General features: G+C 32.1%; 1 protein-coding gene across 1 annotated transcript; it reads right to left on the minus strand.

Annotated features, from left to right (window-relative positions):
• Window positions 1–8,704: 8,704 nt before the first annotated feature.
• LOC127712982 (putative ankyrin repeat protein RBE_0317) lies at window positions 8,705–36,591 on the minus strand. The gene is made up of 4 exons (XM_052219563.1): window positions 36,571–36,591; window positions 34,435–34,536; window positions 12,310–12,411; window positions 8,705–8,848 (listed from the first exon to the last, which is right to left on the minus strand). The coding sequence occupies exons 1-4, from the start codon at window positions 36,589–36,591 to the stop codon at window positions 8,705–8,707; spliced, it is 369 nt and encodes a 122-aa protein (XP_052075523.1).
• Between the last annotated feature and the right edge of the window lie 35,498 nt (window positions 36,592–72,089).

The following is a 72,089-nucleotide window of genomic DNA, read 5'->3' on the forward strand; positions in this document are numbered from 1 at the left end:
TGTAATTATGAGATTGATTTCTTTTTATCCTATAGGTCAATTAGCAAATATGACCTCCCCTAAGTCAGGAAGGTACATGTATGTTTCAAAATTCCACAAATGGGGAAGAAAATGACAGGGAGAGATGCCTAGTAAATGTTACTAGTACAATTCAGCAATGGGAAGTATATTATATGTATGCACAATTTCTACTGTATTGAATATTTATGTACTTTGCAAGACAACATGCTTTCAATACATAATATATGAAATATATATAATATATAATACATGAGGGCCATGTGAGCTTATGCCGTCACTTGGGGTCTGTCGTCGTCGTCGTCTGTCGTCGTAAACTATTTCAAGAATCTTCTCTGTAACTACTTGGCCAAATACCTTCAAACTTTAACTGAATATTTTTTAGGGTATCTAATTGATAAATTGTATCCGAAGTTTTGGTTCATCAACAAAATAGCCGCCATGGCTAAAAATAGAACATAGTGGTCATATGCAGTTTTTAGCTTATATCTCAAAAACTAAATCATTTAGAGCAAATCTGACCGGGGTAAAACTGTTAAATAGGTCAAGATCTACCAGCCCTGAAATTTTCAGACGAACCGAATAACCCATTGTTGGGTTGCTGCCACTATATTGGTAATTTTAAGGTAATTTTGCAGTTTTTGGTTATTATCTTGAATATTATGTAAGATAAAGATAAACTGTAAACAGAAAAAAATGTTCAGCAAAGTAAGATCTACAAAAAAGTTAATATGACCAAAATTGTCAATTGAGCCCTTAAGGAGTTATTGCCCTTTAAAGACAATTTTACACAATTTGTTCATCATGTTTGCTAACATTTGAAAATAGTTTCCTCTGAAACTACTGGGCCTAATACTTTCAAACTTTAACTCAAAATTTCTTAAGGTAACTGGTTTATAAATTGTATCTGAAGTTTTTATCCATTAACAAACATGGCCACCATGGCTAAAAATAGAACATAGGGGTCAAATGCAGTTTTTGGCTTTTATCTCAAAAACTATAGCAGTTAGAGCAAAAATGACAAGCAGTTAAAATGATGAATAAGTCAAAATCTATCTGCTATGAAATTTTAAGACCAATTGGACAACTCATTGTAGGCTAACTGTCCACAATACTTTATTGTTTTGAGATTTTACTGTTTTTGATTATTATCTTTAATATTATAATAGATAGAAGGATAGTGTAAATGGAAAAAAAATGTTCAACTTAGTAGGATCTACAAATAAGTTAAATGATCAAAAAGAAGTTATTGCCCTTGAAACGTTTATTCTTTACATTTTTTGTGAAAGTCTAATTACTTTTTTCAAAAATCTTCTCTGAAACTACTTGGCAAAATACTTAAAAACTTTAATTGAATGTTCCGTAGGGTATCTAGTTTACAGATTGTATTCGGGGATTTGATCCATTCAAAAACATGGCAGCAGTTTTTAAAAATAGAACATAGGGGTCAAATGAAGTTATTGGCTTTCATCTCAAAAACTAAAGCAGTAAGAGCAAAACTGACATAGGTGAAAGTGTTAAACAGGTTTAGATCTAGTAATCTTCAGACCAATAGGACAACTTATTGTTATGTTACTGTCCAGAAATAGTTGATTTTTAGGAAATTTTAGAGTTTTGGGTTACGTATTATCATTTATACTATTATAGAAAGAGAGAAAGTGTAAATGACATAATTGTTTAGCAAAGTAAGATCTACAAGTAAGTCAAATGCCTGAAACTGAAATTACAGGTGTGCGATATCAGGCTCTCATGAGCCTCTTGTTACTATATATTAAGGTAACTTTGCTGTCACAAGTAGTAAGGAGAACTTATTAGAAAAAAATATACTGCAATAGAGAAACAAAGGATATGGGGTATCCATCCATGACACAAAATCAGTACATATACAGCAAAAACACACTAAAAGCAAATGGACAGCACTTATTCTTCATCTCAAAGTCACAGTGAGGCCTTAAACACGGAGCAAAAAAAAAAAAGAAACTCACCTAACTGCATAATTAAGATGGTCCCTAGCACCTGCTTGAATGGAAATCTTTCCAAAAATAATTTGGATAGACTTATAAGATGTAACACTACCAAATAGAACACGGTCGAAAAGAACATCCTGGAAAGTAGTATATATTTAAAACAAAATAGTTCTTTCGCATACGTGTAAATATCACATGAAAGGTGAAGGACTAGTGATCCTTGTAGAACACATTTTGGAAATTAAATTATTAGGTCAGACAGTTTCACTGTGTTACCTTTGTCGAAAGCAGAAGACAACTTAAGGTATATCTTTTCTGTCTGTTTTAATAACTGGCAAATAATCTAAACATCTCATCCCAACCAATGAACCTTCAACCATGATGAGTCAAATAAAAATATACATGATTTTACTGTATGTCACATGATGAAAACATTAGGATTTGTAGGTAGGGAATTTTGTCTCACCACTCTTTTCTTAAAAAAGTGGTAAAGTGAGAAAATGTATTCAAGTTTGGGATTAGGTCAGTTAAGGGGAACCACTAATGGTAAGTTAATGATAACTAGTATGCAGTCATACTACATTTATAGCATTGGCACACCTCATTTCCAAAACTCAAACAAATAAAAGTTTAAAAAATTGAATCATTTGGAACTATTCATAAGGAGACAGGATAATAAAAAATGTGTTGTGAAGCTATGCAAACTATGTATGATCCATTTTTCTAATTTGTCACCAAGTTACCCTGTTGCTATAAACAAAATTCTAGGGAGAAAGTGACAGTTGTACTATCAAAACTACTACAGGCTAGACAATTTAGACATATCTCTATTGAGAAGATATTGTAACTTTAATAAAGCTAAATGGAAAAAGGTAAACAAAAATTAGAGATATGATTAAATAAGAGTAGGTCAATTGACAGTGGAGTTGAACACATGCATTTTTAGCTCACATTGCCTGAAGGGCGAAATCTGGGCTTATGCCATAACTTTCATTCTGTCTACTTGCCTTCCGTTAACTTTTCTTAAAAAAAACATCTTCTCTGAAAGTGCTTAATAGATTGAAACCAAAGTTTGTTACCTTCAATTTTTGTCATGCTTTAGCAAAGTAAAAAAAGCGCGTGCTGTTTTTGGCGTCATCGCTGGTGGTGGTGTCATCAATGTATTAGTTTGATCAGTTTAAGATAAACCACTAATGTTAAGGTAATGATATTTTGTATGCAGTTGTGTAAGCATTTGCAAGTCTCATTTCCATGGATATTATATGGCTTGGTCCTATCATCATGGTTCATTGACTTTAAAACTTTTGCATGGTTTACAAGTTCAATTTTGTGTTTAAGTTAGTTTAAAGGGAACCACTAATGATAAGTTGGTGGTATTTGGTATGCAGATTTTAAGCATTGGCATTTCTCATTTCCATGGAGATTATATGGCCCTATATTGACTTCGAATGTTTCGCAAAGTATAAATGTTTAAATATTGCCATTTTAATCTTAATTTAAACATTTGCATTTTACTATTAAAAAAACAGATGTGCAATTTATCTCCGTGTCAACTGTTTATTTTTATCATGTTATCAGAATTTGGAACTTCTTAAACATTTGAATTGTTAGTATAGCTAAGAGCATTATCCATTGTTTAAGAAACATTCTGTACAACCTGTTCATTTGAGTATTTGATCTATGTTTCTGTAATTCACTAATGAATCATTATGGAACATGTGTGGAAGTAGTTCTTTTGCAGTCAACATGTAGGTACCAGCTGAGAAAGATTATAAAGCTTGAACATCTTTGTCTTATTTACTTGGCATTTTACAAAATTTGGATAGTTTAGTTTAAATACATTTTATTGTTCAAAAAGGACAAACGGATTAGACCCAAGTTTTTCAACTTACTAAAGTCTTCTTCAAGACGTACATAATTTGGATAGAAGTTCATGTTTAATCTAGAGATAACTCTGAACAAAATTACAATTGTTTTTTTATATAAAATTTTATGAAATGAAGCAAATTTAATTTAAAAAACAAAAGTATGAAAAAGGACATTTTGATTTAACCAAATATTAGTGAATCCAGTATTTTATTTAGAAATTATTTAAAAGGATGGTGCGCGACAATGTTTAAACCCTTTATGGAAAAACACTGTCATTGAGAGTGAATCAGAACTATCTTGTACAAAACTATGTACCTTTATAATAAAACATGACCTTTGATAATGAATTTATTCAAAAAGTGAGGTTTCTTCATTTTATTTTATACATGTTACAGGAGTCTCTAGAAAGCCAAGCAAAACCAAAGGATAATTTCATATATATATGGACTTCTGTAGGTATGTGTATATATATGATATTTTCTGAACAATATTTTTGGTCTACATACACATATATATGCAAGATTTGGAGAGTGTCTTAAAAAAAATACTTAAAAAACACTTGTTTTTCCAAACACAGTGCAGTTGTTAATGCTTCATGCGCTACCTATAATACGTTAAATGAAAACAAACTTCTTTTGATCACAACACTGAAGAAACTGCTTGATTTTGTAAGTAAAAAGATCAGTTGTGTTTATATTTTGTATAAGAATAGATTTTTTCTTATTACAAATATTAATTGCTTCAAGTTTTTTGCTACATAATTTTAATATAAATATAAGAATATGTAGTATGATTGCCAATGAGACAACCCTCGACGAATGACATAGAAGTTAACAATAAGCAAATCCCATGACAAATGTAAAACAAAAAATCATGTGTCTAAGACTAAAATATCAATCAGCACACATCCAACATCCAATGGATTTAGTGAAAAGACTCCATTAACAGTCGGAGAAGAACATGACCTTGTGCAATGCCAAAATATAGGTATCGACAGATTGTAGAACCGTGAATGTACATATGTATATAACAATAATGTTTAGTTTGGTTTTAATTTACTGATAACAAAATCAATATTTATATCGATAAAATACTTTCTAGTTTTATCCAAAGATGTTATATCACAAGGGAGACAAATCATGTTTAAAGTTACTGAGGTTGTTTCATCTATAATACTAAAATAACGATGTCCAATTTGTTATCCGGCATGACGTAAAAATGACGAACTAAGAATTCAACTTTATATTTAACTAGTATAGGACAATGGTGTTGATTAAAAATTACACTATTCTGGGCCCTTTTGTCTTCTACATAATTAATATTGCCAATAATTAACAAGTCCCGGGTCGAATCCGATACCGATACCAATAGTATATGTCACATGTAGTTTCCTGTTGTTTGTATGTTCTGTATCTTGAGCACCACCATGGGGTAAGGTGTAGAGAAGGACATTTACTACACTGTATCGGTACAGATTTAATGATTGCATTTTTCTACCCAGTTTCCCAGCCTTGCCGTGACGGGTCTAACTAGCAAAAAGTTAACTTTCCCAAAAAACAGAAAGTACAATGCAATAAAACATATGAACATACACTCGCCTGATTTGCTCATTCTAAAAATTGAAAAATTGAAAAACAATTATATGCAAAATAATGGAAAAAATTGTAGTAAGAAAACCAGGACGGGTTCAAAAGGAAAGATTTTGAAGGTAGAGAAAACTGTGCACCTTATAATAAGCATGACTTTATCAGGTGACAATACGAATACTAAAAATCCAGGCTTGAAATAAGGCGTTGGTACTCTAATTCAGTCACGGACCCGCGATGTCGTGGGTGTGTTCTAGTTATTTTTTAAAAAATAAGAACTTCCAGTGTATGGGAATGAATCAAATTAAGCTTAAATATATGATGATGAATGTAATTGTTTTCTTTTCAGAAGAAGACAACTTCTAGAAGGGAGACATTTAAAAGATAGAACAATCAATTGTTATTATGTCAACAACATATAAAGTTTATTGTAACGTTTTGAGAATGTTTTGAATATAAATATTTTTGGAAGTTTTTTTTTTAATTTAGATTCTACAACAGACATGTTTCGAGGAGAAAAAATATGAATGTGATTCTTAAGCAGATTTATTGAATTATTTTATTTTAAAAGATACTATGATGTCAGATGACTCAAGACATTGGATATAATTATATTATTTATAGAATCAAAATTGTATTTAAACTAAAGCTACAGGAAACATCTAAAACTGCCAACGAAACTACAGTGACCAAAGATTGTTGGTTTGTGTTCCAACAAAAATATATATCATTGTCTTTCCGAACATGTTAGTGTCAAATGTATCTGATGAAGGTTTTAGAAACATGAAAATCATGTTACAGATTTTTTATATATTGGCATAAACAGGAAAATACATTTAAAGACAGATTGAAAAGCCAAATCTGGTCTGTAATATGATACTGATATTGCTTGTCAAAAGGAGATTTGTGGTCTATATAACATTAAGAGATGTGGTATGATTGCCAATTAGACAACTAGTCCAATATGAACCGGATTAAAGCAATTATATGTCCCTGTACAGCCTTCAAAAGTAAACAACAGCCATATTAGTTGTGTGGAACATATAGAGTGTGAACTAGTTAACTTGACACAAAGGTTTTATGGGTGATATGGAATAATGTCTTTTAATTATTTTGTAACATGTAATATACACATGTTTGTAACACACATGTTTGTTACACACATGTTTTACGCATAATGTTGAAACGCATCTTATACGGATGTTTGCTACAAACATATGTTTAAATCATGGTTTTGAAACATGCTTTTTGCATCAAATATATTTTTTGTTTTAAACATGCGTTTGACAGCACATGTATTTTTCATGCGTAAAACGCACTAATAAAGCATGTTTGAAACATGCGTTTTACATGCAGGGCAAGAAATAGGCATTTCCCATGCGTTTTCAAACGCAAGTTGTACGTACGTAAAATGTACGTAAAACATGCGTGGCACTTTTTCCTGTGTAGTTCATAGAAAATGGAAGTCACACTAAACACCTATCCATATAAATGAACCGAAATTTAAAAACAAAACATACAAGACTAACAATAGCCAGAGGGTCCTGACTTGGGACAGGTGCAAACATGCGGTGGGGGTTAAACATGTTTTGTGAGATCTCAACCCTCTCCCTATACCTCTAGCCAATATATAAACACACAGCAATACACAGAGTACAATTCAGTTTAAAATTAGCTTCAAGCATTTACATATAAGTTCTAACGTTGGATGAATAGAACATCTATATATATATATATATTAAATGACTGAATAATAGCCAACGATAAATCTTACGGGGCGATGGATCATATAAATATGATACAGTACACTACAAAATATAATATATAAAATATATAACCAGTCTAAAAGGGTACAACATCACCAAAAAATGACAATAAACGAACAAATGTAACTATAAATATTTCGGATAACAGATATCCTTCATCAGTATGAGCACGATGTAAAATGAATCAGATCAATCTATTCTGATTATTAAACTATATCAATCTTGAATTCTATACAATAAAAAAAGTGAAACAGTTTCACCCGAACATCATATGTAGAGACGCTAATAAAAAACATAGAATGAATCACTCATTTTCCCTACCATCACTCATTTTCCTGACATCATTTGTTTCCAGTTACTCCGGCGTCCTTACTTGACCCTTACAGTTTTAAAGATTCTTTTTGAATTTTACTAGTTTAAATACCAGGGTTCTTTTCATTTGGTAGGGATGTACAAGTACGCATCCACGTCCAATTTTTTAACCTTATCCCAAATTTACTATTATTTTTTCTTGTCATTATAAAACTGCTATTTATTTGGGATGATAAAAGCCTCTGTTTGACATATTTTACCAGCTTATATCGATCAGTGCTGTTTTTTTTTGGGAATGTATTAACACGCAGTGGTTGTAACATCTTAACTGACGTCTTTTTGGAATTTAAGAGTTGTGCCAGTTCATATCTCTAATTACTATTTTCATTTTAGGCATGTCTTTGAGTCGTTTTTGGAAATTTTAAAAATTTATTAGCGTCTCTACATATGATGTTCGGGTGAAACTGTTTCACTTTTTTTTATTGTATAGAATTCAAGATTGCTATAGTTTAATAATCAGAATAGATTGATCTGATTCATTTTACATCGTGCTCATACTGATGACAAATATCTGTTATCCAAAATATTTATAGTGACATTTGTTCGTTTATTGTCATTTTTTGGTGATGTTGTACCCTTTTAGACTGGTTATATATATATATATATATATATATATATATATATATATATATATAATTTTTGCATGAGTTATTGCTAGTTTTTGTTTTTAATTTCAAAACAAGTTGCGCCTAATTGACTCGTGCAATTATTAGAAACAGCTAATTAACACATGCTGTTCTATAGACTACAAAAGAAAACAAATGTTTTTTTTGTTTGTTTGTTTGTTTTTGTATTTAAAAGGCATTTGCTTATATATGATAGGACTTGTTTTTTTTTAAATCTGCATCATATGTTCAGGTTCGGTGAATTTAATTTGTTACGTTAATTTTGTTTTTGCCACACTATCACATCTTCAATTATGCAGGGTTACATTCTATAGACTTTAATCAAATACGTAAAGGCTGCATATACAGATGACTTCATAAATTACGTTTGTATTGGTATTTGTTTTTGTTGTTGTTGTTGTTGCAATATAGTTGTTTTTCCCCTTCTGATATTTAGTTTTGCGGAGATGTGTATTGATTTGATAAGCAACATTGTGTTGACATTGATTTTGATGGACAATTTAACAAAGGCGGACAATCCTGTGAATAACCTCATTCAATACCTTATTTTCTCTATTTGGATCGATATCTGTTCTTTCTAGTAACAATTGAAGTATGTTGAGGTGTCCACCTCTAGCAGCTGAGTGTAAAAGAGTGTCACCGTCCTGAAATAAATAGGTTGTAATGTTCATTGTATATAACGTTGGTACAGAAAAAACCTCGTAGAAATGATTTGAGAACACAAAAAAGCATATGCCAACAATTTGTAAAGTAAACTTATGAAATTTTTCAAAAATCACATTTCCCTTTAAACAGGAAATGTGCATTAAGTAAATAACTTGTGTACATAAAAAAATGTTCAGGATGATGTGTGTTAGAATCCCATCTGAATGGACACAGATTGCAAGTTATTAGGAAAGTCATAAACTTAAGTTGCATGTTAATGCCTTAAGAAAAACACTAATTCGCTCTTGTAATTTTATTTAACATTTAACACCCAGAAAAAAGTAAAACAACAAAAATACCGAACTCCAAGGAAAATTCAAAACGGAAAGTTCCCTAACAGCTGGCAAAATCAAAAGCTCAAACACATCAAACGAATGGACAACAACTGTCATAATCGCGACAAGGCACAGGCACCCTTCCATGTAGAAAACTTTGAAGTAATCCCGGCCGTTAAGCTAGCTAAACCTCTCACTCGGATGACAGTTGCATAAAATTCCATTATATTGCCAACAATGTGTGAACAAAACAAACAGACACGAAAAGTAAAATGTCAAAAAAGAGGTACAGCAGCCAACATTGTGTTATAATCTCAATTGCTATAAAAACAAACAAATATGTCAACAAAGAAAACCAAAAAGGCATATAGACAAAGCACATACGAAAATTCAAACATAAGAATACAAAAAAATGACAACAGCACAAAACACAATGGCGGGATGTACAAGTACCGAGCCACGTCTAAAGAATGATACCATAAATGAACCATATAGTAAAAGTTAATAATTTGCAAAGACAAATAAAAGAACACGATAACACGTAATTAAGATGATAAACAACGTAAATACTTAGAATCTATACTTCAAGACCATCATGCATTATTTGTAAAGTTAATACGGAATATTTATCAACAAGGTCTTGGTTTCTTCCGATCAAATTTTTTTAGAAAAAGGACGAGACGGTCTTTGACATAACCCTGGTTCATCAACTTTCTGCTCAGACACTGGTGACGTTTTACAAAGTCTTAGTAGCAGCTGCAAGCTCTTGAGCTCTTGAATACCGAATGAGTTGGGAAATGTATATATATATTCGCATGCAGGTGAAGTTAGTATATTGCTACTAATGTTGGGGAAATTGATAATTTAAAAATTAAAATCGTCTTGTTTGTCATAGATTCTGGTACTGAGATGACCGCTGATGTCAACTTCGATGTATGAGTCTTAAAATGAGACCAAGGAAGCAGTGTCTGTTGTTTCTTTAATTTCTAGTTCTGGAGGATATATCAATGGAACCTAATCAGAAAAATTGGATTGTTTATGGAAAGAACATCCTCAATATATCTGAATGTGAAATTAATGATCTGGCTTCTATGATCTTCTTGTTTTTAACAAGTGTCTGAAAGAACTCTGACTCGTAAGAAAATAAGAAGAGGTCGACAAGGAGAGGCGCATAGTTCGTTCCCATAGGAATGCCGACAATATGTTGAAAAAGTCTACCTCCAAATTCAACAAATATGTTGTCTATAAGAAACTCCAGCATACTGATTACTTGTTCCTCTGTGTAGAATGTTTTACCATTTTGTTAACTATTAACAAAATATCGTATGGTATCCGAGAGGGATACATTTTTAGCGTTTGTTATCATGTTTATATTGAAAAGCATTGTTGATTATTTCTTTTAGACGATTTTTCAATTTCACATTGGGAATGTGTCTTTTCCCTCAAATGTGTCAAATCCCCCAAAACGTGCCAAGTCGACGTCACTGTATCCCAAAAACATTGCATGCTTGTTTTGGATGTTTCAACCTGTCCTTTCACTGACGTCTAATTATGATTATTTTTCAAAACAGTTAGACTTTCAATGGAAGTTAATTAATAACTTCGAAGGCACTTACAATTGCCATTATTAAGTAGATATAAAATAAAGTAGTTGCTTTGTTTAAAAAAAAAATCGATATTATTCTTTTTTTTTTTACTTAAAGAATGTTTTGTAATTAATTCAATGGATAACTTTAGAAATGTATTTTGCTTCCAAAATTCCGACAGAGTTATGTTAAAAAAACACGATTGAAGCCGAAATTGTGTATATGTATTCCTATTATCATTTCTTTGATAGAAGGTTGCTGCTAACAAGGAAGCTATTAAACCAAGAGTTCCCAGTGGTGAAGTTGAAATCATCCCTTCGTAAATTTCAAGGACGCCATCACGAGTTGGTTGACCGTTACGGAATATCCGTTTTACAGATGATAGCGGATATGTTTCTAATGCCGTTACTACAATCCCGTCCTCTTTTCCCGAATGTGACCTACCGAATTAGACTTATTACCAGGTTTGTATTAACATGAGCAACACGACCGGTGCCACATGTAGAGCAGGATCTGCCTACCCTTCTGGAGCACCTGAGATCACCCCCATTTTTTCGTGGGGTTCGTGTTGCTCAATCTTTAGTTTTATATGTTGTGCTTTATGTACTATTGTTTGTCTGCTTGTCTTTTTCTTTTTTAGATATGGCGTAGTCAGTTTATTTTCGACTTATGAAATTGAATGTCCCTTTGGTATCTTTCGCCTCTCTTTGACTGTAACAATTACGTGTTTGTTGACCAATACAATGTTTCGGTATCTAATATCACTAGCAACATGTTTCGCGGGCTTAGAAGTGTATATATAAATATAGTCGTTTAATCTGAAATATTACCGTTTATGACCTTTTGACTGAGTGTGGATTCGAATGCCAGATACTGCATGAAAACAGTAGACGCTAACTCTGTCAATGCCCCCGGTTTTTCTCCTTTTTAATTTCCCGCCATTCACTGACACATTTTTCTGACCTGGATTTGTCTCTTATAAATTTAATATCTGTTCTATATGATTATTATGGTTGTAGACCAATTTCAAACTTAAAACATCGAAAAAGATTGTTCTGCATATTGTATATAGTTTGAAATTTGTAATGGTCAATGTATTTTACTATCACATATTCACATATATAAACATATCCATCTCTGCTTATTCTTAGTTACATTATCTTTACATATATGCATTGGAACCTAACACAGCAATAGAACAATAACTATCATATATTGGCTCATGCATGAATAATTATTATAAAATGCATCTGTGCAAATGAACAAAGCGTAAACAAAAAATGGAAAATAACTTTTAATTTAATAACTTTTCTATTTCCTTAAAAATCATACTTTTATAGAGTGTAAATAGGTTTAAGATATTTTTGTCTTTGCATTCTATTGATTTTAATTTTTACACCTCTTTCCCTTTGCATATTTAGGTATGTATCGAAGATGTGTAAATATTAAGCTAAGATAATTGTGTTGAAAATGAATTTGATTGTTGTCTGAGCCGATTAAACGAACGTAGAGATTCCTGGTAAGAACAACTTTCCATACCTTATTTACTTTGTTTTGACCTATATCTGTTCTTCCTAAAAACAATTGGACTATGACGATGTGTCCTTCTTTCACAGAACAATGTAAGGGAGTGTAACCGTACTGAAATAGAAAGGTTGACATGTTCATAGCATCTATACAAACATATAAAAATGGGTGATTTTCCAGAAATAGTTTGATTATGAAAAAACACTATCAACTCTCAGCAACAATACGCTAAGTCGACATCTGAATTAGGAAATCCTTTTTTTTAAATAAATTACAATTACTCTAAAACTGTTTATGGCCATATGATTGATAGTTTGTGAACACAAACCATTGAATTAGAGCACGCTTTCAAAATATTATACTCAGAACGGAATGATTGGCAAAAACATAACTAATCCGATATTTCAAATGAGGTCAACTTTATATCAACTTGGTTTGGAGTTAAAGTTAGTGATTAAAGAGAAACTTTAAGATTTACATTTAACATTTTTATAAATTATCAAGCGGATTTTGATGGTGACACACACATGGTACATGTAGAGACCTTTAATGTTAACACAGATAATCCAGAGATAATTACTTGCACAGATTACTTCATTTAGATTTGACTTGTTGAATTACTGGAAAACAGTAGATGAATGCTACAGTATACAAAAGAACACACATTTTTGCTCCTGATATAAATGCTAAATATTCTGCTGAAAATATACAAAGGTTGAGTGTTTTTAACACTTGCTTACAGCCACTTCGTATTGAAAACAAATCTGAACATAGAAACCGTTAATGACAGCAGCTGTGCAAAATATTGAGGAAAACACATTGAAGTTGTTCATTAAATTCGAAACCAAATATAGAAAATTATAAAAAAGTTATCATATAAGTTCCTTGACAATGAATTGCTTAAGAATGGTACAGGTAGAAATGGCACACAGATATAATATAAGTTATCACATTTTGCTGATGATACAATTTTAATTTTAAAGAAAGGTTCAAAATCCTTAAGGGAAGTTTTAGATGAATAATAGTGTATGTAACAAATTCAGGGTTTGATATCAATTCAAAAACTGGATTTGTAATCAAAAATCTAGTAGAGATTTTCTTATGTCAAAATAGATATTTATTGTGGTCCACAATAACTATTGTGTATGTTGATATGGATAACATTATTTATTTTAACCGGTTTACGATCTAATTGAAAAATGGTAAAAACGAAACCATTCAGTAATAGATAAAAAGATAAAAAAAATTCCTAAACTTATTTTCAATCACCTCTTCATAAACTTTATTATACCTGTCCTAAATCACCTCATCAGTAGCTTGCCTAAATCAAATGAAAACTAAGTTAAAAAACTATAATGAACTTTTGTTCCCATGAGTTGAAATTAACCTGTACACAGACGTATAGATTTATAGTTTACATTGGCACAAATATCAATTTTGTCATCAGCAAGTTGAAACATAACTAAATTTGTATTCTTATCAAACGGGATGTATAAATACACATCCACGTTCATTTTTTTCTATATAGAGGTTAACTCCTAACTATCCTACTGCCTGTCGATACTTTTATTTTTGGCATTGCACAAGTCATGTCTTCTTTGACTGTCCATGACGTTAAAATACTAAATCCCTGGGATGTGTTTTAGTTGATTGTAATCTCTGATGCATGCTTTTTTATTATTAATTATGTTTCGCTTGTAACTAGCTTTCAGTAACTGCGAGTACACTCAAATCGTACTTTTGTGTTAATTTGACCTGTTGATACAATTTGTAATGTTTTTTCGTTATTTAATGTTTACTTATTTAGTGTTATATATCGTCTCTCTATTTTTAATATATACCAGCTTTGATAAGTGTTTGGTATGACTATAAATGTTCACTTCTGTTCTCGTACTATGAACAACACAATTATTTATTTTGTAAACAATATTTCAGATCTCTAGTACTGTATACCTTACAACAAAATTATTTTCATTTACCTGTGTACATTATTCTATTTGGCGGCACTTTGTTCAAAGATATGGTTGTATTTCTGAACTTGTCTAACAACTCAGCCCTTATTTTATTGATTTTGTATTTACATTGTGTCATAGATCAAATTTATTCGTTCAGTGTATGCTCACTTGTGTTAATATGTCTTTTGATTGAGTTAAGCCATTTCAATTAATATTTTATAGTGTGTCTTTCTATGTTGTGATGTTACACTATTGTTTCAGGTAAGAGTGAAGGTTGGTACCTATTGCAACGTTTAAACCCGCTGCATTGGTTTGTATCTGTCCTAAGTCAGGAACCTTATGTTCAGTGGTTGTCGTTTGTTGATGTGGTTCATACGTGTTTCTCGTTTCTCGTTTTTTATATAGATAAGACCGTTGGTTTTCCTGTTTGAATGGTTTTACACTAGTCATTTTTGGGGTCCTTTATAGCTTGCTGTTCGTTGTGAGCCAAGGCTCCGTGTTAAAGACCGTACTTTGACCTATAATGGTTAACTTTTACAAATTGGGACTTGGATACACAGTTGTCTCATTGGCACTCATACCACATCTTCTTATATCTATTTAAAAAAATCTGTTGCAAAACAACTATAGTGAAGGTAAGCTGAAAATGAAAGCTCTCAAGAGCAAAACATACAAATAATCAAATATTGTTTGAAAGTAAAGATATTTCTAGAATACAAGTGACGTGTTCAGAGTCAAGATATATTGGTTTTGATTTAACGATGTTGCAGGCAAACATTTCCAAAAAGAAGAAAACAAAAAGAGATAATTGGAAAACTTATTAAAACCAATTTAAAATTTGAAATGAGGAATATATAAGTCAAATAGTAATGGATGTGAAATTGCGATTAAGGAAGAGCCTGATCAGATCTAAAATTTAAAATATTAATTACCAGTAGTTCACCAGGTGAATTGAGGCCTAGATCCCTGACTTATTAAACTGTCAAAATGAACAATAATAAACCAATGGGCATATTTTTTTTTATCAGACTATCATTTTTTATGTTCTCGAATGAATTGAAATATTTTGTTTTCAATAAAATTGAGAATGGAAACGGGGAATGTGTGACAGAGACAACAACCTGACCAAAGAGCAGAAAACAGCCCAAGGCCACCAATGGGTCTTCAGCACAGCGAGAAAATCCCGCACCCGGAGGCAGTCTTCAGCTGGCCCCTAAATAAAACTGTATACTAGTTTATAGAAAATGGACGTAACACTAAACCCCGATCTATATAAATGAACCGAAATTTAAAAAAAAAACATACAAGACTAGCAATGGCCAGAGGTTCCTGACTTAGGAAAGGCACAAAAAAGCGTTGGGGTTAAACATGTTTTATGAGATCCCAAACCTCTCCCTATACCTCTATCCAATGTAGAATAAATAAAAACACAGCAATAAGCACAGTAAAATTCAGTTTCTGCAAGCATTTACAGTTAGGGTATAACTTTGAATAAATAGAACACATAACAATATACCTATCTTTATTTATATTTGGTGCATGAGTTATTGCTAGTTTTTAGTTTAATTTAAAAACAAGTTGAGCCTTATTGCTTGATTTTGATCAGACCCGTTTAATTATTAGACACAGCTAATCAATAAATGCTGTTCTACAGACTACAAAAAAAAAATCAAACTTTACAGACTAGAAACGAAAACAGAATTAACAGGTTTTTTCACTTCTCAAAAACATTTGCTTATTTATGATAACACTTTCTTTTTTTAAAACTGTATCATGTGTTCAGTTTCGTTGAATTTAATTTGTTAAGTTCATTTTTTTTCCAACACTATCACATCTTCAGTTATGAAGGGTTATCATCTTTAGAATATAATCAAATACGTATAGTATTGGCTGTATATACATGACTTAATGAAACACATGTGTCTTGGTGTTTGTTTGTTTTTATTATTTTTTTTAAATATAATTGCTTTTATCCCTCTTGTAATTTGCGGAGATGTGTATTGATTTTATAAGCAACATTGTGTTGACATTGTTATTGATGGACAAGTTTAACAAATTCGGACAATCATGTAAAGAACCTCGTTCAATACCTTATTGTGTCTATTTGGACCGATCTCTGTTCTTTCTAAAAACAATTGAAGTATGTTGAGGTGTCCACCTCTAACGCTGAGTGTAAGAGAGTGTCACAATCCCGAAATAGAAAGGTTGCAATATTCATAGTATCAAACGTTGGTTTGAAAAACCAACCTCGTTGAAATGATTAAATACAAAAAATAACATTCGCCAACCATTTCCAAGTAAATTTATGGATTTAAAGACCGTTTTTATCAATCATATTTCTCTTAAAACAGTTATTTTGCATCAAGTGAATAACTTGTGTACATATAAAATGCTTAGGAGGATGTTTGATAAACTCCGATCTAAATGGACCCAGAATGCAAGTTATTTAGCCGAAGACAAGTTGTTCTCTACGTACACCACAGCTTCCTCTACCAACAAAAACTGGTCGCCATGATAATAGCCAATATCATCGAACGTGGCTTTAAAAACCAATAAACAAATAAACAAACAATATCATGGTAAGTTTATATAATATATAATATCAGTATGGGCAGACATCAAGACAGAGGTCTCAATGAAGGCAATAGAAATAAGATTGACGTAACAGAGGGGCGAAAGATACCAGAGGGACATTCAAACTCATAGATCGAAAATAAACTGACAACGCCATGGCTAAAAAAGAAAAAGACAAACAGACAAATAATAGAACACAAGACACAACATAGAAAACTAAAGACTAAGCAACACGAACCCCACTAAAAACTGGGGTTGATCTCAGGTGCTCCGGAAGGGTAAGCAGATCCTGCTCCACACGAAAGCTGTCAAAAGTATATAGCAGAAAACACACAACTTGCTAAATTCACGTCATTTTGGTACCTTGTGGAAAGTTGATTCATTGCAATCAAATCACATCTTCTTATTTTCATAATGATAAAAATGTGTATATACTTTAACATCATTTTTCATTTGTTGCATAACTTTTATTCTTTTTTTCAAACCTCAGTACATTAAAAAAATTGGTGCTTATCTTATCCACACATTTTTTATTGCTATCAAGTTTGATGGCTCTCTCAAACGATTTATCAATCATACCACCCAACCCATCAATTCATACCCTATATTTTTATTCTATTCTTACGTCCTAATAAAAATTGGACTAATTCAAGTGTTCCTTCTCTATTTTAAGCGGCTATGTGCAAAGTTGCAGTCATTACATATAGTTGTTGACATTCTCACTGTTCCTTTGCACTCTCGTTGAAATGCACGACCATTAATGATGGACTGTCGTTGTTCACATTTTAATTATACGTACAATTAATTACTAGTAAATACTATTTAAACATTCACATATTAAATATGATAGTTAAGAGTAAACTGGTCTTTGTCTTAAGCAATGTTTTAAGCAAAATAAATTAAAAAACGAAACGAAATGGTTGGGAAAAGTATTACAAACTAATTCAATATGTTAAATGAAGCTTACTGAACGACCGACTTTTTATTATCTAATGTCCTTAACAGATTTAATTTCGCTCGTTTTCAAGCATTACACAGATAAGCTAATTTAGTTATGATAGAGATCTTAACTGTGTCTAAAATGCTAAAAGAATAAAAGAATAGACCAATTGATTAATTTTGATCAGACTGGTTTAATCGCTGGAAATTGTAGATTAATTGAAGCTGTCCAGAAGTACACAACAGACGTGATTGAAACCGTTAATGACTGCAGTTGTGCAAAATATTATTGTAAAAATCATTAACGCAGTTCATTAAATTAAAAATTTGAAACCCCAAACAAATTAAAACCGTTCAACTGCGTTCCATGTTACATAATCAAATGAAATGAATTTCTTACAGATTATTTGTTAAAGTCCAGTTGTATATTTAAGATGCATATCAAACTAACATGTTAATGAGATTTGAATATGAATCAGTTTTGTTTAAAAACTATACTCGGGGCCGTATGTTTAAGGGGGTATACAACACCCAAGAAAGATAACTCTAACTCATGGTCTGTTTCATTGCAGTGTTTTTAAATCACATGCGATATGGAAGAACTTGACAGATCCTGATCAGAATGTTATTTTTGTTTCTAAAATCAGATGTACACCTATTGTTGTTCATTTAATCTTTAAATCCATTTATAGTTACTCATTTTCCATAAATGAATCTTCAAAGAGACAAAAAAAGAAAATTTCAAATTAAAATAAATTTACAAAAGAAAACTAGGAGGTCAGGTTTTCTTCAAAGTGGCAAATAAGGGGAAACAGAAAGGACCATAACTGTTTTCGTTTTTTGCCCAGGCTTTACATATAATATAATAAAGTATAAAGTATAAAAAGTAAAAAGCCTAACAATAAAATTATAACCAAATAAATAAATAAACCAAGGACAATTATGCTTCTATTCGTACCAAATTGATTAAAAGCAAACCAGAATTGACTCCACGATACATTTTTTTGAAAACCGCAGTTTTGAATAAAATACGCTTCATAGTGTGAAATTGTAGGTTACGAATAATTGATACATGACATGTGTATTTGTGTGTTGAAAAAACGCTGGCATGTTTTTTTTTTATGCAATTGAAAATTTTAGGACATAAAAAGTAAAATCACAAAAACACTGAACTCCGAGGAAAATTCAAAACAGAAAGTCCCTAATCAAATGACAAAATCAAAGGATAAAACACATCAAACGAATGGACAACTGTCATATTCCTGACTTGGTACAGGCATTTTATATTCATACAAAAAATCAAAAGATACCAAGGTGATAATCAACCATAAGTGCATCAGTGACAAGTTTAGGAACAAAGACAACAACAAGAAAAAAAACCCATCAGAATCAGTCCACCAAACATTACACTATATCATTCAACTCTCTGTTTTCGACCTTTACCCTGGTAGGTGTAAAAAATAAACATGTGTCTTCTATTTCGTCCGCAATGTTTGGGGAAAGTAAATTCTAGATTTAAAACCATGGTTGAAAAAAATAGAACATGTGAGTTTTGCTTTATCAAAATTCTAATTTCGAAGGGATAGCGAAATTTGTTTTCTTTTGTTGTGCTTTTGTGTATTTTTCCGAATTAGTGAGTGCAATTTTGAAGTAAATATAAAAAAGAAGATGTGGTATAATTGTTAATAAGATAACTCTCCACAAGAGACCAAATGACACAGAAATTAATAGCTATAGGTCACCTTACGGCCTTCAACAATGAGCAAAGCCCATATACTAGCCAGATATAAAAGGCTCCAAAATCTTAGATGTGGAACAATTCAAACGAGAAAACTAGCAGCAATGTTAATGTACGAAAACAAAATATGTAACACAGCAACAAACAACAACCACTGAATTACAGGCTCCTGTCTTTGGACAGGCACATACATACAGAACGTGGCGGGGTTAAACATGTTAGCTGGAGCCCAACCCTCCACCTAACCTGGGACAGTGGTGTAAAAGTACAAAATAAGAACGAACTATAAACATCAGTTGGAAAAGGCTTAGTTCATCAGATGGATACAAGTGGAAATACATATAACAGAAACATAGAGTTGACGTGGTTCGTCGTTCATTTTTGAATCGTTTATCGTTTGTTTTTAAATCTGTAAACAACAAAATTGAAAATCTTGTTCATGCAAAATATCTGCCGTATGTGAAATAAAAAAAAAACATTTTGTGGAGAAGTTAAGTACGTTCACTTCGCTTCAATAGAAACTAGCTTTTTTGAATTGTCTTTTATGTATTCTGTGTGCATGAAATTTGTTGATATGTCATAATGTGTGTCCATATTGTTGTATGGTCGATTAGAGCTTGCGTAGTGTTTATTTGTTAACTAAATATTGACTCTAACTAAAACTTTGAATTCATAGAATCGAAAAAACAAGCCAAAAATCTCAGGCCTTGGTCAAAAGACAAATGTCATGGCCTGCACAAGTGTGTCTTGCCAAAAACAGTTATCGTCTTCGAGGTCAAAGTTCAAGGTCACATAAAGGTCAAAACTGCAAGGGGCACAACACTTCATGATGATACATCCACATGCCTAAGATGTAAGGTATAGGTCAAAAGACGAAGAAGTAATTGCCTGGATGTGTTTCTTGCAAACAAATACATTAAGTTGACCTTGAGGTCAAATTTGAAGGTCATATAAAGGGGTTCATGATACAAGACACTTAACCTCATGACTATACATCCACATGCCAAATATGTAAGGCCTAGATCAAAATACAAGAAAGTTATGGCCCATATGTACTATCAGAACGGACCTTGCTCTTATTCATTGACGGAAGAGGTATATTTTAATCTTGAATTGAAAACAATCTGACGTTTAAATTGTTATAAATTTTTGCGAGAATAACAGACTGATAAAGTACTACAAATGGTTAGTTTTTAAAAAAAATGAAATGACAATTTTTTTTTATAATTAACATTTTTATCTTACATTATTGGACCAATCATAGTCATTTTTGGTTCCTTCATCTTAGACCCCCCCCCCCCTCCCCCCCCTTTTTATTTCAGACTAAAATTTAAATTCAGAAACACAAACTTACAAGTAAAGAGTATCAATCAAACTCAAAATTGCCTGATTCATCACTATTAACTATGCTTTTGTCAATTTAGGCTTAATTTAAAAAAAAAAAATTAACATGTATACCCCTATACCCATATTTCTTAACTTCAAAAATCGACCGAAACTAGCATGTGATCCATGCCATATGTTGGTGGCCGTATCTTTTTTACCAACGGTTTAAATCTCTAAATATTTTACATGATGTTCAGCTGGGCTTAACATGCTAGTTAAACCCGCTGCAATTGTTTGCACCTATCTTAAGTCAGGAATCTGATGTTCAGTAGTTGTCGTTTGATGATGTGGTTCATAAGTGTTTCTCGTTTCTCGTTTTTTATATAGATTAGACCATTGGTTTTCCCGTTTGAATGGTTTTACACTAGTAATTGTTGGGGCCCTTTATAGCTTGCTGTTCGGTGTGAGCCAATGCTCCGTGTTGAAGACCGTGCTTGGACCTATACTGGTTTACTTTTATAAATGTTGACTTGGATGGAGAGTTGTCTCATTGGCACTCATACCACATCTTCTTATATCTAGTAAATATTTTAAAAAGGGACAGGGGACAACGTGAACTGACTATTGTTTTAAGGGAGGGAGCGCTTGTTCTTAGTGTTATGTGATTTGAAACATGACTTTCGAAAAGGTGGAACTATGAAACAAACATATAGAAATAAAGCATTACTATTATTTTAACATAGCCTCTGTATGTAACAACTATATGACAACTATATGACAAGGATGTGTTGTAATTATTCATTCGAGAACAAATCTGTTTAAAAAGTGTATTTACCATACGTATTTGAACGACAACTGCAGGACGCAGAGGCTCGGTCAATAAATGTTTAAATAGATAAACCCCTTGTAAATTGCATGGGGTTTCGTATGAAACCACAAATATTGATATTAAGCTGATAATTTGGTACGAGACGAGGGTTCCGTCTACTTAATATTAATTAAGAGGAACACCACCAATTTCATAAAGTTGTGCTAATATTACTATGGTCATCAAAAAATTATGAGGATAAATGAGAAATAATTTCAGGTTCAGATGAAATGACTGGAGAGAAATTTCCAAATGGCCTTTTATAATTACACAAAATACAAGACAGCAGGAGTTTAAGTCTAGAATATATCAGCATATAGGTGTACAAATACATGTTGAAATAAAAGTAGCCTTTTTGATACTCCAAACTGTACTTTTTGCCAAGGAGGATGAAATATTAAATAAATATCATACAAAATATTAAATAATTTGACAACCATAGCAAATAATACGCGAACTAAACCTTATAGGTTGCAATTCTGTAAATACAGACAATGCAATTTCCCATAGGAACTCCCTTTGCGGCTAAAACTGTGACACTTTTACTATGAAGTGTCGTGAAAAATAATATCCCAGAACGGAAAGTTTATATTCACTACTATTTTATTCAAAGGTCAAAATATAGGGCTGTGCGGCATATTTTCAACATTTATATGCCCTGAACTTCTAAGAGTTTAAACTTATACTAAAATTCTATACTACCCTTACCTCCATTTTTGGACCTCCTAAGAATTAAAATTTAGCCGCTACCATGTTTATCTATACTGGTTACATTCCCAAGTTATGTCTCTATGAGATGAAACACAGAGATCATCAATGGGAACCAGTACGTTAACAAATTAACATACCTATGAATATTAAATATCTCCCCAAAAGAGGCGTGGTTTGAGAAACAGCTGTATTTACAAAGTGCAACCTATACAAACATTTATTCAAATAGAAAACTCTCTAAAAACACTTTTTCTCACAACAATACTTATTTATCAGAATTATAGCCTTAAAGAAATCACTGCATATACTCTAAGTCTCCTTTTACAGTACATTTTATACCCCTACCCCTGTTTCAATTTTTTAAAGATTTTGAAAACAAGACTCTAATTATTGCCAGCTTACCCTATGTGCATGTTTTCTGACATGAACTGTCTAAAACCTGTTTGAAACTATTCTGATAACAAATTGAAAGCATTTTAGAATACTATAAATGTTTTGTTTAGTAGTTAAGCATTCCAACATTCAAGATTATACAAAGTATCCAATCCTGCCTGTGTCTCCAGTCCACATCTTACTGTATGCCTATTTGTCAATGAAAGTTCACAATTTCTGCCTCAAATGGTCAGTTTAGAATTCTTGTCACAACAGTATCATCCCTAACCATATATCTAACATAAGTTAGTTAATATATGTCCTAGAAGTGTTTAAACAAAGGCATATTTGCAAAAGTTGTATTTATGAAGATATCAGTCTGGTGCATAAATTCACTAAAAGTTTGATTGAAATGACTGCTTACATCTGATTTTTGCATAACTTCCTAGCACAGTTATTGTTTACTTTATAAAAGACCTTTAAAATAAAAAAATCATAGCATTTACAAGTTAAATTATCTGTTTTATGACTCAGGGGTAGGCATTTTCCTCTGTTTTTTGCCCCTGGGGCCTCACATTTCCTAATTTTTTTCCCTGTTTCTAGCAATGTGAAATATTTACTACATATTTAGGATAGAACACACTATTGTTAGTTTTACTGAGGTCTTTTTGTAATTCTAGCTTGTACTTTTTTATGCCGCAGTCACAAAAAAGCACATTAAGGCGTTACGGCTTACTTTTGGGTTATCGACAGGACAAAAACACCCCACCAGAAATATTTAGGAAGGATCAATGAGTTGCAATTACTGTGAAGAGTAAATATAAGCACTTCTAAACAATTTAAATTACAAATAGGCATATATTATGAATTTATTTTGAATTCAGGGCTTTAAGTAAACCATGCATACTGTAAACTGTGAATTTATGCTGAGTCATCATAGTTAAGGCCCAGGATTTTCTCAATCTTCATGAAATATTTATAAAACTTCATATTTGAGTTAAATTCTTTAAAATCTCTGAGATAAACCAGATTTTGTGAAATTCTGTATGTTCTATTTTTTAACCCTATATAGGTTGCAATTCTGTAAATACAGACAATGCAATTTCCCATAGGAACTCCCTTTGCGGCTAAAACTGTGACACTTTTACTATGAAGTTTCGTGAAAAATAATATCCCAGAACGGAAAGTTTATATGCACTACTATTTTATTCAAAGGTCAAAATATAGGGCTGTGCGGCATATTTTCAACATTTATATGCCCTGAACTTCCAAGAGTTTAAACTTATACTTAAATTCTATACTACCCTTACCTCCATTTTTGGACCTCCTAAGAATTAAAATTTAGCCGCTACCATGTTTATCTATACTGGTTACATTCCCAAGTGATGTCTCTATGAGATGAAACACAGAGATCATCAATGGGAACCAGTACGTTAACAAATTAACATACCTATGAATATTAAATATCTCCCCAAAAGAGGCGTGGTTTGAGAAACAGCTGTATTTACAAAGTGCAACCTATATTCAGAGGCTATTGTTAACTGAGGACCAAAGGTGGTTTGAGTTCTCTTATCTCGAAGCTAAGTCTGAATTGCAAACAATCTTCAAACTATCACTTTGAACAATCGACTTTTGAGTAGTAATGTCATTTGAGAGTAACAGTTTGTTTAAACACAAGCGTAAGATTTGAATTGCCGTCATTTGTGGTTCATCGGGAAAACACTACAATAACGGAATATAGAAATTGATAGATTACTTTGTTAATAGTTTTCATCATTGCTTATTTATCTGCCTATTTATATTGCTAAAACGGATTTATCTTGTTGATAGTGTTTTTGCTTGATTATGTTATGAGATAGAAAGTGATGCCTTAGATATACGTTATCCGCTAGTTGTCGTGTATTCTTTTATATATAACAGCTAAGTGTATCAATTCCTGAGATAAATTGTCACCACCTTTTTTTTGTGTGTTGTCCGTGTTGTTTTGTATTCTTAAGTGTGTAGTGTTGAGGAATTTGTTTCGGGAGGATTTGATTTTTAACTTATTCAGTGGGAGAAGGTTTTTTTTTCATTATTTTCTTCGCATAGAGTGTTTTAAGTTTTGATCCACTCTATGTGACATGACAATACGTTATTATGTTTGCCGATAATACGTCCGAGTTTATGAATTGAAGTCAACAGACTTTACAAAAAAAACTTGAATTAGATTGGTATGCATTTTGCTTAGGATACCGCCTTGGTGGTCTCGTCGTAGCGTGTTCCCGAGTACGGGAGGTCGTAAGTTCAAACCCCGGCCGGGTCAAACCACAGACTTGAAAATTGGTATTTGCTGCAGCACTCAGGAGAAAGAGCAAAGACTGGTTGGCTCGGAGTTAGAATAATGTGTCTGGGTAAGGTGATATGTCTTCTTGTGGACTTTTACCTTGTGAACTGGCACGTTAAAGATCCGGCTCAGCGTTTCGGTCTAGTGCAAAGCATGGTTGATATTCATACTACATTAACATCTTCTCGTCCTGAATATGCATATTAATTGGACGCTGGACGTTAAGCCACCATTCATCATGATCATCATTATGCTTAGGTTTAATATCATATTTGAACATGTTGTTTTGATTTGAAATTAAAAAAAAATAGCTCAGAGGTTTGATGCCACAAATTTGTACAGAACACTATAACTTGTTAGATTTTTGTTTTATTGTAATTTGAATTTGAATGAACTTATTATCTAAACATGTAATATAACAGCTTTGAAAGTAAACTTAATAAAAAAAAATATATTTCCTATCAATTAAAATGTATCAGAAAATGAAAATATTAATCTTTTTCAAGTTACAGTCACAATTATACGTTCACAAAATGTTTAAGAAATATACATAAGTGCTGTAAAGTGCTGTGCATATGTTTGTATACACTTTCAAATTACAATTTAATTTGCAAAACTGTTCTGTTTGCTACGAAGAAGGATGAACAATTAAACCTATATATCGGGAATGTTAGAATGTACAAACATTCATTGATCAGATTAATTGTTCGCTTTTCAGTAGGACAACCGGAAGCGCCTGAGTAAGGATTTCGGTGCTCAGTGATACGGTTCACTAGACGAAGTTGTCAACACGTAATGGCGGCCATTACATTGGATTTGGCATTCCACGCTGTAAAGTTGCATTTATGACATTCTTGGATGCTTAAACTTTATGCCACACAACATAAAAGGTAAAGGTTTATTTCAGATATTCAGTTAGTTATCTTCAAATAATTCGGATCCCAAAAAATGATTTAAACGGCAAAAATAAAGTGTAAAATTATATGAAACATGAAAATTGAAATCCCATTTTTCATCATTTCCTTTTCATGTATTGAATCCACTATTTACACCAATCACTGGTGAATTACATTCGGATTTTGGACTTAGGTATCCGCCCTTGTCTCCGGAAATATTATACCCACACAAGTTGTCAACATCCGTTTCCAAACTGGTCAAAGTGTTCTTCACGATCTCCCTGGAAAATATTCACGCTATCACTTCGTGCTCAGATAATAGAACATTGTAAACCTCTAACAGCAAATACGGACCAAAATAAATCAAATTTGAAAGCACGGATGATCACGTTTCATGTTGACTATACGTTTTCTAAAAAGGGGAGTAATTGTTCCCCAAAATATACTGAGGCTACATGAATTTTGCTGAACTTCTCAGGTTCAACGAAAATGTCCATGTACCAAATCATTAGAATGTAAGACATATTCACTTTGACTGTTGGCTATTTTATACCTGGTCTAATATAAATAGATTCGTCCCATTTCATATACACCAAAATTTAATATTTATAAAAACGTCCTTGAACATAAAATACAAAAGGAAAGCGATCACAGGCACTTGTTTCTGTCAATGGGGGTTCACTATCCATACTCGTACGAAAAATTTAATTTTGATGTAGGTGGGTCATTTGGTTGGAGGAATTTAAGGGGACATAATATTCATTTTCTTTTTTTGCTATTATGGTTTATTAATTTATTTTCAAACTGTACACAATTATTTCCTGCATTTCATTGGACATAATATTCATTTTCATCCTGTGTCAGCAATCTTGAGTAATGTTTATTTTATGTTCAGTTTTATTATTTAATACATGGACATGTCCCAGATCAGAATATGCATTACCATAAGACTCCTGCCCTTCTCTTTCCCATAAAAAAAATAAATAAGATAGCCATCCTCTAAATTCATATCTCTGAAATTATAAAAGAAATTTACACATTGAAATTAGCCAATCACCCACCCGTTTGAGAGCTTACACATGCATTACATGTATCCCAAGAAACTAACAAATTTAAAATGCCTGTACAATTTCTTTATATCTGACATGTTATATTCTTCCAATAATTAGATATACAATCTAATTAGAAATGATAATCCATTGACAATATTACTTTCTCAAACTTCATTAATATTATCAAATTCAAGGTGTCAAGTTAGTGTCAATACAGTCATGACAGTGGTGGTTCCAGGATTTAAATAAAAAAAAACTGGGTTGTGAGTGCCCCAAGAATGTATAAAATGACAGCTTGCATTATACAATGAACATGTTATGATGTTTATTACACTAACACATAAAAAAATGTTATCAAAAAGTTGGTTATAACATAAATTTGCTCAATATTAAAACTAAAATTAGTTTTCAAGACTTTGAAATGTTTTCTTTGCCTGTAACTTTTATTTATTGAGCAAAAATGCTGAGGCATAATTATTTATAATACTTAATAAATACATGTACAGGTATCTTCTGGGTAATTTATTTGGCAAATTTGTATTCATGTGTTGATAATAACAATGCAAAGTTTAATTTTGCTTTGAATAATTTAGTATATACATTTAGTAATTGTATGTACATGTTCATTTGCTTCATATATACAGGATGGAGAAAAATGTTCACTATGGATAAAAAAATCAAAACAGAGGACTTTTATATATAAACAAAAAGACTTGTACATGTATGATATACAAACAACAAGAAACCAGTAATCAACTGGAATGTCGACGACGAGTGATGTTGGAAGCAAAATTGTTTTTGTTAATAGAAAATAGAACTACAATATATTAAGAGTAAGTAATCCAAAAGTGTCTGTTTAGGGTTCCAACAGTGTGTTATTAACAATATGCTATAATTTCAATCCCCCAAATATGAAACAAAAACATAATATGTATGGTATTCAAACTGTTTTCATGAGGAAATAGACTGAAAATATTCTACATTTAACAATCAGACATGAAAGTTGCCAATGGAATAAATTGGAACTTAAAATTTATAGGATATAGGTCAAGGAATCATACACAGGCTTTAACTCCAAATGGTATACTTTTAATAGTTTAAAGATTTTATTCTATTATCTATGCTGTATAAATATCAAGATTGTTTCATTTGGATTTAAAACCTTATTTCAAGAATGAAGGGTACAGTAATTTAAAATTAATTTATATAATGAAAAACGATATAAGGGAATTAACTTTTACATGATGTGCATCATATCCTAATGAAGCGTTTTAATAAATTTGACATTTTTTTTCAGATAAGAGAATGACTTGAGCAGACCGTATTGAGGTCATGGATGGCCATAACAATGAATTACAATATATTATAATTATCATTCTTCATTACTTTTTGATTGAATTAACAAACTGAATTTAATAACCAAATATTTTCTTTTTTTCTTCACAACACATCCTGTCAAAAGAATAATCTTACTGGAGGATAAAAATTTTGATACCTGGAATCAGCAATTTATATGAAATTTATTAAGAGAGATATATTCATGTTCAGAATGGTAACCCACCAGATAACACAAGTGGTTCGAGTGATTATTAGCAGACATTTTTGTTGAACTAATGCAGGATTTAATAAATGAAACTTAAGCAGACTATGGGCTCCAAAGTGCAGTAAAAAGAGGATTTTTAAATATGTGAGACTCATCAACATTTAAATGTGCATAAGTGAAATGTTACAATATTTAGTAAACAAATTCAGATTACTCATCGGCAATATTCACGGAAAAAATATGGATCAACGAAGTACGATGTCAAAGATATATATGGTTTATCAACAAATCAATCCAATGATGATGTAGGCCTAAAACTGTTAGTTTACCAAGCTCGGCCTGTTTTGGTATAACGTTGATATGGATTCAATATATATGACTTCCTTGACATTAAGATAAACAAAATTGCTACAAAGAAGAAAAGAATCCAACTTTTAATGACATTTTACGTTGACATTTTCGGCGCCGGAAATTGACAACGTTGATCTATATACTGACACAACTTCGGTTGAGGACGTTTCCGGCAATTCTGCTTCAAAAAATCACAAGCAGTTAAAATTTATTGATGTCTTAACATATATTTGTTATGTTTCAATAATTTTAAGTGAATAATTATTTTCGAGACACAATAGCTATCGTGTACATCAGAAACAAGGTTGAGGGAGGACCACGCCCCCACAGTTGGGACATACAAAATAAAGATGACCGTTCTCCATTTCTACTCGATAGAAGTGCCTAATGTTTTCATAACATATACATTATGTGCCAAAGATTATTATATGAAAATATAAAAAAAATCGAGGCGGAGATTTTTTAGAAACAGGTAATAATTATAGCAGATCAATAGACGTAATAGAAAAATAGACGGAAATGGCCCCTTCTTCAATTTCGAAAAAAAAAATATAATTTTACAATTTACTGACACATATTGTTATTTTTAAAGGGGTTCTATATCCAAGGATTCACCTTTTCATGACATTTGAATGAGTATTACCTTTAAAAACAGAAACTCTGCCAATTTCTAAATCTACTGTCCATTCAAGGAAAAACCTATAAAAACTGAGACCACTACATTAAAATGGGAACACATTTTTGCCTTGGCTTGAACACCCCTGTTCTTTACGAATTGCGATGCCAAAAACTAGCAAGAATAGGATGTAAATTTTTTTAGAAAATCGAAAGATATGTATTTTTGTGTTCCCATTTTTAGTATAGCCATTTAATCCTACAGTGCAGACAATCAAAATCCAAAATTCTATGTTCAAATATCAAAAAATAAGATTTCCTTTTATTTTAATGTTCCAAAATGAAAAAAAATATATGTTAATTCATATATTTTACTCATATAGACGTGCTTACAATTAACAGTGTTTATCGTCGGTACTTTGCGGTAAACGAATAAAAAAAATTTAAAAAGCGCGCAATTTTCAGTTGACGTCGGCCGACGCAAAATAGTCTAATTTTGCGCGTAGGACAACTGAGCGCCGCCGAATCACATTTTGGCCCAAAAGACACATCCGGTTGTCCCACTGTTTGTCAGATTAGATAAGTGTTCAATTTACAATAGAAAGCGGTATGCTTAGAGATATTATAAAATCATCAAGGAGAAGGGGTGCTGTTAATTCGATTGTTTACCTAAACAAATAATATAGTTTTAACTGCAAATCGTTAAAAAACAGAACATTGCAAACAGTGCAAAGTAAATTTAAGCCAGTATACTTTGGACTGAACGGCCAATTTTCAATAAGTTATTTTTACAAATCTGTATATGCATCTAACATAGAGGTAGATACATAGTTATCGTATATTTTTTTTTATGTAAGAGAACTTATTGTATATATTCTTTTGAACAATTATAAAAAGGAAAAATAGAAACAAAACAAACTTTTAAATAATCTTGTTAAACTGAACAACTTATATTCTAAGTATGTAATGTTATATGCATTGTACTATTATTCTTCCGACAAAAACCGCTGAATTCGTCATGGTTACAATGTTGCTCCCATGTTATATACACTGCAAGCAAAACCACTAATTACAACTAACCCTAACATAGAAAGGGTACACTTTCCTACTAAAACCGATGATCAATGAGTCAATCAAAGAAATATCTATATCAATACAAATATAAGCTTTAGCATCTTCAGGAGCTAGAAAGAACTTCCGAAAAAATACTTTTTTCCAGTAATAAGGGAGGTAGCGCAATATGAAACCAAAATTTAACAACATTAAATGTAATCCACGGCCTGACAAAGCAGCAGGGGTCAGCCCTGATATGGGGCAGAGTTGATTCAAATGTGGTTGTAGACACAACACAGAATTAAACGGTTCATAGAGGTTTTGAAATCAAGAGATATTTTGATTTATGGAAAAACTATCAAATATAAATAGAAGATGTGGTATGATTGCAAATGAGACAACTCTCCACAAGAGACCAAATGACAAAATCTTCACTTGTTTGTCTTTGATTGTGTACAAAATTGAAACAAGAGGCATTCCAGATATACATATAGAAAAAAAAATTATGAATAAATTATAGTTTTCCTTTTCTGGAACGGTAAAAACAAACAAAAGCTCAAAGTATGCTGTTTACCGATGTAAGTGAAGGGATAGAAATTATCAATTAAAGGTAGATTCACTGCATGCCGCCATCTTGGATTGTACAATAGCAGTACACAATCGGTCTACTTCTTTGCCTAAATCTGGAAATTTTGAGACAGATTTGCTATTTATGTGTAAGAATGTTTAATTGTATAAAGAAAAAAAAGTGATTTATTGCATAATCCAAAATGGTTAACAAAGACCAAATATTTGTGTTTTTCTAGAATCAATTTTCCAACTGACCCATTTAAGGTGGCTCGGGTGTCTTCCTCCATCTTTGATTTTGCAGAAGCAGATAACTTTGGTCTAGATATTTGATGAAATGTGCAAATTTTGAGAGTTGTATGTAATTTATGTAAAATACTTTTGACATAAATATAGAAAATTGTGTGTTTTATCATAGTTACAGTTGTAATTTCTCAAAAATACCTTGTTTGTGTTTGATTAGATTATTTTCAACTTTGCCAAATAAGGGGAGATAACTCAGATAAAGTAATTTTTATAATAGAAAGTGTTATGAATTTACCTTTTTTGATATGTAGCAAGAAAACAAGTTCGGTGACCCCATTCTTTCTTTTTCTTATCTGAAAGCATGTTATAAGAGCAATCTTCTCACATTTTATCTTAAAGTTCTGATAGTACGTTTTCTTTTTATCACACAAAATTTGATTTTCCATGCATAATCTATACAAAATCTGACAATTTTGCACAACCTGTAGCGTGAAAAAAAGTCCGGTGACCCATACTTTTTAATATATTTTTGAAAAAAGCATGATAAAAACTTCACTTTGACAAGTTATCAAAAAATTCTATCAATTTTAATTAAGACGCCCTAGCCACCTTAAGGAGAGATAACTCTTATCGTAAAAATTGTATACTGGAATGAAATTTTTATTTTAATTTTTTTGACTTGTAGCAAGAAAATAAGTTCGGTGACACCATTTTTTCTTTAGAATAGACATGGGAATGTGTCAAACAGACAACAAACCGACCAAAGAGCAGAACACAGCCAAAGGCCACCAATGGGTCTTCAACACAGCGAGAAAATCGAGCACCCGGAGGCGGGCTTCAGATGGCCCCTAGATCAAAAAATGTGAACTAGTTCAGTGAAAATGGACGTCATACTAAACTCCAAAACATATCAATGAACTAAAATTTAAAAAAACATACAAGACCAACAAAGGCCAGAAGCTCCTAACTTGGGACAGGCACAAAAATGCGGCGGGGTTAAACATGTTTTGTGAGATCCCAATCCTCACCTTATACCTCTAGCCAATGTAGAATAAACAAACACACAGCAATACGCACAGTAACAATCAAGAACAATCCCTCCCGTTAGAAGTTTAGTATCATATCTTCATACTTCCTTAATATAGAATACAATGAATTGAATAAGAATAGTACAGATAGAAATGACACACCGATATAGAATAAGTAATCACGTTCGGTAATGATACAATTTTAATTTTGAAGAAAGGTCCAAAATCCTTAAGGGAAGCTTTAGCTGAATAAAATTGTATGGAACACATTCAGGGCTTGGTATTAATTAAAAAAATAGGATTCTTAATTAGAAATTTAGTAGAGATTTTCTTATGTCACATTAAATATGTATAGTGAGCCACAATAACTATAAATTATGTATGTGGATATGGATAAAATTAATTAGTTTTACCGGTTTACGATCTGATGGTAAAAAAAGAAACCATTCAGTAATAGATAAAAAGATAAACAAAAATATTCAAACTTTTCTAAATCACCTCTTCTTTAACTTTTTTTTATACCTGTCCTAAATAACCTCTTCATTAACTTGCCTTTCCATATGAAAACTATGTTTAAGACTATTAATGAACTTTTATTCACATGATTTGAAATTAACCTGCAAACAGACTTAAACAAAAATCTGTTGCAAAACAACTATAGTGAAGGTAAGTTGAAAATGATAGCTATGAAGAGCAAAACATACAAATAATCAAATAAAGAAAACATTTTTGTATACAAGTGTCGTGTTCAGAGTAGATTTATATTGGTTTGAATTAAACGATGTTACAAGCAAACATTTCCAAAAGAAAGAAACAAAATAGACAATGGGAAAACGTATTACCAACCAATTTTATATTTGAAATGAGGAATATATAAAACAAATAGTAATGGATGTAAAATTGCGATTACTAAAAATCCTTATCAGATTTAAATTTTAAGACATTATTACCAGTAGTTTAACAAGTAAGTTTAGGCCTAGGTACTTTTACAAATGAAACTGTCAAGATGACCACTAATAAACCAATGAGCATATGTTTTTTTTTTTATTATCAGACTAATATATTTGATGTTCTCTAATTAGTTGAAATATTTTGTTTTCAATACAATTGAGAATGGAAACGGGGAATGTCTCAAAGTGACAACAATCCGACCAAAGAGCAAAAAACAGCCCAAGGCCACCAATGGGACTTCCACACAGCGAGAAAATCCCGCACCCGGAGGCGGGCTTCATCTGGCCCCTAAACAAAAAAATGTACTAGTTCATATAAAATGGACGTCACACTAAACAACGATCCATATAAATGAACCGAAATTTAAAAAAAAAAAACCTATATGTTAACAATGGTCAGAGGGTCCTGACTTAGGACAAGTGCAAATATGCGGCGGGGTTAAACATGTTTTTTGAGATATCAACCTCCTCCCTATACCTCTAGCCAATATATTATAAATAAACACACAGTAATACACAGAGTAAAATTCAGTTGAAAAGAAGCTTTACGATTTTCATTTAAGTTCTAACTTTGGATAAATAGAACATCTATATTATATATAATTGATGCATGAGTTATTGCTAGTTTTTGTTTTATAATTTAAAAACAAGTTGAGCCTAATTGATTGATTTTGATCAGACTCGTGCAATTATTAGAAACAGCTAATTAATGTATGCTGTTCTACAGACGACAAAAGAAAACGAAAACGAATTATCTTTTGCAACACTATTACATCTTCAGTTATGCAGGTTTACCATCTTTAGACTTTAATCAAATACGTAGTGGCTGCATATATAGATGACTTCATAACTTACGTTTGTCTTGGTATTTGTTTTTTTGTTGTTGTTGACATATAATTGCTTTTCCCCTTCTGATATTTAGTATTTTGCGGAGATGTGTATTGATTTGATAAGCAACACTGTGTTGACATTGATTTTGATGGACAATTTAACAAAGTCGGACAATCCTGTAAATAACCTCATTCAATACCTTATTTTCTCTATTTGGATCGATATCTGTTTTTTCTAGTAACAATTGAAGTATGTTGAGGTGTCCTCCTCTAGCAGCTGAGTGTAAAAGAGTGTCACCGTCCTGAAATAAAAAGGTTGCAATGTTCATAGTATATAACGTTGGTACAGAAAAAACCTCGTAGAAATGATTTGAGAACACGAAAAAGCATATGCGAACAATTTGCAAAGTAAACTTACGAAATTTAAAAAAAATCACATTTCCCTTAATACAGTAAATGTGCATTAAGTAAATAACTTGTGTACATAAAAAATGTTCAGGATGGTGTGAATTAGAATCCCATCTGAATGGACACAGATTGCAAGCTATTAGGAAAGTCCTAGACTTATGTCACATGTTAATGCCTTAGAAAAAACACTAATTTGCTCCTCTAATTTTATGTAACATTTAACACCCAGAAAAAAGTAAAACAACAAAAATACCGAACTCCGAGGAAAATATAAAAAAAGGAAAGTACACAAACAACTGGCAACATCAAAAGCTCAAACACATCAAACGAATGGACAACAACTGCCATAATCGCGACCGGGCCCAGGCACCCTCCAATGCAGAAAATGATGGATTAATCCAGGCCTTAAAGCTAGCTAAAGCTCTAATCCGTATGGCAGTTACATAAAATTCCATTATATTGTCAACTATGTGTGATCAAAACAAACAGACACAATTGGTAAAAATGTCAAAAATAGGGGTTCAGTAGCCAAAACATAAAATCACAAAAATACCGAACTCCGAGGAAAATTCAAAACGGACAGTTACTTAACGAATGGCAAAATCAAAAGCTCAAACACATCAAACAAATAGATAACAACTGTCATATTCCAGACTTGGTACAGGCATTTTCTTATGCAGAAAATGGTGGATTAAACCAACATTGTGTTATAGTCTCAATCACTATGAAAACAAAAAAATATGTCAACAAAGAAAAACAAAAAGGAATATAGACAAAGCACATTCGCAAAATTGAAACACAAGAGTACAAAAAATGACAACAGCACACCAAGACAATGGCAGGATGTACAAGTACCGATCCACGTCTTTAGGATAATACCATTAAGGGACCAAATAGTTAATGTTGATAATTTACAAAGACCAATAAAAGAACACGATCACACGTAATTAAGATAATAAACAACGTCAATACCTATAATCTATACATCAAGACCATCATGCATTATTTGAAAAGTTGAAACGGAATATTTGTCAACAATGTCTTGGTATCATCCGATGAACTTTTATAGAAAAAGGACGAGACGTTCTTTGACATAACCCTGGTTCATCAACTTTCTGCTTAGACACTGGTGACGTTTTACAAAGTCTGAGTAGTAGCTGCACGCTTTTGAATACCGAAAAAGATGGGAAATGTATATCCAATAGGCAGGTGCTGTATGTATATTGCTGCTAAGGTGGGAGAAATTGATAATTTCAAAATTAAAATCGTCTCGTTTGTCATAGATTCTGGTACTGACATGACCACTGATGTAAAATTTAATGTGTAAGTCTAAAAATGAGACTAAGGAAGTCGTGTCTGTTGTTTCTCTAATGTCTGGTTCTTGAGGCTATATCAATGGAACCCAATCAAAAAAGTTTGGATTGTTTACGGAAAGAACATCCTCAATATATCTGAATGTAAAATTTATGATCTGGCTTCTTTGATCTTCTTGTTTTTGACAAGTGTCTGAAGGAACTTCGACTCACATAAAAATAAGAAGAGGTCGACGAGGAGAGGCGCACAGTTCGTTCCCATAGGAATGCCGAAAATTGTTTAAAAAGTCAACAAATATGTCGTCAATAAGAAACTCATCAGTTGTTACTCTGTGTAGCATAACAACAATAACATGAACGGTACTAATTTTTCTGACCCAGATTTTGACAATCAATGTCTCTTCAAAGATGCTCGAGGCTAAAAAATTTGAAAATCCAAAGCTTATTAAACAGATAAAGAGCTATAAACCAAAAAGGAAATAAAATGTATAGCCAAAACCGGGCAAGGAATCAGAGCTACGCATGAGGAAGATACATTCTTTCATTTTAAATAATTTCCAAAATTTTGTAACAGCAATTTTTTATAACACAAAATCCGTATTTTCATGCCAGTACCAAAGTACCGACTACAGGCATGTTTTACCTATTTGTTCCCTATTAACAAAATATGCCGTATGTTATCCCAAAGGAATATATTTTTGTAGCGTATGCTACCATTTGTATATTGAAAAGCATTGTTGATTATTTCTTTAAGACGAATTTTAAATTTCACATTGGTAATGTGTCCTCCCCCTCAAATGTGTCAAATCCCCTAAAACGTGCCAAATCGACGTCACTGTATCTCAAAAACATTGCATGATTATTTTGGATGTTGCAACCTGTCCTTTCACTAACGTCCAATCATGTGTATTCTTCAAAACAGTTAGACTTTTAATGGAAGTTAATTAATGAATTCGACAATTATTAAGTAGATATTAAATAAGGTAGTTGCTTTGTTTAAATAAAATTCGATATTGTTCTTTTTTTTAACTTAAAGAAAGATTTATTTTCGTAATTAAAGAACACCGAAATGGATTTGCGTAATGATCAGCACATGATCTAAATTTGTGAAAATATTTTATTAATAGACTATTTACCCAATTTGATATCTATTCATGTATGAATAATAACCAAATACATTGGGTTATATTGTTCCCTTCTAGGGATTGTTCCCTAAATTGTTCCATTCGATAAACCGAGACACGCTTGCAATTTTTTGTGATTAATTCCATGGATAAGAACTTTTGAAATATATGTGGCTTCCAAAATTCCGACAGAGGTATGTTAAAAAGTAAAATCACAAAAATACTGAACTCTGAGGAAAATTCAAAAAGGAAAGTCCCCACTCAAATGGCTAAATCAAAAGCTCAAACACATCAAACGAATGTATAACAATTGTCATGTTCCTGACTTGGTACAAGCATTTTATATTCATACAAAAAGTCAGAAAATACCAAGGTAATAATCAACCACAAGTGCATCAGTGACAAGATGAGGAACAAAGACAACAACAAGATAAAAAACCCATCAGATGCAGTCCACGAAACATTACACTATATCATTCAACTCTCTGTTTTCGACCTTTTCCCTGGCAGGTTAAAAAAAAACATGTGTCTTCTATTTCGTAAGCAATATTTGGTGGATTGAACCTGATTTTAAGCTAGCTAAACCTCTCACTAGTATGATTGAAACCGGAATTTTGTATTTGTATTCATATTATGATTTCCTTGATAGAAGGTTGCTGCTCACAAGGAAGCTATTAAACCAAGAGTTCCAAGTGGTGAAGTTGATATCATTCCTTCGTAAATTTTACGGATGCCACTACAATTTGGTTGACCGTTACGGAATATCCGTTTAAAAGATGATAGCGGATATGTTCCTAATGTCAAAACTACAATCCTGTTCCATTTTCCCGAATGTGATTTCCCGAATCAGACTTATTACCAGGTTTGTACTAACATGAGCAACACGACAGGTGCCACATGTAGAGCATTATCTGCTCACCCTTCTGGAACACCTGAGATCACCCCCAGTTTTTGGTTGGGTTCGTGTTGCTCAGTCTTTAGTTTTCTGTGGTGTACTATTGTTTGTCTGTTTGTCTTTTTCTTTTTTAGCCATGGCGTTGTCAGTTTATTTTTTACTTATGAAATTGAATGTTCCTTTGGTATTTTTTTGCCTATCTTTGGCTGTCACAATTACGTGTTTGTTGACCAATACAAGGTTTTGGTGTTTCATATCACTAGCAACATGTTTCGCAGTCTTAGAAGTGTATATACCAATATAGTCGTCTTATCTGAAATATTACAGATTATGACCTAAATGACTGAGTGTAGCGTCGAATGCCAGATGATGCATGGAAACAAGAGACGCTAACTCTGTCGATAAACCCGGTCTTGCTCCTTTTAAACTTCCCGCCATTCAATCAGTTTTTTTTTTTCTGACATGTATTTGTCTCTTTTAAATTTGATATCTGTTCTATATGATTCTTATGGTTGTAGACCCATTTCAAACTTAAAACATCAAAACAGATTGTACTTATTAATAAGCTTTGGATTTTCAAATATTTTGGCCTCGAGCATCACTGAAGAGAAATGTATTGTCGAAATTCACATCTGGTGCAGAAAAATTGGTACCGTTAATGTTATTCTGCATGTTGTATATAGTTTGTAATTTGTAATGGTGAATGTATTTTAATAATACACATATTCACATACATAAACATATCCATCTCTGCTTATTCTTAGTAACGTTATTTTTACATATATGCATTGGAACATAACATAAAATTGAAGGATAACTATCATGTATTTACTCGTGTATGAATAATTATTATAAATGCATCTGTGCAAATGAACAAAGCGTAAAAAAAACAGGAAAAACACTTTTAACTTAATTAGTTTTCCATTTCCTTAAAAATCACTCTTTTACAGCTGAGTGTAAATGGGTTGAAGATATGTATGTCGTTGCATTCTATTGATTTAATGTATTACACTTTTTTCCCTTTGAATATTTAGGTATGTTTCGAAGGTGTGTAAATATTAAGCTAAGAACATTGTGTTGAAAATTAATTTGATTGTTGTCTGAGCCGATTAAACGAACGTAGAGATTCCTGGTAAAAACACCTTTCCATACCTTATTTACTTTGTTTGGATATATATCTGTTCTGTTTAATAACAATTGGACTATGACGATGCGTCCTTTTTTACAGAACAATGTAAGGGAGTGTTAACGGACCGAAATAGAAAGGTTGACATGTTCATATCATCTATACAAACATATAAAAATGGGTGATTTTCCAGAAATAGTCTGATTATAAAAAAACAATCTACTCTCAGCCCACAATACGCTTAGTCAACATCTGAATTAGGAAATCCCTTTTTTTTTTATTAAGTACAATTACTCTGAAACTGTTTATGGCCATATGCTTGATAGTTTGTGATCACACACCATTGGTTGAGGGATAGCTTTTAAAATATTATACTCAAATCGATTGGGAAAAACATAACTAACTAATTCGATATTTCAAATGAGGTCAGCTTTATACAAACTTGGTATGTAGTTAAAGTTAGTGATTCTAGAAAAACTTTAAGATTAACATTTCAAATTTTAAAATATTATCAAGCGGATTTAAATGGTGACATACACATGATAAAGGTAGAGACTTTTAATGTTAACACAAATAATTCAGAGATAATTACTTGCACAGAATAATTCATTTTCATCCGACTTGTTTAATTACTGGAAAACAGAAGATCAATGCTACAGTACACAGGAGAAAACAAATATTTGCTCTAATCTGATATAACATTTTGAATGCTAAAATTTCTGCTGAAAATATACAAAGGTTGAGTATTTGGAACACTTGTTTATACAGCCACTTTGTTTTGGAAACAAATCTGAATATAGACACCGTCAATGACAGCAGCTGTGCAAAATATTGTGGAAAAAAAACATTAACGCTGTTCATTAAATGCGAAACCAAATATAGAAAATTATTAAAAATGATCTCATAAGTTCCGTGATATAGAATTCAATGAATTAATTAAGATTCATCCAGCTACATATACTATAAGTTAACACATTTTCCGTATATGCAATTTTAATTTTGAAGGAAGGTCCAAAATCCTTAAGGGAAGCTTTAGCTGAATAAAATTGTATGCAACAAGATCAGGGCTTGATATCAATTCAAAAATTGAATTCTTAATTAAAAAATCAAGTAGAGATTTTCTCTTATGTCAAAATAGATATGTATGGTGGGCCAAAATAACTATTGTGTATGTTGATATGGATAACATTATTTGTTTTAACCGGTTTACGATCTGATTGAGAAATGGTTAAAAAAAAAACATTCTGTAATAGATAAAAAGATAAAAAAAAAAAATATTTAAACTTATTCTAAATCACCTCTTCATAAACTTTTAGTATACCTGTCCTAAATCACCACAGCATTAACTTGCCTAAATCAAATGTAAACTATGTTAGAGACTATTAATGAACTTTTGTTCACATGATTTGAAATTAACCTGCAAACAGACTTTGACAAAATCTGTTGCAAAACAACTATAATGAAGGTAATTTGAAAATTAAAGCCCTCAAGAGCAAAACATACAAATATTCAAATATTGTTTGAAAGTAAAGACATATCTTGTATGCAAGTGTCGTGTTCAGCGTAAATTTTTATTGGTTTTAATTAAACGATGTTACAAGCACAAATTTCCAAAAAAAAGAAAACAAAAAGAGACAATGGGAAAACGTGTTTCTAACCAATGTTATCTTTGAAATGAGGAATATATAAAACAAATAGTAATGAATGTAAAACTGCGATCAAGAAAGAACCTTATGTGATTTAAAATTTAAAATATTAATTATCAGTAGTTCAACAGGTGAGTTAAGGCTTATTTACTTGTACTAACTGTCAAGATGAACAATAATAAACCAATGGGCATATGTTTTTTTTTTTTTTTTTTTTTATCAGACTAACGTGTTTTATGTTCTCGAATGAATTGAAATATTTTGTTTTCAATAAAATTGAGAATGGAAACGGGGAATGTGTCAAATAGACAACAACCAGACCAAAGAGCAGAAATAAGACCAAGGCCACCAATGGGTCTTCAGCACAGCGAGAAAATCCCTGGACGTCACACTAAACCCCGATCCATATAGTTAAACCGAAATAAAAAAAAAACATACAAGACTAGCATTGGCCAGAGGTTCCTCAGTTGGGACAGGCGCAAAAATGCTGGAGGAGAAGGGGGGGTTAAACATGTTTTTATGAGATCCAAATGATCTCCCTATACCTCTAGCCAATGTAGAATAAACAAACACACAGCAATACGCACATTAAAATTCAGTTTAAAAGAAGCTTCAAGCATTTACATTTAGGGTCTAACATTGGATAAATAGAACACATTACAATATATCTATCTATATTTATAATTGGTGCATGAATTATTGCTAGTTTTTGGTTTAATTTAAAAACAAGTTGAGCCTAATTGATTGATTTTGATCAGACTCGTGTAATTATTAGAAACAGCTAATCAATATATGCTGTTCTACAGACTACAAAGAAAACAAAATTAACAGGTGTTTTTACTTTAAAAAAAAACATTTCCTTATTTCTGATAGGACTTGTTTTTTTTATAAATCTGTATCATATGTTCAGTTTAGTAGAATTTAATTTGTTACGATATATTTTTTTGCAACACTATCACATCTTCAGTTATGCAGGGTTACCAACTTTAGACTTTATTTCAAATACGTAGTACCTGTATATATTCATGACTAAATGAATGACATTTGTCTTAGTATTTTCTTTTTTTTTGTTGAATTATATTAGTTTTTCCCCCTCTGATATTTAGTATTTTGCGAAGACGTGTATTGATTTTATAAGTAACATTGTGTTGACACTGATTTTGATTGACAATTTAACAGTCTGACAATCCTTAAAAAACCTCATTCAATACCTTATTTTCTCTATTTGGATCGATGTCTGTTCTTTCTAATAACAATTGAAGTATGTTAAGGTGTCCACCTCTAGCAGCTGAGTGCATAAGAGTGTCACCGTCCTGAAATAAAAAGGTTGCAATGTTCATAGTATATTACGTTAGTATAAACAAACCTCGTAGAATTGATTTGAGAACACAAAAAAGCATATGCCAACAATTTGCAAAGTAAACTTAAATTAAATGAAATTAAAGATCGTTTTCAAAAATAAAATTTCCCTTAAAACACTAAATGTGCATTAAGTAAATAATTTGTGTACATAAAAAAAAAATATTCAGGCTGATGTGTGTTAGAATCCCATCTGAATGGACACAGATTGCAATTTTTTATCTGAAGACAAGTTGTCCTCTCTGTTTACTACAGCTTCCTCCACCAACAAAAACTGGTCGCTATGCTAATAACCAATATGACCGAACATGGCTATACTCACCATCATACAAATAAACAATCGATATCATGATAAGATATCTGATACTCATGTTATAACAGAGTATATTACGTGCAGACAACAAGACAGCAGTCTCAGTAAGATAATAGAAATAAGATAAGACGTAATGAAAGTTGTCGAAAGTATATAGCACGTAGAAAGACACTACGTGCTAACATCTACGTCATTTTGGTATCTAGTTCAGAGAAAAAGAACGCCACACTAAACTCCGAAACATATAAATGAACCAAAATTTAAAAAACATACAAGACTAACAAAGGCCAGAGGTTGCTGATTTGGGTCAGGCGCAAAAATGCGATGAGATTAAACATGTTTTGTGAGATCTCAACCCTCCCTCTATACCTCTAGCCAATTTGGAATAAACAAACAAACAGATATACACATAGTAAAACTCAGTTTAAAAGAAGTCCGAGTCCGATGTTTGAAAAGGTAACAGAGGAAACTAAGCAACTTGACAATGATCAAAATTAATTAACAAAGGACTACTACCCTTTGAGTTTATCAATTTAATTCAAAATAGGATCTTTGATGACAGTATCGTAACGATATCCCCTCGGAATAAGTATGTTTAAATGTTTGGGTAGCTGTTGAGGTGAATGACGACATGTTTGCGCTTTAAATTGAATATTACCATAAAAGATGGGATGTCAAATAACTGAAAGTCTGCATGTTGGTTTATTTTAATGAATTATGTCCTTGCACAGGTGATAAAATTTGGTAAATGTTTGACAAGTTTGTTATATTGAAAACCCTGGTGTAATATGTTTTTAGTAATACGGAGATTTCTTTGGTTAAAATCAAAAACATTGTTACATACACGAAATAATCTAATAAGTTGAGATATATAAACACCGTAAGATGGTGCCAAAGGAACATCACCATTTTAAGAATGAATAGTTAACAATAGGAAGTGAAAAATCATATCTGTTATCGTTAATTTATTATTAAGCTTCCCGTGAGAGATATAGATATAAATATCCAAGAAAGGACAGTGTTCATTGTTAGTATTAGATATATTTAAAATCAGTCCAGCAGGATAAATCTCTTTAGTGTACATACTGAAGTCATCATTATTGATAGCCAATATAGCATCTAAATATTTAAAAGTGTCAGAAAATTTTGATAGATATATATGCACTAAATTATAATTTCATCGTAAAGGGTATCATTAAGACTCTTAAATATTCAATTCATGTAAGTTTTAAAAATATTCCGATTCTAACCCTACGCATGACATAATTCAGTAAATAATCAAAGGGTGATATATTTTTCGTCAATTTCAGATCTAAATATTATATGAGAATAAAACTGTCCGAAGTGAAATGAAAACGGTTTGTCATCAGCTTTCAGATAAGCGAGGAAAACAGGAGGAAAAACTCTTATTCATTCGTTTAATTATCATTATCTGTTAGAAAATTGAAACAAACATCAACCGTAAAAAATCATAAGGTATTGTGAGATTCACATCCAGAAGAATATTTCAGCTATGTTCTGAATGTCCTAAGGAAATAATCATTAGTTCAATAGCTGATCGCAGTTCAACCTTTCACAGTGTTTCATGTTCAGTGCAGACAGGTTAGCACTTTCATAACGAAGCATCACATTTTAAGATGATATATATAAATCACACGAAGGATTCTTATAGTCTTGCAAAATCTAGAACGTCAAATTTAACTCTAACCTTGACATCAATTTCAATGTGATAAAGCAAGGACCCCAAATCAAAAGACCCAAGGTCCCTACTGTATTTGGTTAATGAGTTAAAACAACAGACAGCTAATTATAAATACAAAAGGGGAGAATACTCCCAATAAATGTCAACGTACTCTTTCAACCAAAAATGTATGTTTAACGACGTGTCGTAACTTACAATTTAGTAAATATTATTTGTCGCTACTTTTACGGTTTCTTATGATAAGTGATAATAAGCAAAAATTTATAACATGATCTTGACCTTTGATCTTGACCTTATTTTCATTTTGATGGACCAAGGACCTCAAATCAAAAGACCCTGAGATATTGAGGATGGCGACGGGGCAGTGCGTACTCGTTTGGACACTGCTAGTTTTTGGACTTTTAGTACGTTTAAAACCACCTCAATCAGATATACGGACAGATAATAGATGTAAGCCTGAAGACTTGGGATATTACGCATGTACAAATCTATCCTTTTTGACGAAATGTGACTTAATCCTGAAAAACTTTTGCCCTGACCCTGTCGCAGAACATGAAATGGCCGACATCAAGAATACCATACAAACAACAAAAGCAACAAATATCTTTTTACAATGCGGTTTTATCTTACTTATCCACATGAGCGGTGATATTGCACAAAATCTAGGCCCAATAAAATAACCCATTTGATATGCTGTAAACCAACAAAGAAAAATCAGCGGGCTATCCGATATAAAGGTTGTCTGTTCTGGCAAAACATTAAATGTATTAACATGCCTATACGCGAATATAATGACCTATCCAATAACATGATTCTGCAAATCATATATATTACCAAACTTTACGAATGCTTTTTTCGAGCTGTCAATCAACGAGGAAACAGCTGATATGAATTATCTCCCCTATCATTCAACCACGTTTTCCGGATCGACAGATGTAAACTTTGGGAAATCATTTGCAAATAACAACATGCATAAAGATGTTTTGGAAGAGCTAAAGAAAGTTCGGAGCAGTAACATCAGCAACTTAATGTGTGGGTATTTGAATATCAATAGCCTTTGTTATAAATTTGAACCCATAAAACTTATTACATCGAAATCTCGTAGTTATTCTCTTTTTTCAGAAACTAAAATTGATGAATCTTTTCCTAATAACCAGTTTTGTGTCGATAATTTTACAACGTAGCGTGCTGATAGAAATCAACACGGTGGAGGTCCTATTGCATATGCTGGATCTGATCTAGCAGCTGATAGAAAAATTACACTTGAATTCTCAGATGTTGAATCTATTGGTATAGAGGTAGCAATTGGAAACAAAAAAATGGTTCTTTAGTGGGATATATAAGCCTCCTAGTATGTCAAATGACAATTTAAAACAGATTGTACCAAAACTATTGACAAAATATGACATTTATAGAACAAAATTCAGTGGTAGTAAGAACTGGGAAGCATATAGACGTCAACGCAACTATGTTACAAAACTAAAACAAATAAGTTTATTAACCAATATTTAGTGCTAAGGGCCTAAAATCTTAAGATGTCTGGCCAACAGTGAAACCTTTTCTTACAAATAAAGGTAATGTACACCAAAAGGAAACTGTACATGTCCTCTCTGAAAATAATGTTTTAATTACAAAACAAGATAAAAACTATTTTGTGAATGTTGACAAGTATAACGGAAGCAATCAAATAAAGGTTGATGATCACCCGAGTATTTTGGCCATTAAAGATAATCTTCCCGATCTTGACCAAAACAGTTTTACCTTTTCCCCTATTGATCAAGACTTTGTTGAGTAACGATAACTTAAAATTAATTGTTAAAAAGCCACTGGAATAGATGGTATGTCACCCAAATTACTACATTTTGCTAAGCCTGCTATGGTAAAACCTCTTACAGATATTGCTTATTTATCATTATCATCATCAACCTTCCCTGAACATCTTAAGAAAGCTCAAGCTGCACATATTCACAAAAAAATAGTGTATTAGAAAAAAGATATAATAGACCGGAAAGTATGTTACCGCCAATTTCTAAACTTTTAGACAACGCCATAGAAGTACAAATAGTACAGTACTTTAATAATATCTTCAATCCATTTTGGCAGCTTTTAGATCAGGCTTTGAATGTCAGTCAACTTTATTGAGAGTGATTGAAGATTGAAAATTAGCCCTAGACCAATAAAAATACATTGCAGCTATCCTGGTGGACTTGTCAAAAGCTTTTGACTGTCTCCCCCATGACTTACTGCTACTGAAACTAAAAGCTTATGGTCTTTCAAAATCCTCACTTGATATGTTATATAGTTAATTAACAAAGAAAAACAGTGTGTGAAAGTTGTCGCGAATTGCGATTAACATTATTATTGTTTAAACATATTTCTCCTTTGACATTTTTGTTTTACATGAAACATGCTCCTTTTATCATAAATTTTGTCTCCATTAATTAGCTCCTTTAATTGTAATATGTTTCTCCATTATTTATATTTGAGTATTTCCGTTAATTGTTATAGAAAACTTTATATTCACTAATATCTCGTGCTTTATGCTTTATTTGTCCCTATAAATAAGAATGGAAAATATGATTTGGTTAACTGTTAGAATTGAACTGGAATATGTGAACTGTATGTATGATGTATTATAAATGATAGAATAAATGTTAAAACGCTGATGTGTTTTTCATTATAAAATGTGGAATTAGTGGTGAACCTCTCAACCAAGACAAACAAAAAAATACAGTGTTCGTTAACAATTACCTACGCAACATTGTTTGGTGCCGGAACCCGGGATTTGATTAAATTGAATAAATAAAGAAAGTGAACGATTTATTCGATAAAAATGTCAGGCATAAGTCACTCAAAATGTGTAAGAACACGATACAGGAATACTCTTTTGGCGGAGATTCTAACTGGTGTTACAATTATGTCTACTCAAGTTAACCCAACAGAAGAACAACAATATTTGTCAAAGGCTTCAAAGTGTGCCGATAAAATAAAAATGTATGTAGAAAAATTGGAATTCCAAATTGCTAAAGTAACAAGTGCTATGGAAGAACAAAGTGAGGACATAGATGATATGATCGAAGAGGATTGCAATCTGTGTTCCAACGCTATGGATTATTATCTGGATTTAAACCAATTCAAAGAGAGGTTAATGAATTTACTAAGAAAGAAGTTGGAAATGTTACAGAAAGTGATATTCCAAGTAATATTGTTGATCTTCAAAGAGAAATGAAAGATATATATTTAAATTTCAAATAGAACAGAAAGCAAAAGAAAGTCCTATACCAAGTGAAATTTTTGATCTTCAAAGAGAAATGAAAGACATATTAAGAATCCAAATTGAACATTAAGAAAAAGAGTATGCAAAGAAAAATGAGGAAACAACTTCCGTTAAGTTACCTAAATTGGATTTGATATCATTCTCTGGCGACAAAGCTAAGTGGATTGAGTTTTGGGACTCTTTCGAATCATCAATTCACAAAAATAAACATCTATCAAATATTGAGAAATTTAATTACTTAAGAGGCAAATTGCAAGGACAAGCCAAGCTTGCAATAGCTGGGTTAACACTGTCAAACGATAATTATGATCTGGCTGTTGGTATTTTGAGAGAGAGATTCGGAAACAAACAAGATGTAATTGATTTACACTACAACCAAATGATTAATTTGCCTTCTGCTACGCATAGAACAACAAGCCTTAGAGATTTTCTTGATAAAGTAAAAATACACCTAAGAAGTTTGGAAGTGTTAAAACAAAATGTGCATCAAGATGTGTTTATTTCAATTGTGAAATCAAAACTACCTGAAGAAGCGATGCTACAGTTAGAAATTCAAAAGGGCTCCATAGAAAAGTGGACCATTTCCAGTTTATGTGACAAGTTGAATGATTAAGTCATAGCCAGAGAGAAATCAGGAATATCAGACACCCAAAAAGATAGCAGACAACAAACGAAAAATGTGAATAAAGGAGATTCAAACACTTGGCGTAATAAACCATTTAAGAAGAACGGAAATTATTCCAAACCTGCACCAAGTTCAGCAGAAGCTTTAGTAGTTACAGCAAAAACTAACATTGGGTCGACATTTTTTGACAAATGTCGATACTGTGGTGAGAAACATTGGAGTGATGAGTGTCTAAGGTACCAGAGCACTGATGAAAGAAAGAAAAAAACTCAAAGGGAGTTGTTGCAAGTGTCTTAGAGAAGGCCATAAGTCAATGGACTGTAAACGGAGCAAATTGTGTATTCACTGCAATAAGGTAAATTCCTACAATAGAAGTTTGTGTCCGAAAAAATTCAATTTGAAGACATCAAGTGTTCATTTTTCCGAAGAATTAATAGTGAATAGGAGGCCAGATAGTGAATATTTTGATGGAACGAAGCTTCAGAATGGCAATACAGATGAACAGGAAAACGTTTTCATCACATCTAGTGAAATGGTTCTTATGCAAACTGCAAAAACTGATGTCAGAAATGTTGGCAGTACTTTCAAGCAGACAACACGTGTTCTTTTCGATTCAGGATCCCAGAGGACGTACATTTCACAAAGTTTAGCAAATAAATTGAAATTAAAGGGTGAAAAGGAAGAAGAAATTAAGTTAGTTACATTTGGAAGTGAAAAGGCAAAAAGTGTGAAAACATGGAGCACTAAACTGGAGATAAGATTGAAGAACGGAAAGTACTTTAGTATTGTAGCAAATATAGTCCCAGTTATTAGCGGAAATGTACAAATAATGAAATTAGATGACTCAACAATTACCCATTTGAAACAATCTGTTAGTTACTTTGAACTTGCTGATAATATACCACTTGAAATTGAGTCATCAAGTATGGATATACTGATTGGAAATGATTATTATTTAGATTTAATACTTTTACAAAGAATTGAGGTTCAACCTGGGTTGTACCTTCTAGCCTCAAAACTTGGCTGGATAATTACAGGAAGAGCAAAAGATACTTCTGATTGTAAAGATGAAACAGGACTGCTGATTCTGTCACATGTCATTAGTGATGTTGTTTCTGAAAAGACAAATATTATGCTACGGGAATGTAGATTTATTTCCCAACCAGATCTTACTGATTTCTAGAATTTGGAATCAATTGGTATTTCTGATCAGTTGGAAAATTCAGATGATGAAAAGGCAATGCAATCGTTCAGGGAAAAACTGAAATTCTAAAACGGAAGATACCAAGTAACTTGGCCTTGGAAACAAGATGATCCGGATTTACCTGTTAATAGATCTCTACCTTTTGGAAGATTAAAGTCTTGTATCGGCCGGATGGAGAAAAAACCAGAGATACTAAAACAGTATGATTCTGTCATACAGGAACAATTAAAACGGGAGATAATAGAGAAAGTTGAAGAAACGACCAACAGTTTGATCCACTATATTCCTCATCATGCAGTGGTTACACCACAGAAATCAACCACCAAGTTACGTATAGTGTATGATGCCTCATCGAAAACAAACAAGGACGTAAAAAGTTTAAATGAATGTCTGTATAGAGGACCAGTAATGTTGAAAAATGTGTGTGGTATGCTAATGAGATTCAGGCTTCACAAAGTGGGACTTGTGGCTGATATTGAAAAAGCTTTTCTTCAAATAGGTCTACAGCAAAGTGAAAGAGATGTTACAAGATTTCTCTGGATTAAAGATACAGACAACCCAAGTTTGACCAGTGAAAACATAATAGAATATCGTTTTTGTCGTGTCCCATTTGGGGTAATTTCTAGTCCGTTTCTTCTAGGGGCTACTATCGATTGTCATTTCAGTGCGTGTGAACAACCGATCGCGGAAAAAATAAGAAATGACATCTATGTAGATAACCTGATCACCGGAGCAAATTCTGTGACGGAGGCGATAAGTATTTATTCAGATTCAAAGAAGATTTTCAGAGAAGCCTCTATGAACCTCAGAGAATGGATTTCAAATGACAAAAACGTGAATGCCTTTATTCCAGAGAGCGATAAGGAGGGTGTGTGTTCAACGAAAGTTCTTGGTCATGTGTGGAATGTTGATACAGATACGTTGAGTTTGAAGTCAACTCGTTCGTGTGTAATAGGTGGGAATCCAACAAAAAGAACCACTATGAAGGAAGTAGCTGAAGTGTTTGATCCACTTGGACTCTTTTCACCTGTTACTATTCAAGGAAAGGTGTTTCTCCAAGATCTATGGAAGAAAAGATTAAATTGGGACGATGAATTAGATAAAGAAGATTACGTCAGATGGAAAGAGATACATTCACAGTTACTTAAGATAACAGATTGTGAGATTCCTAGAAGTATTGTAATGGATAGCTTGCCACAATTAAGGAAGTATAAATTACTTTGTTTTTTGTGACGCCTCTGCAAGTGCGTATAGTGCCGCTATTTATCTTCATCAAGTTAGTAATGGAGTTTCAAAGTGCAATCTTGTTTTTTTCTAAGACTAGACTTACGCCGTTAAAAAGAATGACAATTCCAAGACTAGAATTTATGGCAGTTCTTATTGGAGTTAGGTGTCTGAAATTTGTTGAAAGTGAAATAAAAATACTAATTGAAAGGAAATTCTTGTGGTCGGATTCACAATGTGTGTTAAAGTGGATTTCATCAAACAAAGATCTAATTGTGTTCGTAAGAAATAGGGTAGCAGAAATAAAGAAACAAGAATATATAAAGTTTGAGTACATTCCAACCAATGAAAACCCTGCTGATGTTGCTACAAGAGGAACTTCGACAAACAAACTTACCATCAACAGATTGTGGTGGCATGGCCCTGTCTGGCTTAACTGTGCTGAAGGATCATGAAAGTTGTACTCTTATAGCGAGAATGAAACTGTTAATAAAAATTATCAGTCTGAAGTCAAAAAGAATGTCAAAGAAAGCAGTTCTCATTATAGTGCAAATGATGGTACAATTGATATATCTGATAAAACACCTTATGGGATTCAAAGTGATAAATTCTCTTCCTTCATACGATTAATTCGTATTACAGCATGGATTACACGTTTTATAGATCGATTAAGAAAAACGTCAACAGAGTGAAGACACGAATTAACTAGTGCAGAATTACAGTGTGCAACATTGCAATGGATCAAATGTATTCAGAAGAAACATTACTCAGAAGTTTTCAGTACCCTTTCTCAAGAAAGAAAAGCAATTTCCAAGATCAACTTGGTGTTTTCCTAGGTGATGATGGTATTTTGAGATGTAGAGGAAGATTAGAGAATACAGATCTGTCAGAAGGAGCAAAATATCCTATACTACTTCCTAGAGGGGAGAGGTTTACAGATCTTATGATACAACATACTCACTGTAAACAACTTCATTGTGGCGTTTCACAAACATTATCCCAGATCAGGTACAATTACTGGATACCGAATGGTCGTGCTGCTGTAAGACAAGTTCTACGAAATTGCTTAGTGTGTAGAAGTCATGAAGGAGGACAATACAAAATGCCAGTGATGGCTCCTTTTCCTAAGTCAAGAGTGTCTCAAGGAGTCCCCTTTTCAGGAACGGGGCTCGATTATTTAGGTCCAATTCTAGTGAAATATTCTGGAGAAACAAGGAAAAGATGGATTTGTCTTTTCACGTGTGTTGTTACACGCGCTGTTCACCTAGAATTGTTATAAGATGTGACGACAGAGGAGTTTTTATATGGATTCCGAAGATTCATCTCAACCAGAGGTACTCCTAAACAAATTATCAGTGATAATGCCACTCAGTTCAAACTTGGAGGTGAAATTGTGAATTCAGTGTGGAAACAAGTGATTACTAGTGAAGATGTGCAAAGTTATATTTCAAATTCAGAAATTCATTGGAAGTTTATTACAGAATTAGCTCCATGGATGGGAGGTTTCTATGAACGACTAGTTGGCCTTGTCAGACGTTCATTGAGGAAAACTTTAAACAAAAAATTACTTTCTGAAGTTCAATTACTAACTACAGTGAAGGAGATAGAAGCAGTTGTAAATTCCCGTCCCCTTGTATATGTTGGGGATGATGTCAATTCCAAAATAACATTAACCCCTAGTAATTTCTTATCCCTTAATCCAAATATTGGTGTTCCTGAAATTGATTGTGATTTGAGTGATCCAACATTCATTCCATTTGCAAGCAACAGAGATAAATTACTAAAGATTTGGAAGAAAGAACAAAGGTTATTAGATTCGTTTTGGAAGATGTGGCGAGAAGACTATTTGATTAGCCTTCGTGAACGAATGCAGACGTCTTTAAAATGTGGAAGAGTTCGGTCTCCTTTTTCCCCTTAGGTCGGAGATGTTGTTCATTTAAAAGATAACGTTCCTAGGGGATTATGGAAACTCGGAAAACTTGTTACTTTGATTCCAAGTAGTGATAGACAAATAAGATCTGTCAAAGTCCAACTATCTTCAGGAAAAGTGGTTGGTAGACCGCTGAATTTACTCTATCCTATTGAGATTGGAGTTGATTCAAATGAAACAGAATCCACCGGTTCTACTAAAGAACCAAGTTTTAACACAAGAAGTAAGAGAAAGTCTGCTGAAATAGCGCGACAAAAGATTAATGAATTGTATGGATAACAAGTCTAATTATAGTGATTTGTAATTAAGGAATATTTAATTTGCTAAATGAATAGTGTGCGATAATATAGTTAGTGTTAGGATAATTATGCATATACATATACTTTTGTTCACTAGGAACTGTGTAGAATGAACAAAACTTTAAACGGTTTAAATACCTGTGTTTATTTATAACTAACTGGGTTTATTTATATCTACCTGTGGTTATTTATATCAAACTGGTCTTAAATGTATCTACCTGTATCCATTTATATCTAACTGAGCATATTGACATTTAAACCGATAGAACGGAGCCGTTCAAAATAATGCAACGGAACCTCATTTAACACGTGCAATTCGTGTAAATTTTCTTCAAATTTTATATATAAAAGGTACATTAAAAAAAAGGTAAAAGCATTGTTTATTTGTAACGTAACCATGTTATACCTATGTGATACTTGCCACAGAGTTTACAAATATAAGAAAAATCGTGTTCGTTATATGAAGGAAAAACATGATCCGAGTTATACCAGCTTAAATTGCATTGCAGAAGGTTGTGAAACAAAGTTTATCAGAAGGGATTACTTATGCAAACATTTACAGAATATACACAAATACAACAAAGCAGATGCTGTAACGGCAGCACTAGATGTCTCAAACGGAGATAAATACAAAGATGATTATGAAGACATATCTGATGATGACACGGTGTTTGATCTCATGGAAGATTTGGATAAGATAACCTATGATGACCCAGTGGTCAACTTTGACGTAGATGACCTACTAAGTGAAATAAGTGAAATCAGTGATATCAGTAAAATCAGTGCAATCAGTGAAATCCGTGAAAACAGAGATCCAATTGTAGATATTAACAACAACGTAAACAGCAGTACAGATGAACCTCTTAATAAAGTAGAAGATCCGATCAGTGACATTGTGATAATTAGTGACGATAATGATGAAGATAGTTTTGCTTCCACTTTGGATACTTCAAATCTAAAAACAAGAACACAAACATTAACCATTACCTGTGAACGTAAGATATATTATGTTGACGGAGTTGAAACGGCCATGGAAACTATATGCTACCAGGATTACAGTGAACTTTTTTGATAAATTTCTGTTTGGGAGTGTCGCGAATTGCGATTAACATTATTATTGTTTAAACATATTTCTCCTTTGACATTTTTGTTTTACATGAAACATGCTCCTTTTATCATAAATTTTGTCTCCGTTTATTAGCTCCTTTAATTGTAATATGTTTCTCCGTTATTTATATTTGAGTATCTCCGTTAATTGTTATAGAAAACTTTATATTCACTAATATCTCGTGCTTTATGCTTTATCTGTCCCTATAAATAAGAATGGAAAATATGATTTGGTTAACTGTTAGAATTGAACTGGAATATGTGAACTGTATGTATGATGTATTATAAATGATAGAATAAATTTTAAAACGCTGATGTGTTTTTCATTATGAAATGTGGAATTAGTGGTGAACCTCTCAACCAAGACAAATAAAAAAATACAGTGTTCGTTAACAATTACCTACGCAACAAAAGTACACCAAAATTTAAGTGGTATGCTTGACATATTTAAAGGGGGTACCAAAAGGTCCCATCCTTGGACCCATCCTATTTAATATTTTTATAAATGATTTGTTCTTTATATAATTATGCTGATGACAATACTTTGTCAAAGTCTGGAAATTCCTTACAAGATGTAATTTCTGCTCCTGAGCAAGACAGCAATTATTTAATACAGTGGTTTTCTTCAATTAAAATGCAGGCCAACCTCCAATCTTTTGGCAAAAACACACATGATAACAAGATTGTGTTTGATTTGGATGGTATTTCTATATCTGGTGAGGATGAGGTTAAACTACTTGAAGTTACAATTGATTTCAAATTAAACTTCAAGTTACATATTTCAAATATTTGTAAAAAGGCTGCAAGGCAATTAAATGTTTTGAAAAGAATTGGGGAAACACCTAAACAAACTGAGTAAACTTAAAATTTATTACTCATTTGTTTTGTCAAACTTCAGTTTCTGCCCTCTGACTTGTCATTTCTGTGGGTTAATACAATAAAAATAGAAAAAAAACACAAGAGCGATCGCTTTGTTTCATTTATAAAGACCATCAGAACTCGTACGAAATACTAGTAGATTACGCTCAATTGCCTTGGAGACCTTTAAAATAATTAATAAAAAATGGTCCTTTATTAATTCAAGATCTATTTGTTATAAAAAACAATTCATGTAATTTCAGGTATGTGAACACTGCTGAGGGACATGGACCAAGAACCTCGAGTTATGGTAAAAGATCTTTTAGATTTGAGGTAGCATAAGTATGGAATTACCTTCCAAATGAGGCTAGAACTATGATCTTTTTTGACCAATTTAGGAATTATATAAATTCCTGGTGTGGAGGTCAAAAATGCAACAGCAGTTCATGCCGTTTCCATCAAGTGCTGCCTCATAGCTGAAATGTCTTTCTTTCTTTTTTTTTTTCTTGGCTTTTGCGCTGCTTTGTTATGCATTATTATATAGCGGCTATTAAATGACAGTGCTTAATTTATTTATTTATTTATGCTTTTTAGTTTGATAGTAGTTTATGATAATTCAGTGATTGCTGGTTTCCTCATTCAATGCACATAGAGGTGTTTGCCGCATAACCATGGAGATTCAGAAATCAATATTAGTTTGTTTTCACTATATTTGCATTTTTCTTTTTTCTATTTATTAGTATTTACATGAAGCTGCATGACTTTTATATGATAGTCGGTTAAAGAGCTCATAAGAGTGCATGTTTTATCTGTTATTATGTATATATATACCGACTTTAAATAAAATCTACTTACTTACTTACTTATCACTTATGGTTTACCAGTAACAAATACATATCACTTATATCAAATGCATAAGGGGAAATAACTTTCATATTGAGTCCCGATTTCTAAGGTCAAAATTATTCTCCATACCCTAAGGATATAACGAGTAATTTGGTAAAAAAAGAATTGTCTTAATCTTTTACGGTTGCGAAGGAGTAGTCCGAACAAGAAAAACAGTGTTGGGGAGATAACTCTTACAAAGTAAAGGTTTCGGTTAAAGAGTGTCAGATTTAAAAAGCGTATAAACTGTTCGATATCATATACCAAATATCTAAGCGACAACTTTTGAAACAACAATACTGCACTAGAAAAAAATTTGGCGGAAGAAAAATTAAATAATTAAAAACCAATTGTTAGAGAAGAATTAAAGGTCTTTCAACCCGCAAAAACATATCTAGACAGGAAAATAGTCAATCAACAATATAACACGAAATTAAAATGATAAATAATGTCAGAACCTAAATTCTATACTTCAAGACCATCATGTATTATTTGTTGACACAGAATATTTATCAACAAGGTCTTGGTATCTTCCGATGATTCTTTTTAGAAAAGGGACGAGACGTTCTTTTACATCAACTTGCTGCTGACGTTTATTAAAGTCTGAGGTAATCTAAAAAAATAATAAAATCTTATCTAATTAGGTTTAAAAAGCATTTGATTATTCACCGTATAATGTATTCTAATTTTTATTCTAAACGTGATGGATGTAAAATGACATTTAGAAAGAACCTTCCTTATAAGAATTAGATTTTATGATATTAATTAGCAGTCATTCAACAGGTGTGAAAATTATGTAATACAAATGAAATTTTCAAGATGTAAAACAATAAATCACCTAGGTCATATAGTTTTGTCATCAGACTAACATATTTCGTTTCCTGGAAAGCAACACAGTTCAGGTCAAACATTCGATAAATATAACACTTTGAAATATATATATATATCTTTGGTTAATGGGTTAAATCTTTTTATTTAAAAATAAATTTAGCAAAATTGCTTGATTTTAAACAGACTCGGTCAAGCATATGCTGTTTTATATGATACAAAGAAAAACGACATTTTTTTTTTTCTTCGGGTTTATACAGCATGGAATGTATTATAATCGGCATCATGGTGAATTTAATTAACTGAGTAAATATTTTTTTGCAACAATACTACATCTACAGTCATCAAGGATTCCCGTTTTCCGACTTTATTCAAATAATTAGTGGTTGTATATACACGCGTTCATGAATGACAAATCCTTGTTTTAATGTATCTGTGCAATTGGAATACAAAATAAACTTGAACTAAGAAAAAAGTATAATCACAAAACTTCTGAACTCCGAGGAAAATTCAAAAAGGAAAGTCCCTAATCAAATGGCAAAATGAAAAGCTCAAACACATCAAACGAATGGATACCAACTGTCATATTCCTGACTTGGTACTGGCTTTTTGTTATGTAGAAAATGGTGGATTGAACCTGGTTTTATAGCTAGCTAAATCTCTCACTTGTATGACAGTCGCATCAAATTTCATTATATTGACAACGATGCGTGAACAAAACAAACAGATACAATAGGTAAAAATGTCAAAAATATGGGTACAGCAGTCAACATTGTGTTATCATCTTAATCACTATATAAACAAACAAATGTAACAAAGAAGCACAAAAAGGCATACATCAAATTTAACATCCTCATTTTGCTTTTCTATTATACGATTTTATTTATCTATGTAAAATCCACCCATAAAGGATGGAAGGTTTTAAGTACTGGCGTAGAATCGCGCGTTTGACGTCACACAGTTAGATATAAAATAATTTTGTCATTCAAAGTATGACGGGATACATAAGTACGGAGTCACGTCAAATGGATATCACAAAAAAAAAGACTGAACAGTAAAAGTAATATTAATATAAAAACGATAATTTTGTCGTTCAAAGTATGACGAGATACATAAGTACAGAGTCACGTCAAATGGATATCACAAAAAACAATCTCAATGATTTGGGTATAAGTATGTCTTGGCATTTCGAACATTTTGGATACATAACGCTTTTTTCACTCTGACTATTAAAGTATTTTGCCAAGATGTGTATAGATTTTATAAGCAAAATTATGTTGAAATTGATTTTGATGAAAGATTCAATAAAGTTTGACAAGTATGTACAAAACGTCAACTCGTACCTTATGTTCTCTATTTGGATCTATATCTGCTCTTTCTAATAACAATTGCACTATGTCGAGATTTCCACCACTAGCAGCTAAGTGTAAGGGAGTATCACCATTATACTGAAATTAAAAAGCTTGCACTGCTCATTGCATCATATGAAAACTGACAAAACAATTCATACATATGATTACAGTACAACAAATTACACCAGCCAACATTTCGAGAAGTTAATGAACTTCAAACCGTTTTTGTTTATCGCAATTTTGATGAAACTGTAATTGTGGATTAAGTTAATAACATATGTACATAAAACCTGGTCATTGTGATGTGTATTCGAATCCTATTTATTTTGACAAAGATTGCCTGTTTTCCAGAAGTTCTGTTGTCCTGTGTGTTTATTCCAACTTCCCCCACCAACAAAACCTGGTCGCCTTGGATTTTTGAAATTTTAACATCATTTTTTTTTCTTTTATTCGATATCTCAAACGATTTAGCATTTGTACTACTCGAACAATCTATTCATACCCATCTTTTTTGCGATTTGTATATTTTAATAAAAAATATTTCCCGTTCTTTTCTTCTTTGATTTTGATGGAAGATTTAACAGAGTGGGACAATCCTGTAAAAAACGTCATCACGTACCTTGTTTTCTTTATTTGGATCTATATCTGTTCTTTCTAATAACAATTTAACTATGTTGTTAAATCCACCTTTAACAGCTGTGTGTAAGGGAGTACCATCATACTGAAATAAAAAGCTTGCAATGATCATATTATCCAAAGAAGTATAAAAAAACATTGTCATACAAACGATTAGAGTAAAACATAAATAACATTGGCCAAAAATTCGAGAATATAAAGAATCCCAAACCATTTTTCTCAATCGCATTTTTGTTGAAACTGTTAAAGTTGATTAAGTTAATAAGTAGTGTATATTAAATATGCCTATAGTGATGTGTATTTGAATCCCCTTTAAACTGAAATAGATTGCATGTTCTCCAGCCAAAAGTCGGTTGTTCTGTTTGTTTACTCCAGGTTCCTGCAAAACTGGTCGCTATGGTATAACCAATATCCCTGAACGTAGCTTAAACTCCAACAAACAAGTACAAGAACACTATCATGGTAAATTGTATCACACTCATAGTATAGCAGTTGGTATCATTACGGGAAGATATCGATAAAGTGGTCTCAGTCAAGGCAATCGAAATAAGATATGAGGTTAAAAGCTATCAAAATGTTATAGCAGAAACAGACAATCTGCTAACATCTACGTCATTTGTTACGTAGTTGAAAGTTGTCTCATTGGCAATACTATCACATTTTCTTTTTTTTTTCCCCATATATATTAGGATATGTGTGATTCTAAAATCATTTTTCTTCATTTTTTTACGTCTCAAACGATTTAGCAATTACAAATGTATACTATCTAACCAATCTATTTATACCCTATCTTTTTTTTATTTGTAGTATTTTTCTTCTTTGATTTTGGTGGAAGATTTAACAAAATTGGACATTCCTGTAAAGAACATCATCCCGTACCGTAGTTTGTTTATTTGGCTCTATATCTGCTCTTTCTGATAACAGTTTATCTATGTTGTTGAATCCACCTTAAGCAGCTGCGTGTAATGGAGTACTATATATAAACTCATCATAAATACCAGGATTGAAATTTTGTATTTGCGTCAGACGTGCGTTTCGTCTATATGTGGCGTTTAACTCAACAAACAAATACACGAACATTATCATGGTGAGTTGTATCACACTCATAGTATAACAGTTGATATCATTACGGGCAGATTTCAAGAAAGAGGTCTCAGTCAAGGCAATCGAAATATGATAAGATATAGTTAAAGCTGTGAAAATAATATTGCAAAAACCAACAATCTGCTAACATCTACGACATTTTTAACGTAGTTGAAAGTTCTCTGATTGGAAATCATATCACATCTTATATTCATAAAGAGAAGACTATGTATTTACTTTAACATCATTTTTCTTTTATAACTTAAATTTTGTTTCAAACCTTATGTATAGTAAGAAAAAAAGGAAAGCGATACTTTCTAAATTTCAATGTGTCCGATGCAAATATCTTGATTTTCCTTCATCAAGAACGCTCAAAGCCGAATAATTGAAAGCCAATTATTGAACTTGTATTTCCTTGTAATAATTGGACTATTGTCAGTTCTCTATTCCATTTTCAACAGCTATAATATGTATGTGTAAAACAAAGTCGCAGTCATAAATGAATAGAAATAATAAGTTGTTTTAAGCTAATACAAACATACATTGGAATATTCGAACCTTAATGAAATACTGTAGTTATTCACTTTTTAAGTAAAAGTACTTCACATATATAATTAATTTAATACTATTAAATATTAAAAACTGAGATAAGAAGGTTACATGTTTACTTTTATTCGTTTTTACAGAATCCGGAAACCAAACGTGTCTGCTGTAGGTATACAGCCTTTTCTTATTGTTAAACAATCTGACGATAGAAACCGTTAATGACCGCATATGTGTACAATATTGACTAACTCAATCACGTAAAAATAGGAACAATATATCCACCAACCTATACCATAACAAGACATTAACAAACATAGACCTATGCCTAAATAAATTGTTCCATGGAGTATTGTAAATAGGCATTATTTTGCAAATACTGATACAGATAACTGAGATTTTCATTGTCAATGACATCATGATTTTATGATTATTATATACAAAGAATGTACTAACGCATATATCGATCTCCACGGTGAAATCAAAAAGGTGAAGTCTGTAAAAACTGACAACACCAAACGCTCGACTTTATTTACCACTGGAACGAATGGAAAACAGCTGTCAAATTCCTGACTTAGTATAGACATTTTCCCAGGAAAAATGGTGGCGTTATTTAAGGAATATTAAGACTGTAGTTGAAGAGTTGCCACCGTCAATAAACGATTTGATGGTCGCAAATGCAGTTTTACATAGACAGTAAAACGAAATGCTAATGCAATTTTTATATAACAATTTTTTTCATTGGCTAAAAGTTACCGTCAAATCCACAGTTGACCAGGCGTAACTAAGGAGGAATCCGCCATTTTAAATTGATTGGATCAACAAAATTTTTAATGTTCGATTCTTACAATATTATCGAAAATAAAACAAAACCTACCTCGAATTTCCGTTTTAATGTGATGTTATCCGAATTTGAATCGTAGAGGTAACGTAATAACCTCCAGTTTGTAAGTTTTCATTTGTATGACGTCACACTTAGCCATGACGTCTTTGCGCCAAAATCATTCATGAAGTTTCGCGGAATTTTTTGTATGTGAAATTTATACATTTTGTCAAGCTCTAACGTATTATTTCTTTTTGTAATGCATTAATATCGGAATAACAGTACTGTAGTTGAAGAGTTGCCACCGTCAATTTTGATTTGACGGTCGCAAATTTCCGTTTTATAGTCTCCGCCTCGCGTCACCAGTAAAACTGCACTTGCGACCGTCAAATCGACAATTGACGGTGGCAACTCTTCAACTACAGTACTGTTATTCCTTAAATGCGCGACCGTCAAATCTAATTGACGGTGGCAACTCTTCAAATACTGTACTGTTATTCCGATTATAGTGCAATACAAAAAGAAATCATACGTTAGAGCTTGAAAAAATGTAGAAATTTTAGATAAACAAAAATTCCGAGAAACTTCATGAATGATTTTGAGGTACGTGTTGTTTTATTTTCCATAATATTGTAGTAATCGAACATTTGTTGATCCAAGCAATTCAAAATGGCGGGTCCCTCCATAATTACGACATGTCAACTGTGGATTTGATGGCAACTTTTAGCCAATGAAAAAAAATTGTTATATAAAAGCTCTAACTAATCTTATGGGTTGAGAAATCTTCACTTCACATGAGGGCTAGTTTGATAAATTGCTGATAAGATCGTCTACAAGGAGAGGCGCACAGTTGGTTCCCATAAGTATGCCGACAACCCGGTTGAAATGTCCAGCGTTCATTCTACTTTTAAGTACTTTACCCTTTCGTTACATCTACTACACGAGTAAACAATCTCAGAGTATTTGTCAAATCCTTTTTCATTGTAGACAAACTGTTGGCCAATTCAACAAATGATCCCTTGGTAGAACATGATTGATTGATTGATTGGTTTATTTGTTTTTGCTTTACGCCGCTTCCGCTCAAAAAGACTATATCGCGGCGAGACCTAATTCAAATATTGTTGCCAAGGTATATTTCTTTGAACCAGACATTAAGTCCTTCATATACTATAATTGAAGATTAAAACAAATTAAGATCAACACTACGACGACGTGATAAAACTATAAAATATCCTTTTACACTGAACCAACCTATTTGTATTATATATATTATATTCAAATTTCTTATAAAAATGAACCATTTTTGTAACAGGAGTACCATCAAATAAATCATACATATTATTGATATACAAATTCTAAAAGAATATTAGTAAGGTCAATACATTCCAGTAAATACAATTGAGAATGGAAATGGAGAAAGAGACAACAACCCGACCAAAGAGCAGAAAACAACCGAAGGCAATCGATGGGTCTGCAACACAGTGAGAAATCCCCCACCTGGCCCCGAAACAAAAATGTGTACTAGTTAAGTGAAAATGGACGTCATACCTAACTCCAAAACATACACGTGAACTAAAATTAAAAATTATACAATACTAACAAAGGCCAGAGGTTCCTGATTGGAAAAAGCGCAAAAATGCGGAGGGGTTAAACATATTTAGTGAGATCTCAACCCTCCCCCTATACCTCAAGCCAATGTAGAAACAAACATGTTTAATAGTATAGTCGCAATCGAAGCAAGTGATTGAACTTCATTTTACAAAAGATACTTGTGTATTATTCTAGTATGATTGATACGGGTTATAGAAATAATACACTGATCTTTGCTTGATATAAAAACATTCGAAGCTTTGCTTTTCTTTGTTTTATATTATGTTATTTAATATCCTTCCATTTATTCCACGTTTTTTTTCTATTTATTACAACATTATAACTTATATAAGATCTAAAATGGGTACCTGGTATTTCAAGATTTGAAATATTTCGTTTTCAAGCAAACTAAGGTAAAACACAAAATTCAAGAAAGCATACTGAATTTAAGGGGCGTTTATCTGTTAAACAACACAGATACTATAATAAACTATGTTTGTATAATATGCAAGGAATGTAATTATTGATCAAGATGAAAACAATACGAGTGGATATTGTTAGAAAGATAACTGTGGATAACTTAATGAATAACAAGTATATTCTGGCGGATGATAAACATGTGAAGCTGAAGTTATTCATCTTTAAGGAGCACATGATTTCAATCTCATTTCTTCGGTGAGGTTCGTGTTGCTCATTCTTGTTTTTTCTGTATAAAGGCAACAGTAGTATACCGCTGTTCAGTGTTTTGTGGACTTGTTCGTCTTTCCTCTTTTTTCCGTGTTTTACCTTGACATTGTTAGTTTTTCTTCGACTAATGAGTTTTGAATGTCCCTTTGGTATCTTTCGCCTCTTTTTTCATACAAAAATATGCATTTGTAGTAGTAAATATGAAAAACAAAATGTTATCATTGTGGTGTAAGTCGTTGTTAATAATTGTCTAGATGTTTCAGATAACAAAACATCGATTGTGTGTCATATGAGACCTTAAGCTACTTATTACGGATTATTGATTAAAGACAAGTTGTACATATTACAAGCAAAATAAAATGTTAAAATGAAATTTGAATATGAACACTGTTTTTTTAAAGCCGATACATGGAGCCCAATGATTAACGTGATAATATATATGTTTAAAAGGAGGCGGAGATAATTTTTACTATCAATTATATAACGGGAAGTAGCGACTGTCAACAACCTTAAAGTAAACTTAACCTGAACAAGATTGATATGCAATATGTTAAGGTCTAATAATATTGTTTAATTAATTCGGATTTGTAATTTAAAATAGAGCTGAGATATTTTATGCCAAAACTTTTTGCGCTGAATACTATAACTGTTTAGACAGTTTTGGATAGTTAACTTGTTCAAAAAGTTTTATTTATTAATTACAATGTACTAGTTTATCAAAATAACAAATTGTCGACTTCCAAGTTACAGTCACTATAATTTACTAATATTTAAAAAAAAATTATGAAATATATATGGTTTCCTCGCAAACCTTGCTGTAAAGATCTGTGCGTATGTGTTTATACACTTTTCAATTCATTTATTCCGTAATCGACAAATTGTTTGTTTTTAATAGTTCTAGGGCCCTAAAATGTGTATTAAGTTACTTGTGAGAGATGATTTACATTTATGTAGTTACAGTTAGGCAAATAATAGGATATAAGTCTAGGTTCGGGTTAAACCGTGTATTTACCATAAATACTGAATTGAAAACTACAGGACATAGACTCTTGACCTAAAGATGTTTAAATACTTAGGGCCCCTTATACATTGCAAAGCATTTCGTATATTTACCCCAGAAAAAATAAAAAATATTAGGCTTATAATGTGGTACGCCAGGCGCGCATTTCGTCTAGATACAATTCATAAGTGGTGCTGGAATCAAAATAGTTGGGAGGCCTAACGAAGTTGACAAGCACTGCTTAAAAAACCACCAATTCCAAAAAATTGTGCCTATTTGGCTATGGCCATTAAGAAATAAATGAAATGTGATTTCATGTTCAGATAAAACGACTAGAGAGAAATTTCCCAATGGTCTAGAATATATCATCATAGGTGTACACAAAAATGTTGGAATAAAAGTAGCCTTTTTGATACTTGAAATTGTACTTTTTCCCAAGGAGGAGGAAAAATTAAAAGTATTATACAAAGTATAAAAATGAACGACTTTATCAAAATAATTTGACAATCTTAGCGAACAATACGCGAACTAAACTTACAAATTTTGAGACTGTCACTTACTCAGTGCCATGGTTGGCTGGATACTTTATCATGAAGCTACGCCTGAATTGCAAATAAATCTTCTAAATATACTTCTTTCAAACTAACACAAATAAAAAAAGGAATCATGCATTTTTACGTTTTAATACAAAACACAATGCATAGCATACAACTTGAGTCGAATTTGTAAATGTTTTGCATCACTCATCAATAAAGCAGTATGAAATGCTTCTGGTTCTGTTTTGATACTGTAAACCAACATAATTTCGCGGATACTTTATTTCGCGTTTAGCCCTTACAAGCCCATTTCACGGAGATTAAATTCCGTTATTTTCAAATTTTCTTAAATAAGGAAAGATCCAGCTTTTACATATTCGCGACGATTTATATTCGCGTTATTGTTCTACTCGCAAAAGTCATGAATAAAATCATGAAAACAGTTGATTTACAATATAACGTCCTACATTTTCATATACAAACGTACATCACAAGACGAACAGACACAACTTAATTCATATTCCACTAGTGATCTCCCCTTACTTCTTTTCATAGTCTATGTATGTGTTTAAGGGCATACGATACAGTAGAGATCCCTCGTTGATTTTTTCTTGACATTTTGGTAGAAGGTCAATTTCGATGTGTACTTTTGAAATATGCAAAGAAAAATATACCTTCATGACTTACTTTTTGAGATAATTTGGTTCGAAATTTGCATATTTGAAGGAAAAACCCTGAAATTTCAAAAATCAGGACTTTTAAGGAAAGTACCAATTCTTTTGAACGAACAGTCATAATTTAATCGGGTTTTTTGTAAAATGTTCCCTTGATCCATGGCATCAGCATGCTGTAACAAGTTAACGGTTGAAATAAATAATTATATCCTAAATTCTTTTAATACAAGTGAAATAAAGAAGATGAAAATATTTTTGCGTCTACACAGAAGTGCAGAAAAAATTCTATCGTTGATTTTTTCTTAAAATTTTGGCGGAGCGTTCTTGAAACAGAACTTGATTGATTGCAAAAGAAAAAACTGGGGGTCCATGTGCTTGTTTTTTCAATAAAAGCAATAAACCTTAATTTTTATTGGCAAACGGGACGTTTGCCAATAAGGCGCCAAACTACGTTGGAATAAGTTTTATTCGCAACAACGTCGTGAAATCTTTCCCGCCGTTCACTACTACGTTGTCAATTTCAGTGGTAGAGCCAAGGTGTTTTTTTTTAAACCAATGATATTAATCATGAAAATTAATAAAGCTGGCTCCTCGTAAATAGCATCATATTTGCCAAACCTTTATGAATTGTTACGAAACTTGGATAGAAAAAGTATTCTAGTAAATTACTTTTAGAAAAGACATGTTCGGAAACAAAACAGATATATATAATAAAAAAATTAATTTGCATCTCTGCATGTCCGACATTAGTCATACAATTCATGTAGACAACACAGCTTGAACATAGTTTTAATTGTTCAAAAGGCCCCGACATTACAAAATGTGCAACAATTATAAAGTAAGGGGGATGATATAAAATAAGGACATTTGGTATGATTGCAAAAGAGACAACTATCAACCATAGTTCAAATGACGAAGATAAACGCTATTAAAGGTAACCCTACGGCCTTCAACACAAAAAAAAAAAAGAAAAAAAAAGCCACACCGTATAGTCAGCTTTAAAAAGCCCCGACATGAAAATGTGAAATAATTCAAACAAGAAAACTAACGACCTACTCTATAGGCATTACATGAACACAAAATCATACCCACATTAAATCGGGTCAGCTTAGTCCATTACAGTGTAGTACTAGTATAACATTTCATACAGCAGTCGATATAAGAGCATGAAATTTAATGATTCTGTATCAATAGATAAGTTACCTAAGCCTGTCTTCAGAGTATTTTTTTTTATTACGGTACATATAATCATTGAATTACTTGTCTGTATTTTACCTTCAATCTAGGAGTGAGTGCAACCACATTGTTTGTCCGGTCCAACAAATATTTTGTTTCTTATCTGAGAAACTTCTTTACAAAAAGACTTCGTATTGTTCAGTAACTTAACATCAATGAGTTGCAACTCTGGTCTGTCAAATACCTAATTCCTGTGTGCCGATTTTTCTCTCTCAATATGTACATAGAGGATATGCTTAGCACATCAACGGGTGCGTTTTAATTTTGGCTATAATACGGGGCTTATAACTGTGTCATTTTAACTGACAGTTCTTCTTCATACACATATATATTCCACGGGTTAAATTCTAAAAATGTCGTTAAACTCTTTATTGTACCTTTTCAAAGTCAGGAACAGTAAGATGCGTTGTCATTATTTATTACGTTTTTTTGTGAGCCAAATGGTGAAGTTACTATATAAATTACTTATTGTTTTGGGTTTTTTTTTTGTGTAGTTGGGTTTTTCTCTCATCGACGTCTTATGTTTTTCTTATCTCTTATTCATTTCCTATATGAAATAACAGACATACAAAGTTAAGAATGTGGATTTGATTTTTTTCCCATTCGAAGTTAATATTGTTGACTTCCTTATTAATGAATAAATATAACAATTCTCGTGATTTGGCCGATTTTCATTGCAGGTACTTTTTTCAATTTCGCGCAATCGGGATTATGACGTCAGTGGATTTTCCGCAAATGTGACTACATCTAAAGCGACGTCGCGAAATGTAATCGTTCTTATTAGAAACATCGCGAAATTACAACGTTCTGATTAACAACGTCGCGAAAACAACACAAAAAGTTTTGAAAACGTTATTATCTGCCCCTGCTACTGTATCGTATGCCCTTAACAAACTCGACAAACTGGTCTGTTAAAAAGATTAATTGACCTAGCTATCCCAACAGAGAAAACAGAATTACGGCATTCATTTTTTTTTTTTTTTTTTGTAATCTTTAGTTCATTGCTACCATTATTTTCAGAAAAAGAGGTTTAATAAAAAACTCTTAACAAATTTAGTTTTTCGCGTTATGAACGCTATTCTCAATATATCTCCTGCCGTAAAAGTCAGAGACATTGGTAAGCTCAGTCTGTTCATCCGTTATATTTAATTGACAGTGTGAACTATTATCATTATATTCCGTCTCACGTCTGCCAGTCCTTCCGTTAACTTAAAAACAAAATATATTTCTCTAAAGTAGAATTGAATGAAATTTGCCAAAAGGTATCTTCCTTAAATATTATATCACAAAATATGCAGTTTTCTGCTCTCAACTTGAAAACGTAAACAACTAGAAACTAGAGAGAACTAGCCAACGAAAAACTTCATTAACTTTGTAGGATAACATAGTCATTTATTTTAAAGCAGTGGGACATAGGTCATTATAATTTAAGTTATGACGGATATACATGATACACTGCATTTGTATAATTAGGGATTATGTAGAAACATTTGCATAATCACTAAAATCATTAGTATTATATATAATTCATGAAAATGACCCATGATTTCACATGATCCTGAAAATGTTAAGAACTATTCTACAAATTCCCTGAAATGATTTCAGGGATTGCCAATGATAAAAGAAGTTCTCTGTTTTGGTAAAAATATATATCAAATACAAACTAATAAATCACAGGTATAACCTCTTTATGGTTTAAGTGGACAGTTTTCATTTTCTGTTTAACTATCAAATCTTATTCAAGTAAAATGAACAGTGTTGCTGGTGATCTTCTATTTAACAGTGTTAAACCACGTTAACTCAAAAACAACAAAGAATTTGAAATTAATAATACGAACATAAATTTCCTTGAAAGTTAAGTAACATGGAATTCAAACTAAGCACTAAGCAAAGAAATGCAACAAAACGTCGAGAAACACAAATAGAACACATGCTTGATAAATTGAACATAATTTTGGAGGAGGATGTGATACCGATTCGGCATATTGATCGTGTGGAAAGGGAGACGCCAACAATATAATGGTCATCCTTCATAAAAGGGTTGAAAAGGATAATGACTGACTACGAAGCAGGAAATTATGCTCAGATAATATACAAGGAATATTTTTCATGGGTAGATGTACTTTGTCAACATTTTTTGTTTTCATTGTAAATATTGAGGTTGCAGTTGCGCATTACTACCTTATCTAACATCTCCAGTGTTATCCTATGTCTTCATAGAATTACACTTAAATTTCAATTTGACCGAGGTGAGTATAGTTCGGTAAGCAATCGTCATATTCCTGACTTGGCACGGACATTTTCCGAAAAAAAAGTTGGTTTAACCTTGTTTGATAACTAGCTAAACATCCTACATTGTTGTATGTCATGAAATTTGTTCATACTTATATTTATATTTACAAGATCGACAACAAATACAGTCCACGTCTTGCTATCAATTTGAAAATAACGAAAAAACAAGAAGTTTGGATTTGTAATAAGAAATATAGGAGATATAATTTAAGTCAACACAGCAATGTATCCTCTGCCAGAATAATTTATAAAATATTGGGTATTATGTTTATGTTGTTTTGGATAAAAATCATTGCATATAATGACATAGTTTCACAAATCAAAAAATGTTATTAAGCTACAGTCAAAATTAAATCATATCATAACAGGTTGAATTGCAATTGTCAATCTCAAATATATATTGCTTAATCGAAACCAAGAATTGTGCATGCATAAAAATAAATGTTTTAAAGATCTCTTCTGGTGCATTAAACATTGTATTGATCAAAAAGAAAACTATCCATGTGAATATGTTCATGTCAATATTTTTGAACACATATTACGTTGTCTCATTATGATATTTTAAAATGAATCGTTGTTAATTGTTCTGTATCTGTCTTTCCCACTTCTGAATGTGAATGGGTACGTCACAGATTCCTTTCGGCTATTGTGTGACAGGTTGGTGTGCGCACAAGTTAATCGCGCTTGCTGAGGAGTGCTGGTTGTAGTGACGCACCCTATTGAGTCCTCCAGATGGTTCCAATCTACTGCAGTGCGCACAAAAATAGAGTTTTTGAACTGGTTGGTCTTACCATTTGGAACTATGACCGCTCGTTTGTTGTTACGGACTTGTTGGTCTATAATGTTCTTAGTAACAAAGTTATTGTATGTTGTTGCTCTGATTTGTTGTTTAGGTCTGTGGAATTTAAGAAGGTCGTCCGTAGGGAGCGCTGGTATCTTCCCCTCAACCACTTGAGAAAAAGAAAATCAGTCGTTGCTGTTAAAGTCGTGATTGTAATAACGGAAGCTGAAGTTTTAATAGCATTTTTGTCATACATCCTTCATCTCTTGATTTGTAGTCTTTGGTGATAAATCTAGCCCCTCTCGTGTTGTTTTGTAATTTCAAATTAAACAAATCGTCGATTGTGTCTAATATGGTAGTTATTTACAGTTTTCTTTTTATAAATTGACCAACGATAATGATGACGGATTGTGTTTAAGTCCAGTTGGAAGTGTTGAATAAACCGAAGAGAGCATGTTAATGTGGTATGACTATGAACACTGGTTTGTACAAGGCCAACACTCGAGCCGGATGTATGACGTGATAGCTGACAACGTAACAATCAACAAACAGACATGTCATCATACTGAAGGCATTATTCTAACTTCAAATCAAACAGTCTTTATTTTTGCTTGCAATGTCGCTTGCACAATCAAACGCCCTGCACTGGAGGTAAGGACGTTAGAAATTAACCACCAAGGCCATTTTGACTTATTTGAAATTAAAACTTTGGAAGAAAGTCATAGTGACTTAAGTTACATGTTGCATGTTAATGCCCTAGGAAAAAAACACTTGGGCGTTCTTCTGCATCTTTAGCATTCTAATTTGATTTAACATTTAACATCTAGAAACGTGTCCGTCCCCTCAAATGTGTCAAATCCCTCAAAATGTGTCAGTTCGACGTGACTGTATTCCAAAACATTGCATTCGTGTTGTCTGATCCGATTAAACGAACGTAGAGATTCCTTGTTAGAACAACATTCCATACCTGATTTACTTTGTTTGGATCTATATATGTTCATCCTAATAATAAATGGACTATGACGATGTGTCCATCTTTTACAGAACAATGTAAGGGAGTTTAACCGGACTGCCATATAAAGGTTCGCATGTTCATAATATTTATACAACCATATAAAAATGAGCGATTTTTCAGAAATAATTTGATTATGAAAAAAACATTCACTCTCAGCCAACAATACGCAAAGTCAACTTCTGAATTTGAAGATCCTTTTTTTTTTATTTATTACAATTACTCTGAAACTCATTATGACCATAAGGTTAATAATTTGTGAACACAAACCATTGATTCAGAACAAGCTTTCAAAATATTATACTCAGAACAGAATGATTGGGAAAAACATAACTAACTAATTTGATATTTCAAATGAGGTCAATTTTATTAAGAAAAATTGGTATGGAGTTAAAGTTAGTGATTACAAATAAACTTTGAGATTTACATTTTAATCTTTAATAAATTATCAAGCGGATTTAGATGGTGACATATACATGATAATGTAGAGACCTTTAATGTAAACACAAACAATTCAGAGATGATTACTTCCACGGATTAATTCATTTAGATCCGATTGTTTAGATACTGGAAAACAGTAGATTTGTGCTACAATATACAGAAGAAATCAAATATTTGCTTAATATGATTTGACAACTGGAATGCTAAAATTTCTACTGAAAATATACACAGGTTGAGTTTTTGGAACACTTGGTTATACAGCCACTTTGTATCGGAAACAAATCTGAATATAGAAACTCCAAAATATTGTGAAAAAAACTTTAACACTGTTCATTAAATTCGAAACCAAATATCGAAAATTATAAAAAAGTGATCAAATAAATTCCTTGATATAGAATACAATGAATTGAATAATAATAGTACAGATAGAAATGACACACCCATATAGAATAAGTAATCACATTCGGTAATGATACAATTTTAATTTCATAGAAAGGTCCAAAATCCTTAAGGGAAGCTTTAGATGAATAAAATTGTATGCAACAAATTCAGAGCTTGGTTTTAATTGAAAAATAGGATTCTTAATTAGAAATCTAGTAGAGATGTTCTTATGTCACATTAAATATTTATAGTGAACCACAATAACTATTATGTATGTTGATATGGATAAAATTAATTAGTTTTACCGGTTTACGATCTGATTGAGAAATGGTAAAAAGAAACCATTCAGTAATAGATAAAAAGATAAAAAAAATATTTAAACTTATTCTAACTCACCTCTTCATAAACTTAAACTATACCTGTCCTAAATAACCTCGTCATTAACTTGCCTATATCATATGAAAACTATGTTAAAGACTATTAATGAACTTTTGTTCACATGATTTGAAATTAACCTGCAAACAGACTTAAACTAAAATCTGTTGCAAAACAACTATAGTGAAGGTAAGTTGAAAATGATAGCTCTGAAGAGCAAAACATACAAATAATCAAATATTGTCTGAAAGTAAAGACATTTATAGTATACAAGTGTCGTGGTCAGAGTC

Source organism: Mytilus californianus, unplaced genomic scaffold, assembly GCF_021869535.1.
Source record: "Mytilus californianus isolate M0D057914Y unplaced genomic scaffold, xbMytCali1.0.p SCAF_8, whole genome shotgun sequence".
Classification (NCBI taxonomy): domain Eukaryota; kingdom Metazoa; phylum Mollusca; class Bivalvia; order Mytilida; family Mytilidae; genus Mytilus; species Mytilus californianus.

Excerpts from the sequence above, each read along its gene's own strand:
- LOC127712982 (XM_052219563.1), bottom strand. The coding sequence starts at position 36,591 with ATGCCTGTAGTCGGTACTTTG. Across the intron at positions 34,537-36,570 it reads TGCCTGTAGTCGGTACTTTG|GACGGTGACACTCTTTTACA; the intron begins GTACTGGCATGA and ends TTTTTATTTCAG. Across the intron at positions 12,412-34,434 it reads ATCCAAATAGAGAAAATAAG|TACGGTTACACTCCCTTACA; the intron begins GTATTGAATGAG and ends TTTCTATTTCAG.